At 37.6% G+C, this 72089-nt stretch overlaps 2 protein-coding genes, 2 long non-coding RNA genes and 1 pseudogene across 4 annotated transcripts; 3 read left to right on the forward strand and 2 right to left on the reverse strand.

Annotated features, from left to right (window-relative positions):
- Positions 1-624: 624 nt before the first annotated feature.
- Positions 625-22342, forward strand: LOC145771913 (uncharacterized). The gene is made up of 20 exons (XM_082583675.1): positions 625-820; positions 2866-2989; positions 4900-4966; positions 6033-6203; positions 6439-6538; positions 9553-9681; positions 10173-10264; positions 10787-11013; positions 11297-11449; positions 12590-12742; positions 13035-13214; positions 13581-13688; positions 14151-14335; positions 14728-14990; positions 15341-15444; positions 15855-16038; positions 17260-17358; positions 17855-18437; positions 19042-19610; positions 20630-22342. The coding sequence occupies exons 1-20, from the start codon at positions 682-684 to the stop codon at positions 20840-20842; spliced, it is 3843 nt and encodes a 1280-aa protein (XP_082439801.1). The 5' UTR covers positions 625-681; the 3' UTR covers positions 20843-22342.
- An 8073-nt stretch (positions 22343-30415) lies between these two features.
- On the reverse strand, positions 30416-33176 carry LOC145772817 (uncharacterized). Its single transcript, XR_014289335.1, has 3 exons — positions 32962-33176; positions 31774-31966; positions 30416-31044 (listed from the first exon to the last, which is right to left on the reverse strand). It is a non-coding gene; the product is annotated as an uncharacterized LOC145772817 (long non-coding RNA).
- Positions 33177-37548: 4372 nt separating this feature from the next.
- LOC145772776 (mitochondrial import inner membrane translocase subunit TIM14 pseudogene) lies at positions 37549-38113 on the reverse strand (annotated as a pseudogene).
- Positions 38114-38217: 104 nt separating this feature from the next.
- LOC145772480 (uncharacterized) lies at positions 38218-48038 on the forward strand. Its single transcript, XM_082584357.1, has 5 exons — positions 38218-38849; positions 38935-39651; positions 40012-40228; positions 44125-44279; positions 47870-48038. The coding sequence occupies exons 1-5, from the start codon at positions 38218-38220 to the stop codon at positions 48036-48038; spliced, it is 1890 nt and encodes a 629-aa protein (XP_082440483.1).
- Positions 48039-58276: 10238 nt separating this feature from the next.
- Positions 58277-59943, forward strand: LOC145771678 (uncharacterized). Its single transcript, XR_014289252.1, has 3 exons — positions 58277-58366; positions 58844-58994; positions 59673-59943. It is a non-coding gene; the product is annotated as an uncharacterized LOC145771678 (long non-coding RNA).
- The last annotated feature ends 12146 nt before the right edge of the window (positions 59944-72089 follow it).

Raw genomic sequence — 72089 nt, forward strand, 5'->3', positions numbered from 1 at the left:
CAAAACGTAGGGGTTGCCATGAAAAGATCGGATGCAAACGCTTTATAGCATAAGGTCAAGGGGTGTTTTTGCAAGTTCTCGGCCATGTCTCGAGCTCTCGAATTTAACCCTTGCCCAGATTAAAAAGAGCCCGCTAGATCCCGATGTCAACGTTAGTGGATATAAAATTATTAAATAGCTTTTGATTTTTACGCTGTGAAGTGGAAAAGTTGACAAAGGGATTCTTCCACGTTAACTTTAAATAAGAGATTATCCATTCGGTTACTGTTGACTTTTAGGAATAATTTTATTTTTATACCAAATTTTGATATCTGAAACGATATTTATTTTGACAGAATTTAAACAACTAAAAGATTTTTATCTATCTTATCGTTTGTGCTGACTATAAAAAGAGTTAGTTGAATTGTATGCTTTGGAGATAAGGCCTGCTTGTAACCTCATTTATTTGAATCGCCTTGTCTGACAGTGTTACAAAACCCTTTGGCTTCATCATTGATCAGTTCGTGTGTAAATGTTCTTTACTTTGTGCACACACCTTGGTTTACCCACACCTTGGAAGAATAAATGATTTTGTGAAAAAGAAACTTCCTTTGAACTCGATAACTAGTTGATGGAAAAGTAAGTTGTTGACTTTGCAAAGATACTTCACTGCCAACAGATTAGATCGCTTTCGTACTGAAGATGATCTTTTCCAATCAACTTAAGCATGGATTTACGATTTTTCCATGTTCCTTGATGGTTATGGGATTTTTATTTCATTCTACTGTTTTGGCACACTTCCCCGATGACTTACAACCGATTAGCGTTTATGAAGCGAAAGGTAAGTTATTGACAGATATCTAGTACTTTTAATGTTACAATATTTTGAACTTTTACCAGTTATCCACTGATTTCGTGGTTAAAATAAACATACAGTAGCTTATTGATTTGGTGTGTGTGTGATTTAAGCGTTACAAATTGCTTTGGAGTGCAGTCCCGTCTAAAATCGTGATTTCGACTGATTTTTCCACTTTGATTTGACGGCAATTTAGCCTTTGAACGACGGATCTTGAAATTGATTGCATTTTTATGTGAAAAATGTTAGATTTGGTGATAAAGTTTGGTTAAAATTCGCCCAAACGAACTACTGACCAGCGATGCGAAAGTAGCCTAATGTAGCCTATTGAGAAAAGCACTGGCTCAAAAGACTTTTTTACCATGACTCTCATGGTAAAAAACGTTTACTGGTCTTAACGAATGAAATAACTGGCTATTCCAAATTAATGTGGTTTAGAACTCAAATTGTTCTTACTCGTCTAATTGCAGTTTATTACAAGGATATGGAAAATGATGTTTAATTAGTACAACTAATTGTTCAATAGACTTTAAGTACAACATACGGTACGTCTAATGTATACAAATTAAACTAATTCTGAAAAGTTCTGCTATACAGATAGCCTACTGTAGGCTACTTTGAATTAAAAATTTTAATTATTAAACATCTGATTATTCAATTGTAGTCTTTTATAAGATACTAAACCGAACAAAAGAGTGTGGTGTTCCATAAATGCAACTCTTTTTCAAACATATTCTTCCACTTCTACTACCTGAGTATGATTTTAAATACAATTTATTTTAAGCACCCAAAGTTATATATATTTTTTTTGAAGTCAGTTTTGGAAGACAGGGCACGGCTTACAGTGATATGGGATTTCTTGTAAGAAAGCATTTTTGCGTTTTTTGTAGCTCTTCAGGACTGTAGGTTAGGCTAAATTCTTACTCAATATTTCGTTGATGGTTTCACATTAAATTTTACTATGTATCTAAGATCATTGCGCATCAAAGTAAGTAGGCTATAGCTTGCAATCTCATTAACAACGGTAAGTTACTGTTTTTAATTTATTCCTTAGCTCGCTGATTTTTCTATGCTTAAAAAAAGTAATTGTAAAATTAATAATAATGAAAAGATTTCATGAGTATATTCGCTTTGACACAAACAATTTCATAAATTTGTTACGAACTTCAACAATTAAAACTTGTTTAAATTAACCTAAAATTTGTAAACTGCAATTTTATTTAACTCTTGTATTTTCTTAAAATATCTCACGACCTGAGTGGTGCAATTTGGCACTTTAATGTGTTTTAACATTGCAACAACATTCGGCCACTTTCCCTTGCTGTTTTGTCAACATGTAATCCGCTCGTAATTGCATGTCTTCATCTTGATAAGACATTAGCTGATTTTGAATTGGCTTAATATCTTATTTCTTTTTACCAACACCTTTAGCAACTAAATTAATTGATTTAATTGCAACTTTCTCCACTATCCGTAACAAACAATTCCATCTGTTGTCGCTTCAACAAATAATTTGGGAAAGAGTAATTAAAGTACCCAATAATTATCTAAATTCTAAAGAACTTACACCGAATAGAGCGCACACATACCATACAACTCTTCACATTATAATGGTATGATAAAATGCTTAATGTTGGTTTACTCATGAAAAACTTGTGATTTATATGAAGGTACTGTTGTTCATTTGTATTCATCGTATGGATACTAGGATAATGGGAACTAAATTTATATGGAAACTAAATATTTTCTAGCGCTGCCTACGCCTACCTTATGCTGTGAATTATCCTGGCAACAACATACTGTAGTTAAATAACAACTCTTATCTGTAACACTAAAGGCTTGGTAGGTTGCTACACACAACTACTGTATAGAACTTTGCCTGGAGTTGTGATTTACATTTTGCACTTTAATCCAATGCAAATCCTCACAAATGTGATCAATAAGAAAACAATCATATAAAAACTGGACACGTGTGCACTGTGCAGTGGTGATATAGTTTTAATTAGCAATCGTTTGTTTTGAAATTATAGATGTTGGCTCCAACCCAGTATTTCGAGGGACACTTCTTGAAGGTTCTTCGTCCACGCTTGCTCCAATGCTTCGCGACTTCCAAAGCATGGAAAAGATTGGAAGAAATTACTACGTTTACGCAAGGTGAATAATTCAGCGAAACCCAACAACTTTCTGTAAATTTATAAAGTGAATTGTCGTATTTGCATTACTGTTTTCACAATAGAAGCAAAGGCTTTCTTCCAAGTTCATGTTTTGCTAGCATAGGCACACAGTTGACTAGTCTGCTTTTAGCTTGAGTGCAATCGCAAGCCTTTTGGTGGTCGACGGGCAATTTTGACATCTAGTTTTCAGTAGGGTTAGTTGGTTTCTCTTTGCAAAAGTAGTCTACAACACTTTGGAAAAGTCTAATAGGCCACAGATTATTTGCAAAAGTCTAAACTTCACTTGTCAAGTTGACATTTAATTTTACATAAGAGCAGATGAACGAACCGCGCTTTGTTATCGCGTTTGCAATTCTCTCCCTAAGGAACTAGTTAATCACATTTCGTCCCGCGCTTTAATCTAATTAATTGTGTCACACTTTGAAAAGACATTACGTCATTGAAAAAATATTCCACGACAAGTGTTGGTTTGTATTTTAAATGCCGCGAAAGTTACCACGAGTATTGCCTATCACTGAGGTTAAGTTTTCTTTTTATAAAAACAATGACTATGGAAAGTGGAAACTGCAGAGGCGGGTCTTGTGTAAAGCTCTCGAGCTTGAGTGTGCTGTGTAATTTTTGTTGATGCAACGTCTTTTGGTGGCAAATAGGTGCTATATGAGCAATTTTGTCGTACTTTAGTTGTACAGAAGTGTCGTAATCTTTGAGAAATGGTAATCCGTTGTCTGATACCCTACCATGATTGTGGACTGGTCTGCAGTCTTAGATTTTAACGCCATGGTAATGGCTTTTGCTTGTAGTGTAAAATGTGTTCAAAGTAGCTATAAAATTTGTAATTTAGGAAATACAGTAGTCTTAAATGCATAAATTGGATAAAACAATTCTATTGTTGGCTAAGGTCTTACAGTTAAGGGACTGATACAATGTGAGACAATCTTTATTTCGAATAATCCTCCAAAGTGTTACACTGGTATTGATAGAAACACTCCAATATATGATAAAAACTTTTAAAGTTCGACAAGTTTGTATTAAAGAAACTAAAAAATGTTCAACTTTTAGAAAATGCGTAAAATACTTGTTTGTATGGCCGTAAACCTTGAATAAAAGCTAGGTATTCTGCAAGAGCGACACTTTTAAAATGCAGCAACTGGCTAAATAATACCGTTTCGACACAGAACTTCAATTTAATTTCTTGGCACGATTTTAGAGGTCTAATTCACTGAATAGCAAGTACGGCAAGTATAGCAAGTACTAGGCAAGTAGCCTATGAGTGAAATTGATTCACTACTCCACTTTCATTTCGATTTGATATTTAAAATTGTATCAGTCAACTACATGTATTCTTGAGAGAAATCTTTTGGCGAATGTCTGCACTGTGCACTAAAAGGCATTCTTCATTACCAGTTCATTAGCTCAGTTGCTGCTGTTAAATTAAATTGTCTATCAGTTCTCTACGGGTTGGGCTGCTGTCGTTCCTTTGTGGATTCCATTCAATATAAACTATGAATGCACTAGGTCAGACATATTTTTACGTCGATTTAACGTAGACATTTGTTGAAGCAAGGAGATAGAACAACATTTGCAAATTTGTGCTTCTACCACTACGATGTATTAGTACTCCATCAGTTTATTGGGTGCTTGAACCTGAAATACACCTCGTGTGTCTCTTCATATTCATTTTGCCACTTTATAAATTCACACTTATACGTAGAATGAAACTGAAAGGTCGGCAACACCGTACCCATTTTTAAGCATGTCTAACAATGTTTTGCTGAAGCAAAACTACTTGTTGCCAATGAGATTTCAACCGACGTTTATTTTTATCCCAATCAACACAAGACCACGCGGCTGAAATTAATCGATGTATCCACAAGTGTTTGTACTTTTTAGGAACTACATTTTCGTGCTTGACATGACAAAGACACCAAAAGACTCTGATGTCATTCCTCACAAACAAGTGAGTTCTTTGGATGCAATCATCTCAAAAGATAATTGCAAGTATATTTACCATGCGTTTGGTAGCGATGGTTGGTTGGCAATACAAACTTTGCACTACCGTATGTGTTTGACTGGTTGATTGCAGTAAGATTTATCTGATGGCGGAAACAGTAGCATACATTACATTATTGCCGTGGCAAGAAGCATTCTACAAGTTCTCTTAATTGAAATTTTAATGACAAAAATAAACCTGTATCAGCAAAGGGCAAACATCGCACAAGTTGTTTAGCTTGAAATGCTAATCAATAAAAGGGAATGCCATGAATTGCTGTCTTTGTGCGAGAGTCATAATAACAAAAAAACTGCAGGTGGTGACTAAAAACTTGTTTCCGTATTTAAATAAAATTGGTTGAGAGAAATAAAGTTTTTCCCTCAAAACTACAACATCATGAAGACAGAACTTCAGCGACTGGTCTGCCTCAGGCATTTGAACATTTATTTTAATTGTGGGTTGAGGTTGAAGGACAAACTGTAAATTACATTGTTTTAATTATGTGTTTTTACAGCGACGTCCAGAAAAAGTGGTATTTAAAAAACAAGCTTATTTTTTTTTTTTCAGCAAAACACCAGCAAGACTGGTTGCCCATTTAATGTTCACATTTAAGTTGCCAAAAGTGTGGTTTGTTCCTTTCATACACATCCTATGATTTGGACCATATCATCTACTCATTTTATTTAAAGAGCAATTTCTTAAAGATATAGTTTTGCTGTTTTTACTAACGTACACTACTAAATATTGTAAATAACACCACTGAGCATTACAAAATGACAATTTTAAGATGTTTTTTTTTTTATCACAAGTTGATGATATTTGGTTTAACCGGATCATAGGGATGATAGGGGCATATTGTTTGATTGACTAAAAATATCTTGCCCAAGAATGACAAAATCCCTGTGTCTGTAGTTCAAAAGACCCAAGTTTTCCATTTGTCTGAGAAGCTACACGAAATCAGAAGAGGATATCTAAGAATTAGCATGTTTTGTCGTTGGGTACATTTTTATAACTAGCTAAAAAATATTTTTAGGCGGTGGAATGGATTTCAACCGATGCAGACAAAAAATTGTGTATCCAGAAAGGCCAGAGTGAGGACAAGTGCCAAAGTTACATTAAAATATTCGAAAAAAATTTCAAGAAAGAGGACCATGTCATTGCGTGTTCCACTAATGCATTTAACCCCACTTGTCGGCTATACCAGGTGAGGATATACATATCGATTAATGGATTTCTCGCAACAGATAATGCCTCACCTTGCACTGTAAGCAAAGAAACAGCTACGGTACCTCAAACGCTTGTGGTTCAAATCTCATCCTGTGCTGCAGAGTCACTCTCTCGTCACTCTCGGGAATTTTGAACTGTTAACCTTTGCAGCAACGCAACGGGGCATGATTTGATTTTCTTAATAAGCAATTACGCTAAAATTACAATTTTAGATTTTGGATGATGGAAAACTCACGCTCACAGATCATGTTTTGTCTGGTTCGTTGCTGTGCCCGTACGACCCCGAGATGAGGGTGACTAGTGCGATTACAGGTACGAAGTTGTCTTCTGTAAACGTGTTGTATGATCCAGTCCCATACGATTTCGACCAGTGATGCACCTCTCTCTACTATTGCGTTGCCTTTTCCATGTTCATTGTCGTTTTTTGACGTTGAATATTTTAAACGTTTCTACTCTAAGTGCGTCATGATTTCTTGTTTGTGGGGTTACTGGAATATTGTAGTTGGTGGTTTTATTTGCTGATCTTCTTCTTTTATTGTCGCACTTGATTCCAAGCATTGACTGCCTCTTGCATGAAAAGTTTCCAAGATTCTCTGTTGTTTGCTTTGTGTATTAGATGTATGTTGGTGTTAGTTTTGTCGGTTTGTTGGTTTAAGTAGGTTAATTTTTGTCTGCCTTGGGCACGCTTCTCTTCAATTTTGCCTGTGAGAGAGAGAAATGTTCTAACTTTCCTTTTCGCAGCACGTGTCCTAAAAATTGAAGTTGGTTTTCTTTGATATTTTTTGGTAAATTGTTTGTTTGTATGCCCTAACATAATATTGGATATCTATGCTTAATTTGAGGATAGACATCCTTTTTTAATTTTTTTTGCATAGGTGTTGTTTATATGACATATGAAGTGTAAACAAACAAATTCTACATAAATATTTTTTGGGGAAAAATTAATGGTCCTCAAAGGGTTGTGATTTGGTAATTGTCCAGGTTTCTGAATTATATTTAAAAATTGGATAAATGTGACACTTCAATACTCTGAATCTGGTTGCGAAAGATATGTTCTTGTTGCATAATATTGTTTTCATTTGCTGGAAAGAGGCTTTTGCTTGAGCAATACGTATATTGAACTCCTTATCATCTTTGGCGTCCCAGTTTATTGTTGTTCCAAGATATCGAAAACTTTTTACTTGTTTTATAGTTGTTCCATGCATTTTAATTTGTCGGATTGGAATTTAACTTTCTTTTTTCTTTGTGATTACCATCGTTTCCGTTTTCTTTTCATTCATTTCCACTCCAAATTCTTTACTTCTTTCATTTACTTAGTTCAACAAATTTTGTAGTTTTGCTTCCGAATCAGCCACTGGTAGCCACTATTTGCTGATAGGTTACCAAAAAAAACAACAACATAAGTTTCACTAATATTACGAAATAATAGAGTTTGGCAAAAAGTAAACATGTTTTCAATAAAATGTTTACCGTTGCTTTACCAAAATGTTATGGTGATAAATCATTTGAGTCAATTAATTCAGTTGTTTAATATGGAGTTTTTTAACGCGGTGTGTTCTCATAATAAATACGATCGGACTCCGCGTTTATCCATGGCAAAAGGTATAATTTCTGCAGGCTTCAACACGCGCAATGATGTCTCCTTTAAGTTATTTATAGCTTATTAGTATCTTTCAGCTACATTATCGGGTTTGATCTGATTCCTTGTGGACACGTATTTGGTTACCATGCTAGATTGTTATTATTTTATAAATACGATTGTTGGTGTAAGCTACTTTGCTTAAACCTCAAGTTGAAATTTGTCAAATGTTTCTGTCACAAAGCGAAATGAGCTAGAGGTATTTTCAAACTTATAGAAACGTTGGTCCTATTAGTGACGTGAAACCCACGACAACATCGGCTGTAGACATCGGTTGTCGAACGACACTTTATCGAAGTCCCATACGCTTTGTGGTTGGCAATAACCTAGTGATAAACATGGCTTCGAATTTGAAACGACTAATATCAAGCTTAAAGTAAAACATCCCAAAACTGTGATATAGCCTATGCAACATGGCGCTTTTCACCTTCTCACAACATGACTCCAATGCACAAAGATTTGCAGTTTCTGATATTGAATCCACGTAGCTCACGTAGAAAGAAATGATTTTGTTCGTTGGGTTCAGCCAACGCTGAATCATTCAAGTTTGCATATAGTAGGCAACGTTGCTCATTCAAGACATGCAATTAAGCAAGTGGACTTGGTAGAAAATTGGATAGGTCCTCATGATCTTAGCCTTTTGATTGAGAAGGTGGTGATTAATTTCATTTCTCGAGTCTATGAATGAAGATAATTGAAGAAAATGATATCTTTGTCTTTCTGTGTGTCAGGCCCGGGGACAAAAGTTTTCCTTCATAACACGTTATGACTGTTGTCCCACCAGTGTGTGGACTAAGTGACAACCGACGTCAATGATTAACTTTGCAAGTCATTGTATTTTCAAACATACGTTTCAATACGTTTAAACAAGCGTAACGGAAAAGCGCAACTTTAACAGGAGGTAGACGATGATAGATTATATTTGCACACTGTAGTTTTTGTATGGTATCGTGCCCGTCTTGCTGAGAAAAGATAAAAGTAAGTAGCCTAACCACCGTCAATTGCATTTTTCCAGTTTTCAACAAAAACAAAAAAAACGACGTTACCTTAAAAGTAGCGACAACGATTGGATTGGGCTATGACGTTTCCAAGAAAACAATTAATTTATAAATATTGTCTCATCAACTCGCAATAATTTTATATGTATTTTTTTTATGCAAAAAGTTTCATTTCAGGAAAACTTGAAGTGTTTGGAAAGGTTTTGCATGGGGATTTTGCAAAGAAGCATTTCTATTTTGAACACTGTTTCTTACTACGTTTTAGCGAAACGATTGAAACGCATTACTTGCAATGTTGTGTTACCTCACTTAATATCTACAGAACTGTGTTAGAAAATAATATATAAAATTGTTAACTTTAGTTGATTTAGATATTTATTTAAAAAATGAATCAATTGACAACTTTACTGGTAGGTTACTGATGTGGCAGGCTACAGGATATGCTCTCTTCTACAAATGTGCTGCCAGAGCATTACGATTAAAGCGTTGGATTGTGTTGTAAATTAAACCTATTTCAACTCTAGGCTGATATAAACATGAACCTTTAAGTTTAAAATACAAAAAGTTACCTAAAAAAAAAAAAAAACTTCTTATTGAAGGCGACCAAAAGAAAAAACAAAAAACTTCTTAGAAATAAATTTTGAGGCTGGTTTAAAAAAAAATCTATTTGATTTTAATGATATTCCCAGATGGAAACCTGTACACAGCAACAAAAGCTGGGTTCAATGGAAGAGATAGCCTCATCCATAGATATTCCCAGCAGAAGAATCAATACAAAAACCTAAGAACCCCCCGTGGAGAAAGAACTATACTGAATGGTGAGTAAACCTTGCGGATGTGCCAATGTTAACTCGCTTCACTTGTGTGTTAGCTTAATCGAACATCGTAAAAAATGTGACTTGACAGATTATTTGATCATACGCTTGAAAATGGATTGGCATTAACTTAAAAACACTATTGGTTGAACTGAAAACTGTCTTGACAACCTTCTTTTCGATAAATTTGTTGTTTAACTCCCTGTTATGCCTCTTTTTTTTATAGGTATCTGCAGTGTTAAAACAATGCCACCAATTACTGTTTTTTCTTTACATAAATCTGCGCGAGAAAGTTGTTTTTTTTTTCTCTTGAAGCGGAGATAGATGATATATCACAATCAAATCATGAACATGAAGCAAAATAGCTATTCATAGCATGTCCTCTGAAACGGGAGCAAAAATTAAATAGAGAGAAAATGGGCTGATACAACAACTGACGCTTTTCATTTTCAGCTAAGATACCTTATAACCAGTCAACTGTCTTCTTTTTCTAGATCCAACATTTTTTCGATTTACAGACGGAGGAAAATCTTTGAACAAAGTTTATGTTTTCTTTACGGAGACATCAGTTGAAGATGATACCAACGTAAGGTTATTCATGGACTACATTATTGTTTGTATATGAGTATGACCACATTGGTATCATGTACTACACATTGTATAGTATGTACGAGGTAATATACTGTATATACGGGACCACAATGTTGGTTTTATATGTCGCAAATTTGAAAAATGCGTCAGTGATTCAAAATCTCTGCCAGTATGCGAAGCTGCCAGGATTAAGCTCTCAAAGAAGTCCGAGGGCAATGATTCAATCAGTCAATTACTCAATGGTTGCAATAAAGATATGTCGTCGAAACTGTCTGGCTTCCGGAGGTTTAATTTCATTGAGGAAAAAGTGACGTATTCTCTTTTTATTTTTGGAAGAACGAAGACTAATTATAGTCAAATACTAGAATGTACCCGTCATACACGTCAATATTAAGCATACCACGCAAACTCTCTCATGCAAAGTGTTTTTGACATCACGCTCGTGCCAAATAGTCCTCATGTTTCAAATGAAATAAATCAAAATCTCTAAGGTTTCGACCGTATTTGTCACTTATAGAAAATTTACACAAGAGTCGGACAGTCATGCAAGAATGACGAAGGAGGAACGAATTTGTTGAGGAATCAATTTACTTCGTTTTTCAAAGTTCGTTTGAATTGCTCTTTGCCCGGGCAACCTCCTTTTTACTTCAACGAAATGCGAGAGGTCAGTGACCTTTTGACTCTCAACTCTTGGTACAAGGTTGGAAGCACGAAGATGGTTTTCACCATCATGAACACACCAAAGTAAGAGTTTGCTTTTTTCTTGCATTTTCTTTAACAATAATAATTGAGCTTGCTATGCTCAATTAACAATACTTTAATCAAATAAAAAAATGTAGTCCAAAAGTTTGTTACCTAGCATCAAGACAACTGATTGGCTCTGGCTGGGGTGCCGGAGTTAACACTTTGCGCACTGCCACCAGTGTGCTAACTTCAACCATTTGCCTAGTTTTAAAACTACAACGTTGGTTAAAAAATACTCATAAATGCAATCAATATTTCATCAATTTTTCTGTCATCCTTGTAGAAATAGCATTCCCGCGTCTGCAATTTGTGCTTTCACATTGGATGATATTGAAAGATCACTGAATGGTCCCTTTATGGAGAGATTTACACGAGAGAATTCTAGGAAAACTTACTGGGATGCACAGAACACCTCACCTCAACCAGATTTGACAAGGTAAATTTCATATCAAAAAGTATTGTTTTTTTATACACAAAGTAAACAGCAGGTTATGATATATTTTGTGGTTTAAAAAGCATTTTCTGATATACAGTAGTATTTGATTAGGTGACTCGCTTGTAAATACAATAACCCACCTACGGATGGGCCGACTGTTCTAAAAAGAGGGCCGCGAGCCCGAGAAGCAGTTTAAAATATTTAAAAAACAACAAAAATACATTAAAAACGGCCAGCACCGTTAAGAGGATAATTTGAGCCTGGTACGTACCGATGAGACTCTTAGGTCCCAAATTCAGACACTTTCAAGGAAAACGCATCATATCCAGCAAATACGAGGTGGTTTCTTTAAGTTTCCAGGCCTTTCGGAATGGTTATGAGCCCCTAAAATAATCTCAGGCTCGAGTCCAAAAATGCCCTAAGGACTGCCTGTCAACGCTAGGCTACTAAAAACAGCAGTCTAAGCTTCGGTATCAAGAAACAAATCTTCTTCGTCGTAAATGTATACCAGCAATGAATATCTTCATTGTTAAACCGCACCATTACATTTCTCTTGCCTTTCGCTGCCACATACCTGTGCTAGTCCGCCTTTTTTAATGCTAAAGAAGTCGAAGACCCGAAACAGTCTTACAACCAAACTCTGAATGCTATGATGCGTGTGAGCTTGTCGGTTATCAAACCTCGACTTAATTTGATTGTATTTAATAAGCAAATTCAAGTGTCCCATCATCAATAAATTGTGTTTTGCTTCGTTTATCTTGAATTTAGTGCAAAAATACAGTAGGCTACAACATACAATCAGAATTAAATAATTTGTTTTTTTCCTATTTTTTTTCCCTATTTTTTTCCTAAAGTAGGAATTATTATTTCCTACTTTAGGCTATCTTATAGTGGTCATTTAACAACTTGTGGTAAAAGTAGACTATGAACTAAAACATGGCTGCAAAGCACTGCTCTTGAACACGACGTGTGCAAAACCGTAACAAGTCTAGTCTACTCAAGTTTCCCTCTGGTGCGACTTACCAGCGAAAAATTTTGGCTGCAGTTTTTGAACCTCTGGCTCCACCAGTGTGCAATATTGTCGAAGTCGATGGAAAACTTTCAAATTTGAAATTGTCACCATAATTTCTCTGCCAACAGTTGTCAAACTGATCCCCGGAAGTTAAGTGATTCTGAACTGAACTTTGTCCGAAAGCATCCCATCATGTACAAAAGTGTTCCAGCCTGGAACTTGGTAGACAACATCACAATAAAGCATGACGCAAAGCCTCTGCTTACAAGAACTGGTTCAAGGTTAGTAGCTACAAGCTGTGATGTAAAAAATGACTTGGTTTCTGAGCAATTCGTTACGTTGCTTCAGCCATGCTTCAGCTTGATCTTTTCGAAACAGCGTTCGCTTGTTAAAAGTGTAGCCTATACTTTAGATTTACTGAAGCTCTGTTTAGGCTGCCGTACTGATATTTGTAACCGCTTATGTTTGCTTAAAACCGTTTGACAGTTTTTTACTGGGATTTCAGAAGAAATGTTTCCATTTTTGACTAAATTTCCCAAAGTTTCGACCAAGTATTGCCTTTGTACCTTTCAGGGAATTTTTAACCGCTTTAGCGGTAGATACTGAAGCGGGTTCAACTTCATTCTATACCGTACTCATTCTTGGAAGCGAAAGTGGAAAGATTATCAAAGTTCTCCTATTAACAAGCGGGAAGGTGGAAGTGATCGAAGAACGATTAATCTTCAGTCAAGAGAAATGTGGCAACACAAGCAGGTGATGAGGTTTTTACCTCATTAGCCTACCGGTATATAGCTACTACTGCTTCCCTTTGATGTCATGATATTAACAATCAATTCATTGAAGAAATTGTGTTCTTGTAAAGGAGGTTAAGTTTTGGTAATTTGTGAGAAATCACGTTAGAGACAATACATGTATTGTTTGAGGTAGTGTAACAAAATTAAATAGTAGGCTATCTTGAAACAAACTTTTACACAGAAACGTGCTTTGACCATTCCACTACAGAACAAAGTCAAAATTCAAGAAATGTTAGGCTACGTTAGTAGCTTTGAAAATAGATATGTGAGTAGATTACGATGTGACAACATCCAAAAATAAAAGCGAAAGTTTATTGCACTTTAGCTCTGTGAAAAAAATTGGGTTAGACAAGGAAAGTGGAACGATGATTGTCGCATTCCAGAACTGCGTTATTCGGGCTCGTCTTTGTCCTCTAGCGACAGTGTGTGGCAGGTAAGGCATAGCTACTGCTCCATTGATATTACAAACTGCATTAGGCTACTACTTTGCATTCATCACAGGCTGGCATTTGCACAACACAAACGACAATTTTTAATTTAACTGCATCAGACATGTTGTTTCAACAATCTAATACTAAATACAAAAGCAAAGATACACGAAACATGTTGTAAAGACTTCTGCGAAACAGCTCTGCTTGTTCAACGTATTCTCGTACAGTCTATAATAATTTAAAGTTAGGCTTTTTAGACAAAAAATATTTTCTCGGTTAATTTACTAGCCTAGTAGGTCGATTCTTGTGCAACCTGTAGTCTAATATATAGCAGCTTTTATCAAAATATCGTAGTGATTTAACCAAATGCATAAAACTTCAAATTTGATTGAATATGTAGACCTATCATTAAATTGTTTACTATATTATGCAATATAATGAATGGTATAAAACTCACGTTTCAGAAAATGCATCAAATCACGTGACCCCTATTGCGGCTGGGATGGGGACCGATGCGTCACGGTTGATCGATTATATGTTAACAAAAACGAAACAACCGGAGCTGTTCAACCAAGACAAGACGTCATAAATGGAAATGTAGACGGAATGCCGGATTGCGAGGAAGCTCTTCTACCAGTGGAAAGGGGTGGTGAGGCCTAAACGATGCAAAATCGATTGAAAAAAAAACAAAATAACGAATGAATGTGTCAGCTGATATAGTTGTTACGGAAAGTTCTAAAATTATTTTTCATTGAAATTAGTAGTCTAGACCTCGTGTGTGATTCACTTTCACCAATTCAGTAAGTTATTACGTCTTCGGTCTTTGTACCGACGACTAAAAACTTCAAAAACCAACAAAATTTAATGGAACCAGACAACTGCTCTCTTCATCAATTTCTCTCCAGGCCAGCGACTGAGTGTGTTTGCAATCGCCGGTAAAAAATCCTATTTATGAAATAATGCAGGTCATGCTATGGCATATTCTTTCCTTGAATACTTACTGTCTACTAATGAATGCTGATAGATTCTTGATGATTTTAGATTCACTTCCTGACGTCACAACTTCCCCACAGAAAGGTAGTATTGTTTCAAACACTACTGAAATTTTTGGCGGGGGCGTCGTTGGTGGGGCCAAACCTCTCCCGTCGGCCGCTGGATCACCAATTGGAACTATTCTCGGTATTGGTATCGGTTGCCTTTTACTGGGAATACTTATCGGTTGTTTGGTTTCTATGCTGTACAGAAAAGTCTCGAAACACAAGGAAACCACAGAAAAGGAAGAGATGGAAGCTATTTATGCCAAGGTGAGAAACACTTTGATTTGACCAACGATTTGCCAATAAATCAAGCACGATCAAGTTCAAATTAAACCTTATATAATATGAAAATGTAAGTAGAATTAAATTTAAGTAAAATTGAAGCTTCATTTTAAATTTAATCTTTAAGCACGTTCTTGAAGGTTAAGTTTATAACGCCTTTAAAATATGGTTTAGGTATAACCTAACTTTTTCCACGTTAGCAGAAAACGCTAACACGCTTTAGTAGGCTCATTGACGGTAGGCTAATTTGCTTAATTTTAACGTGGGCTACGATGCTGATTTTAACACTTTAAGCCAATCTGACGCGCCGGATATTTATTTCATGTTGTTCTTAGGAGGATATGGGAAACGGTGGTGTTAACATCAGACGAATATCAACTAACTCAAATTCCAGAAAGTCTCGACACATCAGTAATGGAAGCCATCATAACCAGAGCCGGTAAAAATCTACATTCTATTAAAATTTGTAACTTTTTGTTCCAAACATACAAGACGCTTAAGCAACAAAGAAAGAGAAACAGTTTTTATTACGGTTACCTTACTTCAAACTTTCATACCGTTGCATTTGGAAATTTTTATTACAATAACTTTCTGCTTCATACGATAGATCACTATTTTACAACTCTTGTAGGCCTACAAATTATACATCTAAGCCGAGTTTAGCCTACAGTAGGCTATTCGTAGTAGTTTGCCAACGCCGTTGTGAAACTACTCCTTCGCAAATGTCCAACCAAAAATTTAAGTCAAGTTTAATTATTCGTAATTTTATAACATCGTTAAACTGTCGGTTTCATACTACCGGTACCGTTGAAGGTGTATTTGGGTTAATTTCTTTTAATTTGTTCACAGACACAGCAATCCCCGATCTTCTACGCATGAAGATATGCGGCTGAAACATCACCGTACAGTTACCGAGTCAAGCCTTGGAAACAGAAGTGAAGATGGAACTGTATTTACCCAACACGGAGAAGTCATTACCTCTGAAACTCCTTACTGCACAGAAGTTCCCGATTATGTAACCCGTCTCAAACAGGTTGCTTACTTACACTGAATACTAGTGAATAGTGTGGCGTGTAGTTGTATAGGCTATATGCAAGACAAGGTTTCTTGCTGTAACCTGTACACTTGTAATTATAAATAGCTGATTAATTTAGTTAGTTGGCATACTCTCTATAGTGTAGAGCAGTGATTCTCAACCAGGCCCTCATCCATTTTTCCTTACGCCCTGATCGATGCAGCAAAAACATTATTTAAAATAAAAATAATTTGTTACTTGACGAGTCAAATGCATATCCAGTGACCCACGGTACATGACTAGCTTCTTGATATCTCCAGAGATTGTGCAGTAGGCTACTCTATTGCACTTGATGGTACAAAAGACTTCATTCTGATAGCCATTAACTGTGTTTATCAGGGGAGTTACGCCAGGTTAACATTAGCGAGGAATTTCTTACTTTTCGTTCCATGCATTCACAACACAACAACAACCAAAACAAAACATTGAGACCGATTGACGAACCATCATCTTATTCAGATTTTGCTTACATACTGCATCTTCTAAAATCTAAATTACCTCTCGTTTTTGGGAAACTTATTAAAATTCAAAGGCAAAATCAAGTTTCACATTAAATTGCTTTGTTTATGTTTTATAATGATATATTCCTTTATGACTTGTTCTCTTTTACTGCAACCCTTTGCAAAATTTAGGTTTTGAATTTGGCCCCCACGACATAAACGGTTGAGAACCGCTGATCTACACAATCATTGTGTATTTATTAGAAGTATTTACTATTGGTAAATTTTAAAAAATACTACAGCAATTTTTTTTAGTGTAGAGTGTAATATCTTGATATAGCTCCAGTGGAGATCCAACATCCAACAAGTAACGTTAGGAGGGGGGATTTCAACAAAACACAACTAGTATGATAAAACAATGGACGGAAGAATGCCTGACGAAAAGACTTTGCCTTCTACTTTGTAAATAGGCTACACTGCAAATAAAGCTACTTTTCTATGTTTCGTGGTCGAAGCGATCGCCCCTCCTGAAGCCGCCACTGCCGCTACAGTTTTTTAAACGTCAACAACTGATCCGATTTATAACAAGCAACCGTTTTACAGCATAATGCATGGCTAGAAGTTGAATGACACCAATCCGAATTTTAGTCTTTTCTCTTGTCGATGAGTAGACTGTATTATTTCTTATATTTCTGTGTTCCATTGTTTCGACTCATAGCTACTGATTTTCTTGGTTTAGATTCAATCAACAAGCAGCAGCGTTGGAGGAAGGCGTCGGGCTCGTAACTCAAAACCTTCTACAAGTTCCATTCCAGACAATCCAGATGCAATACGCCCGGTAAATCATGAGACTTGTTATGTAACACCAAAGGCGTTGGACTCGCAAAATTTTAGTTTTGAGGCATATTCAAATTGTTAGCCTGCAGTCCCACTACCCCGTTATACAATATTCAAGATTTTGCCCATGTATCTTCGTTTGTATCCGTCGTTTAAACGTTTTAGACTAATTATAGGCAATCCTTTGCCAACCCCGGCTCCTTTTTTTCTCAGACCACACAGAGCGCTTTGTAGAGAACAGCCAAGCTTATGCCGCATCTTCAAACACGCATATAGACTGCACACTTGTATTCCATTTGGTGAATGAAAGGCTAATTGGCGGTTGAAACCCATTTATCTCTGTAGGAAAAGGTCGATGAGGCGATGTATCGGAAGAACAAAAAATGAAGCCTGGTTGCATTGAACCTTCAATCTATCTCAATTTAAGCATTAATCCATTACTCACAGAACTTCACATCATGCTTGTGGATTAATTATAAAAATATATTCTTTTCTAGAAAAATGGTGGATACCCGCTTAACATTGCGTCAGCGGAACCTTCATATGATGATAACGCTTTTGCCGAGGATGATGAAGTTGGAAAACAAGGGTCTAATGACAGTGGAAATGGCTCCGAAGGTCTCACCACTCCTCCTGACGTGGATACTTTTAACGTAAACCCACCACCTTCCAAAATAAAACCTCGATCGGTCCCGGGACGATCTATGTCGCTCCAAGGACATCATCTTCTTCCTATGCAACGGACATACAGCGTTGATAACAATGGAACTGGCACCGTGGGCCACAAGCGCCCACACGTCAGAGCCGTGCTACGACAGCATTCTCTTCAACCGAACGATTTAGCCCACAAGCAACTGTTGCAGCTGCAGCAGAGGCAATCCCAGCAGCCTGTGCATCGGCCACAAGCCTTACCTGCCAATATGGCGCCACCTGGATGGACTAACCAGCCCTCGGGCCAGGTTAATGTGATTCCGCATAAGAATTACATGACCCACAGTTTAGACAGACGAAGGAAACCAAAAGGACAAGCGAATTTTCCGGATGTGTTTTCTGAATCATTTGACGAAAACAAACCAATCGGTGAGAGAAACTTGGCTTATACTTTAATGTTTTTTAATAAATTTGTTAAATCATTAAATAGCCATACAGTAACCTATTACAACTTGTTTGCAAAACAAATTGAAAATTGATACATTAGTGTTAAAACAAAATTTTCCGCTTGATGATATGTACATTGAAAACAAACAATGATAAGTTGGCCTAAATACGAAAAAGTAGAAAAGACAAAAAGTGTAAGTACTAAGTAGGTTTGCATATACAGCACTAAGTTTTACTGCTACTGCTGATCATACTTTTTACTGAAAGGTTAATGAATGTGCAACAAACAAAAGCTTTCCTGATGACCATGACCTCATGTGAAGCATAATAATCTAAGTATTTGGGGGAAAATCTTGCCACAGATTAGCTGAGAATGAATAACGATGAACGATTCAAAAATAAACAAATCATTTCAGAAACCCAGACATTAATTCTCATTGCAGCTTTCGCCACCGCATAGACAGCTCTGTCCGTGATTTTTTCTGTTATAGGCTACTTATAAAATCATTAGAGTTAGATGAGTGCTGATATCTTGCTACTCTCTCACTGTAAGTAGGTTAGCGTAACATTCTACAATCTTATCCAGGAGTTCCAGTTGCCGTTTCACCTCGAAAGCGCTACCTGAGCGAATCGGAGACAACAACAAAGTTACCCATGTCTCGGCCCACTACATGTCAAGCCATTCATGAAGAACATGAGCCGCTGTTGCACTATGCTCCCATTCAATCACTGCAAGATCCGCAATCTCTTCGGAATAACATGTCTCTAAATGTAGCTCCGAATTATCCAGGATCACCGTCTAGCCAAGGGGATTTTAATCTTCCTTCTGGGAAAATTATGCCAAACTCAAAAAGATTTCCAGGAAGGATGGTTAGTCATTCCAGTCCAGACACTCCAATAAGAGATGGTCCACCCAATTTTCACGAAAAGAGTCATATGCTTGCTAATCCACAAGGGCACACAACGTTGCCTATACAAAAACATCATCACATTCCTCCTCATTTAAGATTACCATCAGAGGTCCAGCATCGGTTACTTCCAAATGAAAGTCCTTCCAAATCTCATCCACCGTCGCCTATGCACGATTTAAGACCTCCAAGTTTTCCTAGCTACGAAAGAATTCGACGAGGTAGTGGATCGGTGTATGGCATGCAGGTAAGCAAAGCTACTCAAGCATGCAGGCTACCAACTTGTGCTACCTGAAGTGAAGGCTTTACTGGTTATTAGGCCTTATTAAGAGATTATAAATTTGTGCCAGGAGAGGGAATAGGCGGCACTTAACATCTACCCCCTGCATTTACCGGCTAACCTCATTCTAAATGCAATTGCTATATTGCGACAGAAGTAACTTAAATAATGGCTAAGAAAGGCCAGGTTTTTATTGTAAGCTCGCACTGAGAGTGGAACCGACAGCATATGAGTGTTGGCCAGATATTTTCATAACTTGGCTTTAAATCATTTCTTTTGCAAATTTATTAGCTTTCTTTTGAAACTAAAAGTATGAGGCTAGTTCTAAATTCCAGTTTAAAGGTAGGTTAATAGGGTAACGTTAGCCTATGTTTCATTCTGTAAAGACTTAAAGGGGTATTAAAGGAAAAACCTGACTTGGCGATTTTCCACGTTCTTTGTGTTTAACATGCTACCATAAAACGATTTTCAATAAAATTTTGCCCCATTGCGGTCTGACCACCATTGTGCGCGTGCTTTTGTCAGAGCTTTCAAAATGAGATTGGCCTGAGCAACGAAGCGTGCGACTGTAAAGAACGTCATAAAGTCTACGTCATAAAGTCTAGCAATCAACCGATCACGCAATAATTGTTACTGCGGGCGATTTGACTGTAGGCTATGTATGTATTTACATCAAAACAGCACATTTTAACATCAAAACAGCAGACAGTTTGCTCAAAACATCAGATTGGTAACGTGGTTTTTGTTATTGCTGGACTTTATGACGTATTCTTGAGCTGTGTTTGCACGTTTTGGTCATTTTGAAAAAAATGAAAATAAATGAAACACTGGACTTTGGGCCTTGCCAGCGCCATTGAAAACAAATTTTTTTGGGTAATTGTTTTTGAAATGTATTCTTGAATGTTCAGTTTACTCATTTTAATGCTTAATTCCGGTTTGAAATTTTCCTTTAGTATGCCTTTAAGAAATCTTTATTGTATTTTCAGCTCTTGCATTCCCCAGGAAAAATAAACGCTCCAGTTGTGTTTGAGTTTCCAAGCTGTGATCCAAATCTTTTGAATATGCAAAGAAGCCATTATCCCTCTGATAGAGCCAGCACAAGCCAGAACGAAGCATTTATAACAGGATTACAATATGAGAATCACCCCCAAGCTTTTAGTCCTGAAACACCACTTGCAAGACAAACAACGATTGCTTGAGGCAAGAATGTATAGGCTAGGACAGGAATTTGAACTTCGTAAAAATGGAAGCTGGTAGTGGTTATAGTCACAAGTTATTGGGTTATTTTTGGATGAAAACAGAGCATTAATCCAACCCTCATGCAAGAAAATTGATCGTGGAGAAATAAGCTGTGCCACTTACAAGCAAGAAGGGTACCGTACAAATCTCAAGGCGATCTGGTAGAGTAGACTATGATCTGACTGAAGAATGGCGAAGTTTCAGCTTTGAACACATTACAAAAACACCTGTGTATGAACAACGCAGGTAGATTACTGTTCGAGACTTCAGCAGTCAACTTAACTACTTAGCCTGCATTAACGGTATTGACATCGTCTGCAGCGTTGCAAACTGTAGCCTATGAGCTAAGCTTAGCGTCTTCGATAAAGAAGTTGCTCTTGTCTTGTAACCTACGGCACAGATAAAAGTATGTTTGTGTTACGTAAGCCAGCATTTCTGATTTTAGTGCAATGTAAGTCAGCTTTTCAAATTTTGCATATGCCTACCGGTAGCATATAATTGCATTTGTTATTACTTTTGTAGGAGTGTTGTCCTGTTACATTGTTTCGTGTGTATATAGACTAGAAATTTGTTTGCACATGTCCGTTTTATTCCACATCAGCACCATAGGCTAATACCCCTTGAGAATTTGGGCTTACTTTTTTGTTACATTTATTATAAAATCGATGACTTCACTCATACGTAGGCTACGCCCAAAGGTCATGATTTCATTGATTTGTATCTCAGCCAATAACGATTAGTTGTAATATTAATTAACCTGCGATGCACATCGGTCAGGTTGTTTTGTATTAACTTTGATTCAGAAAAGGTTTGCGTCACTGCCTGCATAAACAAAGGTTTTATTTGATGAAATCGCCAGCCTTTTTAGCTACCAAATCACTTTTAGTCTGATGACCCTTGCAACTTTTGAGATCCACTCAACTGCCAAGAGTCCCTATTTTGGTTGGTGGAAAAGCCTCAAAAAAACAAGCAAAATTTTTTTGTTGTGAGCAAAGGAAATTTGCTTTGAACGGCACTATACAACATGGAATATCATTAATTTATATGCAAAAATCTGCTTGTTGCTAAATCTATGTTTGCACAATGTAGCCTACAGTGGTAGCCTACACTTGTTCGCTGCTGTGGAGTGTTACATAGTAAGATGCCCGTTGTGTGTTCAACTTGCAAATCAATCTCTTAAGCCATAGTTGGTGTCAAATAATTGGGTAGCCTACTGACAGAATGTAGCCTATTTTCTGTAATGTTTTCTTTTTATTGACTTTTATATTCATAGAGAATGCATAGACAGAAAATAATCATTTTTGCGTTTTCGGTAGGGCCTATCTTATCCGAAGAACACGTTTTGCCAAGTTTTGTTTCCGACATATTAATTATGCTTTTCTCGATGTCGTTTTTCATGTATCACAAAAACAAATTTTCACTCCAAATCGCAGGCTTTTAGATACGAATCTGCAAGAATTACCAGCATCATGGTTACACAGTTGATCGTGTCAATACAGCGTGCTTATAGTTTAGTTCAGGGGTTTTCAACTTGGAGATCGCGAGCCGTTTTTGGTGGGTTGCGAGACGCCTGAAAATCCAGTGCAACCTTAAGGCTACAATTCTTTTTTGCCAGCAAAGATTAAGATCTATGTTTTTATCGATCATTCTTCGACCTGAGGTTATTCTAATGTAGCCTTTAGACGTTGCAAAAGGCTTTAAAAAAAAAGCATTCGATGTTTTTCACCTACTTCTTGTACGTTGGTTTTGAATCTTTATCCTCGGACTGACAAAGCCGTGATAGGTTACGTTTGATTATTCCTGGTAGTTTCGCATAATTGCAGAGGCTTTTGACGCAGGGCCGATTACCAAGATTGGCAAAGTAAAGTTTTCCGATTGTTGAAGTGTTCTTGCTGGAAAATTATTCCATCCATTAGATGCCGCTGAATGGAGAGCAATTCTCACAATGCGTTGCTTGCGCCAGTGCACACCCCAAGAGTCAAACCAGCGTCACTCGTGACGCGACAATTTATCGAAAGACAGTTTATCTAACGACAATTCACCGAAACGACAGTTCATCGAACCGACTGTTTATCGAAACGACAGTCATCGACCGACTGTTTATCGAAACGACAGTTTATCGAACGACGAAGCACATATGCAATGGAATACTCAGGGGATAGGTTTTCGATTAACTGTCATTCGGTAAACAGTCGTTTCGATAAACAGTCGTTCGATAAACTGTCATTTCGATAAACTGTCGTTCGATCAATAGTCGTTCGATAAACTGTCGTAGTAGCAGCGTCACTATATTTTGACGCTTCTTCGTTTATGAGGTTACGCGCTAACCACCTGAGCTATCAGGGCTTTGTGGAAACTAAAGTTAACCAATAACCACTTTATGGCAAAAAAACAAGGTTATATAGGCAGTGCTGTGTCAAGTGGGGGGGGGGGCAAGGGGGGCCCGGCCCCCGGGCCCACCATCTCAAGGGGCCCACAAGTAATAGACTTTTGCGCGTCAGTGTCATGTTTTTTAGCTGCTAAAGTTTACTGCGTGTACTTCCATTGAGAAGATAATTTAGGTCCGATACCAATGAGATGCCGGGCCTGGGCCCTTGTACCAAAATATCTCAAAAATCACCATATTATCTTGAATCAAAGTTAAAATAGGCTGCGACAACATTAGTAAAATCATTTGTATTTGAAACAAAACAGGTTGGTTGCAATTGAATACTTGAAATCAAGAAGGGCCCAATTCCCACAAAGGTGTGTTTAAAATAAATGTGTTGTAGTTATTTTGTGATAGAATTTCAGGGGGCCCACAGGTAATAGACTTTTGCGTTTCAGTAACAATGTGTTTTTTAGTTGTTAAAGTTTACTGCGTGTAGCCTACTTGTCCATTAAGAAGATAATTTAGGCCCGGTACCAATGAGATTGGCGGTGGCGGTGGGATGGCGCAGCGGGTAAGGCGCTCGCTTTCCAATCACGCAATCCTGGTTCGATTCCCGGCTTATGCTGGTTGTTGACAAACACCGCTCACCTCTACCCAGGGTGTAATAAATTGGGTGGGCGTAATTGCTGAAGTAAAGGCGGCCGAGAGAAAGGAACTGGCCACCCTACTCTCGTTAGTGCCGATGGCTTAGTATAATGAGAACCTTATCTTCTCATCCCCCAATGCTTGGATTCAAGTATGGGACTCACCTTTACCTTTACCAATGAGATGCTGGGCCCTTATACCAAAACATCTCTAAAAACACCACATTATCTTAAAGAAAAGTTAAAATATGACAACATTAGTAAAATTACCTGTATTTGAAATAAAACAGGTTGGTTGCAATTGAATACTTGAAGTCAAGACGGGCCCAATTCCCACAAAGGTGTGTTTAAGATAAATGTGTTTTAATTATTTTGGTTGTTTATTTTTTCGTATTTTGTGGTAGAACTTTGGAATTGGCAACTGTTGAACTGAAACCACTTTATACACTGGTAGGATCACCATACTTTGTAAGCTACTGTTAAACCACGAAGTAGACAGCTCATTTTAAATTGATTGTCATAAATGGGAAAATTATGTAAGACATTTGCATAACTTTATTGCAATGCCAGCCATGCCAGCCATTGCAATGCCAGCCATTGCAATCCCCATCCATGTCTAAATTTTGCAAAAGCATAGATTGAAACCTTTCTTTAGCATACCGGGTAAGGTGAAAGCGTTCATGTTTTGTAAGTTAGCTTCTCTTTAGCATTAACTTTAAGAGTGAGGTACGATTGATTTTGAAGTCTGCCAATAACTAAACAAGACACATAAAATACTTTTTGTAATAGGGAACGTTCAAATATTACGTAACGCCTTCTAGGGGGAGGGGGGGTTTATGCAAAGCGTTACGTTAGCGTCACATCGGGGGGGAGGGGGTTCAAGCAAAACGTTACATAACGCTTTCGAGTACGGAATGATAGTTTTTTGTGCTGAATTCGTAGTGAAAAAGCGTTACATGGGGGAGGGGGGGATTGAAAAAAGTGTTACGTTGGCGTTACATGGGGGAGGGGGGTCAAAAATTCGGAAAAAAAGCGTTACGTAATATTTGAACGTTCCCATACCGGACTAGCTGAAAGTTTGGTTGGTCTATTGATATCCCTTTTAACAATAAAGTATTTTTCTACATCTACTGGTATAACTTGCAAGGTAAAAGTCTTTTTTGAAGTGTCATAAGCTGCATTAAGGCTGTTGCACTTTTAGCTTAACGTTTTGGTTTTACAGGGTGTTTTGTTTTCTTAAGCTTAACTTCAAAGTGAATGTTACTGGTTTACAACTGGTAGTCTAGTTCTAGAATGGTGTAACATTGCTATGTACCAGGATTTCATTCAGCATTTCATAAAGAAGATGTCTTGTTTGAACTAGCGACATTCTTGCTTTGAACATTTCAGATTTACAAACAAAACTCTCAAAGAGCAATTCTTTGAAATGGCTGAACATGGAGGTTTGTCAGAACCAAGCAAACTTTGCTTTGCCATTATTGCCATTGAAGTACATTCGTTTACTATGATTACCAATGGTGCAGACGTGCTGCAAAAGTTTTGCAGATGTTCCAAACAAGGGAATGTTTTTCTCAAAGCTCTTTGCATAGTTTTGTTTTTCAAAAGTTATGTTGAGCCAAATGTTAAACCTTGAATGTACCAGAAACCATGAAGCATTTAATGCGATCTTTACCCATGTCTTTAATTGCTGTGGTAAGAACCAGATAAAGTGACCAGCAGGCCACAAGCTGAAGAACAACCACCAAAAGTAAGGCAAACAATTCAAAAACTGACCTCAAAGGTCAGCAAGTAATAAGCGGACAGCGGAAATTGAGTAGTGTAATAATCAATTCACCTGCCTTTAGATGTAGGCTAGGCCATAAAAATGTTTGTCTTATTTGTAGCCTATTCCATTTCTGCAGTCATATTTTGTTTACTGCTAAAAAATTGTAAACAGTAAACAAAATAGCATTTCCCATAGATTAATTAGCATTTCATTTTTAGCATTTACAATCCTGTAATTATAAATATCCCTGACTTTACTGAGGTAGCTATCGGCAAGTGTAACCAGCATACATTTAGATACCAGTATAATAAGTATTTTATGACAGTTGCCAGGATTTTGTTTGTGATTTCAAATCGTTACCGTACTGCTTTATATTTCATTTCTTTCATTCTAAGCAAAGATGAAGGTATAACTTGATAGACCTGTGTTTACTATAAATTATATTTCTGCTGTGTTCTGTACACTGCTGGGTTGATGGTTGTTTATGAAGTTATAAAAGTTTAACTAGGTAGTAGTTATTGTGCAGTAAGCATTACAACATTTCATTAAGCACCAGTAACCTATGAAGGCTTTCTGAGTACTGCAAAGTTGTCAGTGAATAATGAAGCTGTTGGACCTTACCTAGAAACCTCTTAACTAGTGTTGCACTGTAAATATTGCTCCGTTTTGTTAAAGTTCATAGTAATTTTCTTATGTATGCTGTGATTCCTGTGAAGTAGTTGCAAAATGTGATAAAGTTATTAAACTTCATCTACATAAGTCAGCATTCATGCCCATGCACCATTCCAATAACAGCTGTTTTTAGCATGACCAATGGTGTTTGCATATGAAAAAAATAATTATATACACGTAGTAAAGTTAATTCAACAGTTAGATTACAGCAACTGCTGCTCATAATAATTGTGCTTCTTAATTCAACAACCACAATGTTCCAAAAATAAAGCAATTAATAAAAAAAATGTTTTAGTGAAATATAGCATGATTAACAAGTTAACAACAGGTTTCTAATAATACCGTAGTGCAGGGGTCCGCAAATAGTGGGTCGCGACCCAAATTTGGGTCGCGAGACCATCCACAGTGGGTCGCAAAACGGTTTAAACTTATTATAAATATAACTTGTACGGCAAAAATAAATATAATCATATAGTCATTGATGTGCTGAGTTTCGTACAATTTGGTACAAGAAAATATATACTTTCGATTGTAGTACAGTCGTTAAGTCCACGGTTATAAAGCCTGGAAGATACCTTGAGCCAGGGCATGAAAACTCTCTCAGCTTATCTCCAAAACTGGCGACTGAAAGTCAGCTAAACAAAAACTTTGGCAGCAGCTTTCCACCTCTACAATCGGGAATCTGATCGTGAGCTACATGTTCAGAACAATGAAAAACCTTTGTCCTTCTGTTCAAACTAAAATATCTTGGGGTGACAGTGGACAGATCGCTCACATACCACCACCATTTGGTGTCAGTGCGCAAAAACTGACATCCCGTTTAAGGCTTCAGCTATAGGGGGGGAGAGGGCTGACGCTATAGCAGCCTTAGCCCTTGTCTACTCTTCAGTAGAGTACTGTGCACCTGTTTGGTGCTGCAGTGCTCACTGCCACAACACCGACACTGTCATAAAAAGCGCCCTTCGCACAGTGACCGGATGCCTGCGTCCCATACCATTGGACAATATCCCCATTCTCGCTGGCATCCAATCTTTTGAGCTTCGTCGCAAAGAATCCACTCTGTCTCTCGGCCGACGGGCACTAGAGCCTAACTATCTTCACCAGAAGATCTCTGCTCTCCCAAACGAGCACCCCCGTCGACTGAAATCATCAAGACACCCATTTGTGCCAGCCGCTCAACTTCTGATCAACGAAGCTGATGAAAAAGTACCACCAGACTCCATGTGTTCATCCCCGACGCGACACATGCCCCATTGGCCTGACAGGCATGGGTTCGCCTCAACCGTCTTCATATGGGCGTCGGGCTTTTCCGCTCAACCATGCACCAATGGGGAATGGCCTCTTCCTGTGAATGTGATGCCGAGGAACAGACCGCAGACCACATCATGAATGACTGTACCATCTTCAAGCCACCTAATGAAGTGGAAGGTCTACGCGCCATGGATCATGAAATCAAAGACTGGCTGCCCTCTAGCAGCCTTCCAGTGTAGTCCGGGAACATTGTGAGTCTGGGGTAGTAAAAGGATAGAGCAGACCCTCGGCCCCAGAGGCCTGTACGTCGACGACGACGCCCACGGTTAATATGTCCACCCGCTTATTAAGACCAATTTGGTCCGTTTCGGAATTACTGAAGGTGTAGGAGTGGTAGAAAATTGTCCCCCGCTTAATAAGCCAAAATCTTCCGATCCCGATGTGGGCTTAATAAGCGCGGACGACCGTATTGAAATTGATATTAATCTGCAAAATTTTTTGCGCTAAATTACATACTTCCGAAACATTTGGGTCGGGAAGATTTCGAACGATTGTTTTTTGGGTCGCGCCAAAAAGTATTTGCGGACCCCTGCTGGCGTAGTGTATCTTGTGTGAGTAGACCTAGTTAATAAACCATGTACGCCATTCTGTGCTGTTATAAATTACCACTGTTCTGTTGTGAATTGAAAGTATATCACTAGATTGGTAACAACTGTTTTTATCATACTAAAGTTCCTGATTATGCACATTTGAGTACACTTGACTTTTCATGTTAGCATTTGGAATGGGTACTTGGGTAGCTTTTTGAAAGTATTGTAATGGTGAGTGGTTTAATCAATCAATCACTGGTTTATGTTTTTTCACAAAATATTACACCAAATGCACTGGTACATTACATAAAAGTGAGAGAGGAAGGAAGCGAAAGACCTTATGAGGTCACCAAGTCAGCCTCCACCCCAGTGATCCTATAAGGCAAAATATAATTACCACTTGGTGAAAGTGTTAAAATGTTGTTTGTTAAAGCATTTGTGAATTCACTTTATTTTTTGCACTTCTAAACTGTTTTGCTATGTTATGGCTATATCATACATTTAAAAATAATAGGTTAGTGAAATTTCAGATGCCAATTGTAATTTTTGGAAAAAATTGCTTTCAAATGTAACTAACCAATTTAAAATTCTCATAATTTTGTCAATTCTTGTCCGATATAAAAAATTGTATGAACTCAATGTGATAAGCATGTCAACTTTTTATGTTAACTTCTACTGTGTGATATATACTGATATAAGATCTGGGTTGAATGACCCCTACGCTTCATGACCGTTGCCAGTATGTTTAGAAATCGTTAACACTTTTGGCTTTCATTGCAAGCAAAGGTGTAGCTATGACTTGATAGACCTGTGTTTGCTCTTATTTACATTTGTATTGTTTTCTCAACTGGTGAGAAAGTCTAGTGAAGTGAACCACCTTTCCATATCAGTGCAGTTAACATACACACTATATTATCATAAGTCTGCTTGCCGATAAGGGGCCCAAAATTATTTTGGCCCCGGGGCCCACCAAGGGCTTAACACAGCACTGTATATAGGCTACCGTATTTGGAATCTTATGTCAAATACGGATTTGTCAGTAGTAGGCCTACCATATTTTTATCGCCTAAAAAGAGGACACGTTTCGCCAGCGAGTAAAATACAAGTAGAATGTTACGTATAAAGAATTTTTTACATCCTTTTTGATAATTATAGACGTAGGCTATGCAGCAAAAGTTACAACAAAAAAACAGACAACTTTGTTTGTTTCTCGAAAGCCGATTTGTTAGATTTGTGTGACAAAATGAAAATGTGATGTGACAAATCAGGCAGTGTCTTCAGGTAGCCATCATAGCCATGCCTTAATTTTTTTCAGAAAAAACGGATCAGCTCGAAATCATAAAATTACTTGCACGAAATATAATTGAAGTTGTATACAGCTATTAATGAGATGCTAAGGACAGATTCAACTAAAAGGCTGTTTCTTTCCTTGTAGACCTACCATTGTGGCTACATCATAGATTAAAGTCATTCTACATTAATTTTGCACTCACATAAGTTGTAGGCCTACTTATAAGTAGCTAGCCTACCCATGCCACGATTTATTTTAAAGTAGGCTGTATGTATGTCATGCATAGTGCACTTTGGATTATTTTTTCGATTCGATTTGAATTTTTTCGATTCGATTTCGATTCGATTTATATTTTTTCGATTCGATTTGACAAATTAGCCAAACTATTAAGTTGGTAATCAGCAACGTTTACAAGCGCTGAATCAATACAAAATAGATCTGGGTAAAATAATAGTTTATTGTAAAAGTGTGAGAACCTTTAAAATGTAAATATGTCAAACTCTTTTGCAAGTTTTTGCGTTTTTTAATGTTTCATTTCTTTGTGATTTATTCCATTTTTTATTTTCTTATTTTTTAATTTGTCCAATTTTTCATTTTCATAAATTGGTTGATCAGATCTCCTCAAACAGTGGCGGCTCGTGGCCTTTGGTGATGGGGGTGCTGCAAATTGAGATGGCAAGTATGACATCATAATGTAACAGGAACAGACGAGCGCCGTAGACGCGAACCTCCTAGGTGGGTCTGGGGGCATGCCCCCCCAGAAAAATTTGCACTTTTATATGCTCTAAAATGCCATTCCTGGTGTTTTCAGGACAAAAAATAAAAATTTTGAGCAGTTGAAAATGTGGACTTTTAGAACTTTGAAATAAAAAAATTGCTTTTTCTTAAAGGTTGGTGCAAAATAGGAAATCTGGAGTAATAGATAAGAACATTTTGCTCATACCATGAATATCAGTAAATCATTTTATTTTTTGTCATTAACGCATCCGAGACCAAAAAGATACTACTAACTACAATATCTCGATAGCCTATAGGCCTACCAGCACGTTTATGAATGGGAAAAGGTGGCAAAACCTTGAAAGGTTTAAAACGTGCCTGAATAGAAAATCATGTAGTAGGCTATGTCTAGTTAGCACGGCCACAAAACCCAAAAAACAAACAGTAAACAATAAAACATAAACAAGCACAAATGTAGTAATGAATGACATCCTAATGAAAAGTGTTGTGGATTGAATTTGTCAGTTCCAATATTGATGTGGATGAGCACTCAGCCGTAATCATAATAATAATAAGATGGAGAAAGAAAACCGGACATAAAAGAAACCCATCCTCAGGCAAAAGCTCGTTTCGATATGGCCCAGGAGAGCAGATATTGAGCTCTTTCTATGGTCAAACTGCACACCACACAGTAGCCTACGACGATTGAGGTTTGAGATCCAGTTTAATTTATTACTTCTTGTCCTGGTGGGTGATGGAATGGGTGAGCTGGTAGATGATGATGTCCTGATGGTGTTGATGAAGCTCTCGTCTCCTTTGGTGTCGTGTTTAGTTATGGAGTGTTACGTTTGCTGTTAATATCTACAAACAAAGTACAGCACAAGCAGTCAACATTATTGTTAGGTAGGCCTAATATTTTGTAAAGTATTTCGGATTTCAACTGGAATCTTCATAAGAATGCAAAAACAGCCTTTCTACGTTGTCTTTCTATTGTGTATCCGATCCGTTTTGTTTGCTTAAATGAACATTGCTTTAGTTTGTGGACAAAAAGTGACTTTGTATCACTCTTTCTAATTGAAGAAGGAAATTCGTTCCATGTTTTTGCACCTGTGAATTCTATTGAATGCTGAGTTACAAGCGTTTTTGAGAAGTATGGAATGTTTAGAGAATCATTATCATGGTTTCTTGTACACAGGCTGTGAACCTCTTTGACATATTTAAAACGGTTGGAGAAGCAATCTGGTAGTAAACTGTTGTGAAATTTAAACACGAAAACACCATTTTCCAGTTTGAACACAAATGCTCAATTGATATCGGGATCTTGCTACAACTATCATTGTTGGGGCAAAAAATACGATGAATTCAAAGCAGACTTTTTCTCCTAATTTACAAGTAACAAGGAAGTGTCCAACATGAGAGTGACAATCTAGCCTATATTATACAATATACACTGGTTAAAATTATTTGCAGTATCATATATATAATGTACATAAAGCACTGTTTTGTAAATAGTTACCAGTTTTAACAAATTAGATAGGCTATTAATAGACCTAACGTGAAACATTAAAAGATTAATTAATCAGTACATACTTAACTTTAGGATGTCTTCTGAAGATTTGATTATGTGTGTCTGTGAATAAATAAATACAAAACTGTTGCCATTGATTGTCCAGACATTTCTTTTCCCAAATTGGTGTTTTGCATCATTGACGAGCTGAACTCTCCGCTAAGTAGTGAGTTACTCAGTCAAGGCCATGGATGATCCAGCAAAGTTTTTCTTTTGCTGAAATACAAGATTTCTTGTGGATTGTCTGACAAATTTTATTATGATGGGTTATTTCATCACTATGAATAACAAATAAACAAAAGACACAAAGTTCCTACAGTGGATGCTGCACATGTACTATAACTAGGGTGGATACAACTTAGGTAAACAGTGAGATAAACTACAAAACATTAGTTTCTTACAAATAAACTGCTCCATATCAACTGGAACCAAGCTTATTTATAGACAAAATCCATTCTTCTTGTTTTCTTTTGAGCAAAAAGGTAAATGATTTTGTCGTTAATGTCTGGGAGATGAAAAAAAATTTCTCCGTTGAAATGACGGCAAGAGCATTTAGTGATTAGAGCCTTTCTTGATTGATGGTACTCCTCAGAAAAGTTTTGATTCTTTTTAATGTTGAAAAGCAGCGTTCAGGCTCTGCTGTGGTCATAGGAAAGGTCAGGGGGAATTTTAACAGTTTGGAAATTTCACTGAGAGCATCATTTAAATTACTTTTCTGAATAAATGTCAACAATTCAAATAACGCGGAATATTCATGCATGTCCGACCTGCTGCAGAATACTGCAAGTTCAGTTTCAAACTTTTCTTTTTCTATGATGATGATGGAATATGCTTCAACAGTTACTGCCACCTCATGTATGGGCAGTTTATTCTTAAAGCTATTGAAGCTTCTCTTGTTGAACAATTTTGCAGCTACTAATTGTTTGGTGAAGGAATATCTAGCCATTATGTCAACGCATATGCAGTCACACACCTCCTTCGCTTCAGCCATAAGTGTTTTTGAAGAATTCTCACAGTAGCCTACAGTACTTTTGAGTTTCTTATCACAGAAATTGCACTTTTGAAATTGCTTATATATTCATGTACTTTCAACACATCAATATCTCAAGATTGCATTTGGTTGAAAATCACTTCAACATGAGGCATTATTTGATGAAACAGCTGCAACCAACAGAGCAATTATTTTTCGTTGGTAAGTTAATGCAAAATACCTGTTGCTTCTGAAATGGTATGATCAGTGGTTGATATAGACTGTATTTCATCAAGGCAGAATTTTAAGGGTTCCAATTGTTCATGAACTTTATTAACTGTTCGTATATGAAAGTTCACATTGACAGCACCACGTTGCAGCCTCCCATGTCATAACCTATCCTTCTACCAGTCTACAACTTGCTGCACAAGTAGACTAGCACTTATAAACTATCAACACACAGCCTGAAAATAACAATGCGATGTGGAATTAATGTAAATATGGCAGACCCTGCTCAGCAAAATGCTGATAAAAAATCTAGCCAATTAAGAAGTTGCGTTGTTCTTACAGTTACACCCCTACATTTTTGACCTTAACTTATTATCACAAATAAACAATGAACCTAGCTTAAATTTAATTAAGTAAGAACGATAATGATAACCTAGTCTAAGCTTTATCTTTTAGTGCAGAAAGCAAAGCACATTAGTCTAACAATGTAACAGCATCAGTCGCAGCCACCTAACATTATGCTTGAAAACGATGAAGTGTACTTGCAACAATAACTAGCCTGACAGACAACTGCAAAATTTGCAGTTCGGAATTGTGCAGTTTTAAAGCAACCTCAGCCAAATATGACGTCACCATTCCTGTTTGTTCTTTTTTTATAAGATCGCAACTGCAGAGCTTGCAGTTCAGAGCTTCCAAATATAAAACTTGAAAAATCATAATAATTTTTAAAATTTAGAAATTATGAAACTTCTAGTTGGTAGGATCTAAAGAGAAAATAAAAAAAACGTAAAATTAATAAAAAAAATAAATTCGGAAATGTGCAGGGGGTGCTGCAGTTCTGCAGTTTCTATAGACGAGCCGCCACTGTCCTCAAATGAGGAAATTTCCTCAAAAGTGGATTTGCAGTTCCACTCGTATTCATCGCTGACCATTATTTGGCTTTTAAGACAATCGCAAAGCAATGTAGTAGCCTATGTTTCAATGAACGTCTAAGATGGTTTAGAACAGCAGATCAAATATTACGTCAATGTTTTTTTGAAAATCTATAAATCAGAATATTGTAGGCTATTGGTACAGAAATGGTTGAAAATCGCAAAAAAATCACATAACAATGAAATCCTGTTGAAAATATGAGCAAGAAAACTGAAAATGTAAAAAAGAGGACATTTGAGCATTTTTGGGTGTCCTCGGAGGACAATTTATTTTTCTTCAAAAAAGAGGACAAATCCTCTTAAAAGAGGACACATGGTAGCCCTAGTCAGTAGGCTATCGTTTCCAATGACATTGAAAGTGTAGGCTATTTTGTTTAAAAGTTCTTTCAGCAACAATTCCATGCATTGACAAGCTAGTTAAAAAAAATGTAGCACCAACCATTTCACTGAAGCTGATTTCAATAAACCCATAAAAATTGTAATAAATTCAACCAGTAAAAATGTAGCTTATGTTTTCTTCCATAGAACTTGCATTTTTTGAAAAATTAATGAAGATCGTATTTTCACAAATCCAGGCGGAAAAGTTAGGATCATTATTGCGTCATAATAGCGACATCGACTATTATTTTTGCCTGAGAGAGTAGTCATAAGTGATATAGTCGTGCGTTCATTCATTTTCTTACTAGCTAATTCAACGATCGCTGCGGATTGAGTTCTTCGTGACGCGACAGCTGAGAGCAACATCTTTTTCTCTTGCTTTTTTATCAGCAGCTGGATAACAACAAGTTTCTAGAAATACGAAAGTTTGTAAAAAGAAAATGTTGAGCTTGTTCGGTTCAACATATTTATGTGAGCATAAAACAGGGTTCTCAACCTTTTTATCCTGTGGACCCTTTTAGTCGATATTCAAATCTAAATCCTCCCCTTTACAAATTTAGTTTGTTAAAAACTCGTTTGCATTAATATTTTAATCTAACTCATAGAGGGAAATTAAACTGTCACTAGTAAGCTAAAGCATTTTTAGCCTCTAATATTCTTCTTTATCCTAAAATAATTTAATTAATGATGAACGTTGCTGAAAAATATTTTATTCAAAAAATACATATATATAAAATATAAGAGTCAGTGCATTAAACAGTCAGTGTGAAGCTTGTGTTTTTTTTGTCTCGATAACTCATGAATGCATAGAAGAGTAGGCTGTGAAGTGGGCTACAAAGGGTGCAGAAACACTTGCTGGGGCAATGAGATGTAACAAATAAAATAAAGCTGCTTTTGTATTGCTCAAAATAAAACGTATGCGAATCATCTATTTTTCTTTATCAGCCCAACTTAGATTACCGGTACCATAGTTTTACAAAGCATGATGCAAAAAAAATTTTCCACCCTATTTATATTAAAAATTTCTGCGTACGTCGCTGACTACAGTGATAGTTTGATTACCAAAATCACGGGCATGTAAATTTCAAAACATTATTCAATGTAAAAGAAAAAGTTATGCGATTGCACATAGTTTTCTATCTACAGCATACAAATAAATAATAAACCATTTAATATGTGACTTTACAAGCCTATTTATTGATTAGAACACATCCGCATGGAGTAGGCTACTTCACAAATGTAGATACTAACAACCTGTTTTAGCCTGATGCTGTAAGTTTGCTGTAATAGTAGCGGCAATGTGTTTGCAGAGGTGGGCACCCGCTACTTTTAAAGTAGCGCGCTACCCGCTACTTGGGCCAAAAGAGCGCGCGCTACCACTACCAATTTACAAAAGTAGCGCGCTACCCGCTACCGCTACTTGGGCCAAAGTAGCGCGCGCTACCGCTACTTTTGTCTAAAATGACACTAGGAAACACTCAAGTCCGTAGTGACGCAAAAATGACCTTGAAAACGAATGTTATCATTCGTTTACGCTGTCATTTTAACGTCGTTATAGAAAACACATTCTAAGGGAAATTTATTGTTACTCATCTTTCAAAAACACGAGCATTTCAAAATGAGAGTCTCGAAGTCCTGCCCGCTTTCGCTTAAGCACATCTTTTCCAACAGAGAAAAGTCTCTCCACCACAGCACTGGAAGGAATGGGGGTGTTGTATTTAATGAACAGATGTTTTAACTCGGTATTCGAAAAGCTCAAGGACTTGCTCTTGTCCGAAAAAAAGGCGTCCACAATTGCCGCTTCCTTCTGCACCGACGTTTCACGGGATGGCGCAAACACTCCAAAAAATACATCCTTGGAGTCATGACTGGTGTTGGTGTCACTCTTCTCGGTATCAACCTGGCTTGATGTCTCCCGCAACATCGAATTACATCTGTCTTGACTTTTTCTCGCAGTGCGTCAGCATCATCCATGGAAACTACGTAGTGCAGAAATTGTAGCCACGACGTCTTGAAGGAGGGATGAAGACATGATGCCATAACGCATTTCATGTTGTTGAATCGTTTCTTCACCCCTTCAAGGACTTTCACTTTCAACTCCTCACAGGTCACAAGATCACTAATCTCGGTCAACTTCTTCCCGCAAATTGTGATGGTTGGAAGCAAGACTCCGTAAAATGCCTTGGACTCGCCCTGGAGAATGTCTAAAGCCTGGTAGATAGGCTTCTTCATCACACGGAGATATTCGCCGAAGAAGTTGACGTCAGCTAGAAAAGACCGCAACTTTGCAACCAAGCCGATTATATAGCTGGTTGACCACGCCAGTATTGCAAAAAAAACAAGCAGTTTTTTTCAATTTAAATTAAAAAGTAGCGGGTAGCGGGAGTGCGACTGAAAAAAAGTAGCACCTCTCCCGCTAATTTGGAAAAAAATAGCGCCGCTACTCCAACTAAAAAGTAGCGCCGCTACCGCTACTTTTACCAAAAAAGTAGCGCTGCTACAAAAGTAGCGCGCTACTGCCCACCTCTGTGTGTTTGTGCTATGACTCGGGAGCAGTATTCCCAAAGCTTGTGAGAAACCGATGCTATCACAGCGAACTAGCAGCATCAGGCTAAAACAGATCGTTAGTATCAACACTTGTGAAATAAACAACGATTATGTTGCTCAAAGCGAAATTCAATTTATCAGTACAGTTTGTTTTTCAACAACATGACATGAATCAATTGAATCATGTTTGTCACATACATTGATAAATTCTGTCTGATAAACTTCCATAAGTCTGATAAATTTGCACTCTATAGACGTAGAATCTATACGTTATAAATTGGTAATGTACGGTTGGTTGCTGTGTGATTAAAACGATTTTGCAAACAATGGTTTAGTAAAAAGTGTTTGACTCAAATACTTACACAAAAAACTCAAATATCCATGTTTTATAAGTATCTCCTATCTGCTATCAATGCAAGTGATGCTTTATGTTTTCAACAAGAACATGATGGCCTGGCAAAGTTGGACAGACAAAATAACGAAATATCATATAAATACTTCAAACGGTTTTGTTAAATAAACACAGCACTTGCAAAGTAAGCATTCTTGTAGGATCCCTGCAGTTTCCAATATATAGCAAGTACGTAGCCACAGAGGGGATTGGGGAGGGGCAATCGCCCCTCCCCTCATTTATATCTTAACCCATACAAAGTATGTTTTGATACTGTTATAACGTTTTTATACTACTATTGTAATTCATGTTGAATCACCTTTCCCCCAACAGTTGCTTTTAACCCCTAATATTTTCTTTCTAGCAACGACACTGATATATAACAAAGGCTCAAATACATAAAACGTTTATTGAATTACCACAATTATTCCATTGTGTCCAAAGTGTTGACAAGTGCAACAACAGGATGACAATATTTTGAAGTTTATCTGTTATTGACTTGAACACCATAAAGTATTCTCATTCTTGAGGCAAAGGCATTTGTTTTGTAATTAGGATAATAATTACATGCAAAATTATTTTACATTTCCATCAAGAAGATCTTTGGCTTGATTAATTTTTGCAGCCAAATATGGGGAACCACCTTTATCTGGATGATTAATTAACATAATTCTGCGGTGTGCTGCACGATATTTCTTCTGGCTTGCACTTGGGCCAACTCCAAGTATTAACCCGGCTTCACGTTTTGTCATCTTGGAGTCAAATCCTCCTCTGTAATATTTGTAGTCTAATGACCAAACTTCTTTCATTGTTCTTTCTATTTGACGAGCCCATGGTGTTGATGCCCGAGCAAGAAGTCGAAATGCTGTAGCAGAACCAGCCAATCCCAAACCAAACAATATTATACTGGATGTCATCACAAAAATATAAAGAAACTCTTTAAATTTCCTGCAAACATATACCAACACAGTAATGAGTGATGTAAAAATGAAAAAGTAAAATGATGAGTGTCAAAAATAGAATGGCCCCCAGTCCCCGGCAGCCCTTAAATGGGCAGGGGGTGCGAAGAATCTCCGGGTTGTCTGACGTTTCTGTTAAAAATTCAGGGATACGACTGGGAAGTCTAAATGTTGGAAGTTTGCGTTGTAGAGGTACTGAGGTGAGTGAAGAGCTGAGAATGAGGAAGGTAGATGTTTGCTGTTTACAGGAAGTCCGATGGAGGAACAAAGGAGCCAGGTTTTTGGGTGTCAAAGGACGGAGATACAAGCTGTGGTGGTCGGGCAATGATATTGGGACCGGAGGAGTTGGGATTTTGGTAAAGGAAGAGCTATATGAAAATGTTGTTGAGGTTCGTAGACAGAGTGACAGAATAATGGCGATAGTGATGGTGGTCGAGAATGTAGTGATGAGAATAATTTGTGCTTATGCACCACAAAGTGGAAGATCCGATGCAGAAAAAGAAAGGTTTTATGATGAAATGGCCTATGAATGGAGCACAAGAAGTGATCAGGAAATTGTATTGGGTCTTGGGGACTTTAATGGCCACGTTGGCCAACAAATTGATGGGTTTGAAGGTGTTCATGGAGGGTTTGGCGTGGGAGAAAGAAATCGCGATGGAAGGCGACTACTTGAGTTTTGTGATGAAAAGGACCTGTGTGTTGCAAATACCTGGTTTAAGAAAAATGACTTTCAGTGCAGGTGGAAATGAAACCGAAATTGACTTTGGGTTGGTATGCAGGAAAAACAAAAAACTGATCAAAGATGTGAAAGCGATACCATGCGAACTTCAGCATAGGTTGGTGGTTATCGATTTGGACAAGAAAGGTCTGAAGAAAACTGTAAATAAAAAAAAGGTGATCAAAAGAAAAGTTTGGAAGTTAGAAGATGCCGACACAAGAGAAAGGTTTAAAAAGAGAGTTGAAAGTCTTGTTCACAACGATGTGAATGATGTATGGGGATCCTTCAAGAATGGAGTTTTGCAAGCTTGCGATGAAGTTTGTGGGAAAACAAAAGGCAGGATGAATCGAGGAGATACGTGGTGGTGGAATGAAGATGTGAGGGAAGTGATTGGGGAGAAAAAAGTCGCATACAAGGCTTGGTGCAGAAATAGATCAGAAGAAACTAAGCTCAAGTACAAGCAATTGAAAAATCGGGCAAAGAGAATAGTTGCAAAAGCTATGAAGAAAGAAGCTGAGCAGGAATTGACCAAATTAAAAAACAGTCCTAACGAAGTATATAAGTTTATGAAGGTTATGAAGCGGGATGGGAAAGATGTAGATGGTGGACGATGTATTAAAGGAAGGGATGGAAAACTTGGTTTCAGTGAGAAAGATCGTGGAAGAATTTGGAAAGAACATATGGAGATGATAATGAACGAGGAAAACGATTGGGATCAAAATGTGGAAGCCGACGTGGTAGCAGGTCCATTAAAGAGAGTTACTCGAGAGGAGGTAACGCAAGCAATGAAGAAAATGAAATCGGGAAAGGCTCCTGGACTATCTGAAGTCACTGTGGAAATGATACGCGCAAGTGGAGAGACAGGACTGAAAGCAATGCAGGAAATCAGTCAACGTGTGTTAGATGGAAAAGGAATGCCAAATGAATGGAAGATGAGTGTGGTGATACCCATCTTCAAGGGAAAGGGTGATGTAATGGATTGTGGGTCATATAGGGGAATAAAACTGTTGGAGCATGCAATGAAGGTAGTGGAAAGGGTGTTGGAGAATAGAATAAGATCTGTGGTGAAGCTGGACGAGATGCAGTGTGGATTTATGCCTGGGAAGGGAACGACAGATGCTATTTTTATTTTGAGAAGGTTGCAAGAGGAATATCGAGACAAGGGTAAAAACTTGTACATGTGTTTCGTGGACATGGAAAAGGCGTTTGATAGAGTTCCAAGAAGAGTGATGGAATGGGCAATGAGAAAAAAAGTAATGCCAGAAGCTCTCGTGCAAGCCGTAATGGGTCTTTACGACGGTGCAAGGACGAGAGTTCGCGTTGGATCTGCCCTCTCAGACGAGTTTTCGGTGAAGGTTGGTGTACACCAGGGTTCTGTCCTCTCTCCTCTAATCTTTGCCATTGTGATTGATGTGATTACCGAATGTGTAAGAGAAGATTCATTAATGGAGATACTGTACGCCGATGATTTGGTTTTGTTGAGTGACACAATGGAAGATCTGAGAGGGAAATTTGAGAAGTGGAAGGAGTCGTTTGAATGTAAAGGTATGCGTGTGAACATCAAAAAGACAAAGGTCGTAATAAGCGGAACGGAAGGGGAAATCACAATGAGCAAAATTGACCCATGTGGCGTCTGCGGAAGAAGAGTGATGGCAAATTCTGTTACATGTACGAAATGCAAGAAATGGGTGCATGGAAGATGTGCAAAGATGAAGAGAGTGACATGCAGATCTGGAGATGGTTTTGAATGTGAAAGATGCAAGAAGATTGAGGAAGGAATGATTGGTCCTGTTGAAAAGCTGAATGACGAAGTTGAATCAGTAAATGCCTTTTGCTATCTAGGAGATAGATTGAATGCCAGTGGTGGTTGTGAAGCGGCAGTGACTGCAAGAGGAAGGTTTGGTTGGGTGAAATTCAGAGAGTGTCGAGAGTTGTTATGTGGTAGAAGATTTCTGTTGAAAATGAGAGGAAGAATTTATATTAGTTGTGTGAGATCTGCAATGCTGTACGGAAGTGAGACATGGTGCTTACGGGAAAACGAATTGGCGATTTTAAGAAGAACTGAGAGAGCGATGGTGAGAGCAATGTGTGGTGTAAAGCTGATGGACAAAAGGAATACCGAAGAACTTATGAGCTTGCTTGGGTTGAATGAGAGTGTTGATAAGTTGGCAAAAGCGAATGGAGTGAGGTGGTATGGGCATGTTTTGAGAAGGGATGAAGATGATGTTTTGAGAAGAGCGCTGGAGTTGCGAGTGGAGGGTCGTAGAAAACAAGGAAGACCAAAGAAAACATGGAAAAAGCAAGTTGAGGAAGAAAGCAGCAAGGTGGGCTTGACAAGAGAGGACGCGCTAGACAGATCGATGTGGAGGCAGGGTGTGAAGACGATTGCGGCACTTGGAGGTGAATCCGGCCACCCTCGGTAACGGGGACATCACCGGATTAAAACTGGACTACTACTACTAATGGATTACTACTTTTTCTAATCTAAGAAAGATCAAAACTGACCAAAGTAGACATTTAAATGAAATATAATAGGCTTTTCATTTTGCTTTTGTTAGACATTGGGAAAAGCATTCTCTTTGCAGCTTCCTGTGGTGATTTTCTAACAAGGAAACTTATATAATTGGGTGGAGTTGAAAAAAAATCATAACGACCATTATTATAAAGGAGAGAAGTAACTTTATTTGCCAATACATTTCAATTTAACATAATAATGAACAAAAGTTTTCAATGTAAGTGTATGACTATTGTAACTACACATGGTTATTGGTTATTTTCATACTGAAATCTGCACATGGGAAAGAAGCTGCACTAGGGTGACCCAAAAAAAACTAAATTTTGATTTTTAAACTTTTTCTTGTTTAGACCTCTGCATTATAGTCCTAAATGACACCTTGCCAAGTTTTGTTGAGATTGGTCCACATTTGACGCCCTAGCAGTGGGCCAGTACCCCCCGCCGGGTCAAAATCGGCCAATTTGGCTGTATCTCAGCAACCGCTAGGCCTAGAATGCTCAAACTTGGCTTTGAAGAAGCAGAATGCATGGTTTCCTATCTAACTTCCAGAGGGTTTTGGGGTCTACACCAACTAGTTTATGAAAAAAATGCAAAAAACACATTTTAACCAAATGTGGACCCCATAAACGTGTAATGTTAAACTTTTAGTTTAGTATACAACACTAATTGACTAATGACACAAAATTTAAAATACAAGCAACTTTTGTTTAATCATAGACAAGCTTTATCGCTTTTGCACTTCGGTTTACCACTTAACTTTCAACCACTGACCACTGCAACTACCCATTAAATAATTCAAGACAGTTTTTTTTTCATTTTTTGATTAGTTTACCACTTAACATTTCTTAAAAATGATTTTGTGGTTGTGTCCAGCTTTTTGGTAGACAATGACTTCTTGGCCATATCTCGAAGTTTGGATTGGTAAGCATGAGTGACTTTGATTGCTTTGTCCAACTCTTTCTCACTACTTGGGGCAGAAGCCCTTTCCTCAACATCAGTGACCATGCCCAAAACTCTCTCAACAACATGATTTGTAGCAGGCATGTTCTGTAGCAGAGTTTTGAATGATGAAAACTCCTCCATATGGTGCCAAGATCTGGGACTTTCATGAGTCAGACATTCAAACTTGGGAAAAATTCTGATGAGTTCAAAATAGTCTGGTCCGATCAAGTCCAGCAAGCGAGTGGAGTTTAGAAATGCATTTGAACTAAGTCCTTACCAATAACGGCTCTCTCAGAACTTGATCGAAATGTTTGCATCTTTTGCCACATTTAGACCTGGGTGGATACTGGATATGCTCGCACGATCACTTGTAAAAGCAAACACAACGTGGCACTCATTGAGGTACCACAGGTGCAGGTTGAGTTTCGTGCGTACAGTAACAGCCATTTCAAGGAAAAGGTCCAGGTAGCCTATGTTGATTCTTTTAGAGGTGAGCTGAATGGCATTTTTGAGAGTGTTCCACATTTCCAAGTCATACGCTGCAGCATTTGTCAAACTTGGGGATGTAAACCAATATTTAACATAAAAAAGTGTTAAAAAAGCAGCCACTGAATATATATTCCCAAGGCCACAATCTTTTGTAAAAGCTGGATTTTCTGATAACTGCTGCTTGAACAAGGCAATTTGAATGGTATAAATGATCTTCGCCATCATACGTGCTAAACACACTTGGAGCCTTGAACGTATAATATTGTATCCACGCCGGAATGTACCACCAAGAAAAAGAATGGACAATTTAGCCAACTTTTTGTAATCTTCTCGTATGTTTATTCCATTTTGAAGCCAACTGAACAAGAAATCTAGAACTGATTCTTTAATTCTATTCAATTTTCTGTTGTTCGTTTGGAAAGTTTCATAAACTTAAACATAATATATTGTTCACCCAAACTTCTGCAAAGCTTTTAAATACAGCTTCATGTGGTGATTCTGTGTCACCGTAGACCACTGAAGCTGCTCCACCACAAACAAGCTCCATGATATGATGCCTGCAGGCTAGTTGAAGGATACTGTGTCCTATATGGCTTTGAAATTGAACGGTGATGCCACTTTTCTAACCACTGTTTACTGCAGTTGTGTCAAAAACCAGACCCAAGACTATTTTTATGTTGAAATTGACAGCATTCAGTGCTTCAATCACGTTTCTTGTTTCATTGTTTGATCCATTTGGCTGTCGTGTTTATCACATCAACCAACACTTCTGCCTCATTATTTAAACATTTCAGTACCACTGCAAGAACTGGCTTCTTCCAGTATGTTCACGCTTTTTTATGTTAAATATTAGTTTACATCCCCAAGTTTGACAAATGCTGAAGTGAATGACTAAGAAATGTGGAACGGTCTTACAAATGCCATTCCTAAAAGAAGCAACATAGGCTACCTGGACCTTTTCCTTGAAATGGCTGTTGGTGCTCGCACGAAACTCAACCTGCACCTGTGGTACCTCATTGAGCGCCACGTTGCGTTTGCTTTTGCAAGTGATTGTGTGAGCATATCCTCCAAAGTCCGAATGTGGCAAAAGATGCAAACATTTCGATCAAGTTCTGAGAGAGCCGTTACTGGAAAGGGCTTGGTTCAAATGCATACTATTCAAAACTCCACTCGCTTGCTGGACTTGATCGGACCAGACTCTTTTGAACTCATTAGAGTTTTTCCCAAGTTTGAATGTCTGGCTCATAAAATCCCAGATCTTGGCACCATATGGAGGAGTTTTCATCATTCAAAACTCTGCTACAGAACATGCCTGCTACAAATCATGTTGTTGAGAGAGTTTTGGGCATGGTCACTGATGTTGAGGAAAGGGCTTCTGCCCCAAGTAGTGAGAAAGAGTTGGACAAAGCAATCAAAGTCACTCATGCTTACCAATCCAAACTTCGAGATATGGCCAAGAAGTCATTGTCTATCAAAAAGCTGGACACAACCACAAAATCATTTTTAAGAAATGTTAAGTGGTAAACTAATACAAAAAATGAAAAAAAAACTGTCTTGAATTATTTAATGGGTAGTTGCAGTGGTCAGTGGTTGAAAGTTAAGTGGTAAACCGAAGTGCAAAAGCAATAAAGCTTGTCTATGATTAAACAAAAGTTGCTTGTATTTTAAATTTTGTGTCATTAGTCAATTAGTGTTGTATACTAAACTAAAAGTTTAACATTACACGTTTATGGGGTGCACATTTGGTCAAAAATGTGTTTTTTGCATTTTTTTCATAAACTAAATGGTTTAGACCCCAAAACCCTCTGGAAGTTAGATAGGAAACCATGCATTCTGCTTCTTCAAATCCAAGTTTGAGCATTCTAGGCCTACCGGTTGCTGAGATACAGCCAGATTGGCCGATTTTGACCTGGCGGGGGGTACCGGCCCACTGCTAGGGCATCAAATGTGGACCAATCTCAACAAAACTTGGCAAGGTGTCATTTAGGACTACAATGCAGAGGTCTAAACAAGAAAAAGCTTAAAAATTAGAGATGTACCGATACCAATATTTTGGCCGATACCGATCCCGATACCGATATCACTTTTTTAGGCCGATACCGATACTGATACCGATATTTTGGCCGATACTTTGGTGTTACAAAAAGAAGCAATTTTGGTATTTGCAAAGAATTATATCAAGGTTTTAGTAATGAAAGTCCACCGTAATTGAGGACTGGGGTATAAGGGTAGAAACATTACATCATAATTTGGGTTTCTGAAAAATTAATAAAGTGTTTGGGCAAACTCTCCAAATAAGCTATCATAATTGATAATAAGATGTAAAATGTAAACCAAGTGATTTGCGTACACTTACAAAAACTATTCGACAAGTAATGTGCAACCTAAGGGGCAAGGGCGCTTGTTGTTTGGTTGAAAAGCTTTAGCAAAAATGTATAACTTTGCTTCGTTTTTACGTTGCTAAACGTTTAAAAAACCCGTGTAACTTGGCTGATTTTAGTAAGCTGGTTTTATCAGTTTGTGATTTAATTTCCACTATTTGTTGTAATAAACTCATCAAGCTTAAACAATGGGACTACGAATCCTCACTAAACTAATCAATAAATGGTCTTGTTGCGCCTAAGATGAGAACCTCATTGTGAAGAAAGGAGCGTTCTTCCTGGGTGTGCTACTATTCGGTGAGTCCGATTCGGTGAGTTCCTAACCTCTAACCCCTAATCCTAACCCCGAACCCTAAAACGGCAATGATAGTTAGGCTACGGTACCCGATAATTAAAAAAAAAAATTGAAAAAATCCCCCGTTAAGGGATCGGACTCACCGAATCGGACTCACCAAAACGGGCCATTCTCCGGTTCTTCCCGCCATCAGCACAAGGTTGAGCACTCACTAGTACAGCGAGTAGTTGCGATTCGCTAGTTAACCACAATGGTGTAGCTTCCACACTAGCCATTTCAATTCTTGTGGATGTCAATTCTTGCTACAAAACGGCAGCCGAGAAACATATACAGTAGTTGATTGGATGGTCTAAATGGCTAGCGTGGAAGCTACACCGTTATGGTTAGCGAATCGCAACTGCTCGGTGTACTAGTGAGTGCTCAGCCTTGTGCTGATGGCGGGAAGAACGCTCCTTTCTTCACAATGAGGTTCACAACTTCTCATCTTAGGCGCAACAAGACCATTTATTGATTAGTTTAGTGAGGATTCGTAGTCCCATTGCTTTCATTTTGAGCCTACTTGCTCTGCCATGACATTGTTTAAGCTTGGTGAGTTTATTACAACGAAAGGTGGAAATTGAATCATAAACTGATAGAACCAGCTTACTAAAAACAACCAAGTTACATGGGTTTTTTAAACGTTTAGCAACGTAAAAACGATGCAAAATTATACATTTTTGCTACCTGGGTACTGGGTAGTCTTGGCCTGGGTTTATCCTCTGCTGAGAGTAAAAAATAAAGGCAGTAGCTATTTGACCGGCGCCGGTCTTTGAATCTGAAACACTATTTGACCGGTCATGACGTCACTGTTTACATAGGCATTTTTCTTTTTCTCTTTCAAAGCAAAAGACGAGAAGAGTGCCTATATTAGTTCTAAATTCGGCAGTTATGTTCAACTGATTCGGTGGCGCGTAGGATAAGTCTCCGGCTGGTGCTCCAGAGGGAATAAGTTCGATACTACGCTGAAGCGTTCTTTTATTTTTAATTTTTAACTAAATTTTGACCGGAGTTGACTCAATTGTTAGGCTGCTGCATTTTTGTGGTTAATTTTTAATTTGAGTAGCCTACAGCCCAATTTTTTATGTCTTTTCAACTTTGAGTACCGGTAATAAAGTTAGAGTTTTTAATTTTCTGGAATTTGAGAATTTCTCTGGGTAATTTTCCGTTCGTCATAAGAGGATGTGACCGTGCTTGCTGAACGACGCATTACATTTTTGCGTCGTTCGGCAAACACGGTCACATCCTCTTATGACAAACGGAAAATTATCCAGAGAAATTCTTAAATTCAAGAAAATTAAAAAAACTCTAACTTTATTACTCATATTTGAAAAGACATAAAAAATTGGGTTGTAAGCTACTCAAATTAAAAATTGACCACAAAAATGCAGAAGCCTAATGATTGAGTCACTTTGGGTAAAAATTTAGTTAAAAATTAAAAAAAAAAACGCTTCAGCGTAGTATCGAACTCATTCCCTCTGGAGCACCAGCCCGATACGGATCCTACGCGCCACAGAATCAGTTGAACATAGGTGTTGAATTTAGAACTTATATAGGCACTCTTCTCGTCTTTTGCTTTGAAAGAGAAAAAAAAAAGCCTATATAGTGACGTCATGACCGGTCAAATAGTGTTTCAGATTCAAAGACCGGCGCCGGTCAAATAGCCACTGCCAAAAATAAACACTAATGATAAATATTGGAGAAATTGAGTCTCCTTCACAACTTAAAAATCGAACAACGCAACACTGCTGAAACAAAACGTTTTGTTTGAGTGAAAGAATCACTGTAAGCAAACAATGCCAATACGTGCGCGCATGAGAAGTCATGGGAGTGTGAGATATCAAAAATTTGAACAGGTTGTTATTTTTCTACATCAATGTGACGTTTGATACTTTAAAAAATCTATATCTTTGCTTCTGCAGAAAATCCGCAGCAAACGCCCTTTTTTGCATGTTTAGTATCGGCCACAGTATCGGCCAAAATTTGCCGATACCGATGCCGATACCGATACTCAAAAAATGGCCGATATCACCGATACCGATGCCGATACCGATATATCGGTACATCTCTATTAAAAATCAAAATTTAGTTTTTTTTGGGTCACCCTAAGCTGCAGTCATGTGCAGCCTAGTAAAAAGAAGTCAAGCTGATCAGAAAAGTATTAAAGTAGTATTCTACTGCTAGGTGTGTTTTTATTTTATTTCAGTGCCCTAATCTCTGACATCTTTGCCTTACTATTTAATCCATCTCTTACCTTTCTTAGTACTAAAATTAACTCATTCACCAAGGTTTGTGCTTAAGATCTGTTACTTGAGCCTCTAAAACTGATTTGTGTTAGATTCTTATCTATTCTATATATTGATTCTTCTTCAGCTCAAGTTGTCAATGCTCGAAATGGCCTGTTTCAGAGAATCCAATTTGTAGAAGCCGCTTCGAAGAAATCCCAATTTAGAGACACCCAATTCAGTGGTTTCTTGAAATCCAGTGAAGGCTTCAGTTTATTTTGAAAATTTATATTAGGATAATTTAGCTAGACTTTTTTGTGTTTACCTTCCCATATCCATGCAATTGAAACGGTTATTGTTTTAGTAATTAGATGTAAATGAGCTGATATCTTGCGGATATAGGTTACAGTAGTGGGTCATGCTAGTAATGTTGAGGGGAGAAATCATGCAAATGCTGTTTGACAAGTGTTTCATTTTTTCGCTGATACTTATTTGACTAGCCTAACCTCTGTTGTTAATCATGAAATGCTGTTTGGCAACTTTTTTTTTTGCTGCAAGACTTTATTTGATTAACCTTTATTATACGTCAATTCCTTTGAACAAACAGATACCGGTGTGGGATTTTAAAAATCTCCAAAAAAGGCTGTCTTCGAATTGGCATATCTCCAAATAGGCTTCTGTAAATAGTAGCACACCAGTCAATGCTTGATTGAACCAGCCTACAACAATAAGGTATTGTTGAGAGCATCATGCTAAGCTTAGGTTATGTCCGCTCAATAGCTTAGTTGGTTAAGTGCCTGACTTTGTGCAAAAAAAAATTGCAAGATGAAGCAGCGCTGGTCTTGCAATTTCGATTTCGGAATGTGCACTTGAGCAATGCATTTCAAGGACTGATCTCCAAGTTCAACAGCATCTGATAGAATAATTCGAAGACAACAACACTTCAATAATCACAAATTTCACTTGGTCAAACTCAGTTACCGGCCTGTGTCAGTAGTTCAAAGCTCTGCCAGGAATAACCTTTTTCAGTTGGAAGGTAAAGATTCAAAACCAACCACTTTCATTAAACGATGTGCAGTGTTACATTTACACATGGTGTACTGTACCTGGTATAAAGGACATGCACATGGCATACACTACATACACCTGGTATAAAGGACAACCGCATCTGACTGCAACTTCCAACCTGCGTTCTGAATATGGATCTTGATGTGAATTACTTAGGCAGTTAGGCTTATTTTAACAATGACAAAATAAACGATGAGTATTATTATTTCTTTACTTCACCTTTAATAACTTCTACTCTCATAAATAACATACTTTTTGTACCTTTGTTTTAATCACGAAACCTACCGGAGACTCCCTAGCATAAGTTGGACTTGGACCAAACAGTTTATGGTCTGGTCTGGAGTCTGGACGGACTCTGGACCAGCGTTGCCAGATGCTGGAAGCTGCTTGGCACCAAAAAGAAACAAAAATTTCATCAGATTGCATACAATTTCACCAGATTTTTAAAATACCCCAAATAAAGCAATTTCGTCTAAAAATACAAATAGTTTTTAAGACATAACACTAAAGTAAAACGAATATGCAAACCACATGTTTTTTGAAACATTGCATACACGGATGGGATGGGATTATAATTGTAGCAGTCATAATTAGCAACATGAAAAGTTCCTACCAGAAAAGTTGCTGCTTTTACTTAAAAAGCGCTAACTTTTATTGCCAGGGTTAAAATGCACTCAAAGATACAATAATATCACGATGAAAAAAATTGAAAGACTTTTGCATATCCTGCTCAGGATATCTATGAATATGAAATAAGTGGCCACTGTAGGGGTGTAGGCATGACTTGCATGTAGCCTATGTAAGGCCACTGATGTTGATAAACTTCTAGTTTTTGGGCAAAAAACGACCTCATTCACTAATTTTAGATATAAAAATCACCATTTTGGCCAGTTTTTTAGTAAAAAGAACTCTCCAAAAAGAGGTGTCTCACCACTGCCTGCAACCAATCCAGTGGCAAAACTACACGATTGCTGTTACAGTGCTGCTGTCAGATTTAGAAGATTGATTGAAGAGCGCAAATTGGTCACTCTGAAGTCTGAACTTGCAACACACTGTCATCACAGACCGCCATCACGCATGAGCAAACTTGTTGCAAAACGTTTTCTATACGAGCGGGGATTTTCGATAAAAAGTTTAAAACAATTGAAAAAACTTTCTTGAAAAAAATTGAGTGGGGAAAATTTCACCAGATTTCACCAAAAAGTTGTCTGGTTCCAAGTCCAAAACGCTTGGCACCAAAGACCTCTAAATTTCACCAGAATATTTTAATTTGGTATCTTATCTCCCCATCTGGCAACGCTGCTCTGGACATGATGCAATAGCTTGACAACGCGCGACGCCAGTGTTGCCACACACGAATTCTCATTGTCTTACAAAAGCCGAAGTTTAGGTTTTTGTCCGGAGTCGGATTCTGACATTCTTGGCAAAACCAGGAGCCGGATTGGAGTTTGATTTTTATCCATTTGATACTTTTAGCGCCGCCTTGGGCTATATATCTTGTCAAAGATGATTTTAGACTACTCAGTTAGTCGTTACCGGAGCTACAAAACAATTTTTGAGTGCACCATCGAAACAGGATTTCTTTAAAAGCATAGCAATACAGATGCTTATAAAGTTGTAAAACGGCAAAAAATATACTGGTAGTCTCACTCAAAATGAATTGCTCAAAGAGTATTTGCGCTATAGTTTTTATTTTGTTTCGGTATATTCGCTTTCGGCAGATATGGAGTGTTGCAACCGTGCCATATTTTAAACTGAATTGTCCTGCTTTGGTATCATGCACGTTATAACGTCCGCATTTTGTCGCTTCTACCATTTTCTAGATCTCTGCTATGTTATATTGTTATGTTATGTTATAATATAATATATTGTTTTTCGTTGTGATAGTTAGAAATATAAAAAAATGAACTGAACTGATTTTTAACATTACGACCAATATAGGCCTACGCCATATGTCACAGACTTTGCCTATAAGCGAGTCTACCAAAATAGAAAATATTTAAAAAAGGTAGAAGCGATAAAACACGAATGTTAAAACATGCGTAGAACCGAACTAAAAGTTATCAAGTTAAAAATTTAACTTGGTTGCAACTTGCAACACTTTTCAGAAAGTTCAAGAGCAAGTTTTTGGCTTGATTAAGATAGGATTTATTGCGTTTAAGTTGCTCTGTTTTCCCTGTGTTAGGCCTTAGCGTAGGCTACATATCCATCATCTGAATTCTTTAATTGACTTACGCGCCTTTTAGATTTCAACTGAGAGTTGGAGACTTTGACGTCGTGGCGATTGTCTGGAATAGATAAGACTATTAAGCATCATCGTCGACGATAATTCTCTATTGAACAGAGGTATCTGGATATGAATTGTTAATGAGTTAACAGTGTATTTTGCTGCAATTGTTCTGTAACAGCAGATTGTTTAAGATCGCAAAGCCTCTCGTGCTCTGATCTGTGATTAACCCGCCACCCCAGTCCAGGAGCGTATAGTCGTCCTGCTGGACGGCCTATAATATGAGTGGATAAAGCTAGGCAAGATCGTGGGCACACTAGTCCTTATAGTGTCCGTTACAATGTTAACATAGCTTACTGCAGTCGATTATGTCACTGATGCAGGGCCTGATTAAGGCTCACGGGGGCCCGAGGCACAGCTAATTTTAGCGGCCCCTATTGGCAATCGCTTTCGATGCAGAGTAGCAGTGTTCAACTTTTGCCTAGCATTGCCAGTAACTTCGCGAAAGCGTGACGATTCGGAATCGTTATTCCATTTAGCAATCCTTACAAAATTTGAAATCATTTCTCAAAAATAACAACTGGTTTGGTTTGGTTTTGAATCTTTATTCTCGGCCTGACAAAGCCTTGATAGGTTAGGCTACTCCTGGTAGTTTCGCATACGTGTAGACTCACTGTAGAGGCTTTTGACGCAGGGCCGGTTACCGAGATTGGCAGAGTGAAATTTTCCGATTGTTGAAGTGTTGTTGGCGAGGAATTATTCCATTCACTAGGTGCCGCTGAATGGAGAGCAGTCCTGAAATGCGTTGCTCAAACGCACACCCCGAGAGTCGAACCAGACACAACAACTTTGCTCACTGCAACAACAACTGTGCTCACACTGACACAACAACTTTCACTACCTACGCCTACGGTAAAATAAAAAAAATTGGTGGCCCCCAAAACCAGGGGCCTGAGGCCTGTGCCTCGTGTGCCTCATGGTTAATCGGGCCCTGCACTGATGGCATGCCTATAACGAGTAAACTTATTTCTTTGTTTTATGGTCTAGCCCAGCCGTAGGCTACCCAACTTTTTTTTCTCTTGCAGACCGGTTTTTAGATGAAAACAGCCTTGCGGACCGGTGATAAGAAAAACAGAGTTTGTTGTTTAGGCTGCTTATAGTCTATTGGTATAATTTTTATGTCGATTTAACCACACTACAGTAGATTCGTAAAATAAAATAGGCAAGTAGGCTATAAAGCGCATTTATAATCAATCAATCAATCAACGTTTTATTTGTCCGTAACAGGAACATAGGTAGCCTACATGTTTGAAATATGCAAGTAGGCTACGGTACGTAATATACACAATGCAAAAGTTACACAAGTTCCCATACCGACAGGAAGACAACGAAGCGACCAAACGTTCAGTGTTGTACGACGGTACGGTACGGCGGTACGGTTGTACGTACGTACGGTCAGTGTCAAATGACGGCGTCAACTTTTTGTTGATGCTGAGGCTAGCGCCGTCAGTTTATTTTTTAGTTGACGGAAGTGATAGCGCGTCAACTATTTTGCCGATTTTAAGCGTCAAGCGCTATGCGTCATATTTCGTTTGCATGGAAAATCTCGTTTCACAATGAGTTAAATTTTGTTTGACGTTTTAACTTTCAGGCTGATAACAATGAACAATATTTTTTTGTGGCAGCTGTTCGTCTATCCAATTATGCAGTTTCAAGTTTGTTTATTGTATCCTAGGTTAATCTGAGTCGACAAAAGACAAAATCGTCTTTCGCAGCTCGAAACAGTCTTAAAAACCAAACTCGTTAGAATTCGAATACTTCCGTTTTGTGAAACCCTGGCTAAAATGGCGCTGACGCTGACGCCGTCAATTTCTTTAAGAGCTTACGCAGTACTTTACGCCATAAAGTTTTTAGGCAATTTGCGCTGACGCTGACGCCGTCAATTTATTTCATTGACGCGTAGGCTACAACACTGCATACGGTCTACTAGTCAATTGCCACCCTACGGAAATGACGATTTTACCATAATAAGCTTACAAAAGAAAAAATAAATAAAACGTTAAAAGATTGTTGTTAAAACGTTAAAGTTATAAATGTAAGTATTCTCAATCCGCAAAAATTCTTTTTATGTTAACAATTTGATTTATTGACAAAATTTGAATTTCTAATGAGAGGCAATTATTGTCCAGGTTGGAAAATTTCGAACCTCCATCTGAAACTCCTCATCTTTTCTTATAATAGTGTTTCTCAAACCTTTTTCGTCATGGCTCATAATTAGCTACTTGTTTTTTTTTTATAAAATGGCTTTCGCGCCCACTTACAATCTGTTTAGCCTTTTTCTTACAATGTTTTCATAGCCTTTTTTTACAACGTTACAATGCTGATATTAAACTTTATGTTTTGACAAACTCAAGAAAATATCGCTGGCAGGGGTATAGTCAGGATGGGCATAGGGACCAATTGCTCTCCCCCTCGAAATGTTTTAAATAAAATTTTCACACTCTGTTGCAGCATCATCAGAATTATTCACAAACAACTACTGCACCTGCAATAAAAAAAGCTTAGCAGAAAGCAATCGATATATTGATGTGTTGTTTTGTAGTAAATCACCGTAAATAATTTTAAATTTCTTTCATTATGCTGATTTAAGCCTAATGACGTTCGACGAACATGCTTGATAGCAACTCAGTCCAACGGCAGCGGTATTTTGATGAAATAATGCCACTACAACGACCAAATTCACAAAAAATATAAAAGAGCATGACAATTATTAAATTTGACGTTCAGTTCAGTTTGGTTTTATTTTTGACTATCACAGCGAAAAGCAGCAAAGGTCAAGAAAAAGGTGGATGCGTAAAATAAATGATTTGACAAATTTAGGATAGCAATAGACTACTAAATATTAATTACTCTATTTGATAATGATTTCTGGTTGGTAGGCTATGCAAGCCCATGATTTTTTAATTACTGAACACGTTTTGTAATTGCCATTGCAAAATTGTGGTTAATGTTTAGTCTAACGCTGTGTGCCCTAGGCAGGATGTACTATTTTGGGATAACCACATTGCTTGTTTTTGCGTCATTAGACTGTATTAATCATCACCTGACAACACATCTGAATGTCACAAGAAATTAAAAACTCAAAATTAGAAAAATTATAGGCTATAAAGAGAAAAAAACGTAGCGCATTCAAACGTCACATGGTTTAGTTGCGTCTAAATTTGACTTTGCTCGTCTACATGGCTATGAACCATCGAGTTCACATTAGCAAACACGTTGTAAAGTAATGCAAAACATAGTTCAACTCTAACTTGTTGTAAACTTGCATTAAAAATTAATGAAACGCTGTGTTTAAAAATGTGTTTCTCTATTGTCAGTAGGGGGTGCTCGAAAAGGATTAATAACTAACGATTTCTACACCAAAAAAATTCATACAAATGGAAAGGAAGAGTAGGCTATGGAATTTTAAGCTGAAAAAACGATGAAGTCTTGTTTTAATTCGAATTGTTTTGATTATATGTAACTTATATGATACTGAGGAGTTTCAATCACCAAGTATTTTTCTATGTTTTGTTTTGAATCAATTCTTTGTGGAAAAGTTAATTCAATTTCAGTGTTATCAGCCTTTATTACAACAAAAATTCGTTTCATTTAGTGTCTGCCCAGTAGCAGATATAAAGGGAGCAGGTGAACACGTGACGTGACCTCTAAAAAAGTGGGAAAAAGCACCAATTTTTTTCATTTTGCAAAGAAGAATTAACTAACTTTACAGTATTATATTAAACTAATCGTTTGTATCATGTGTTTCCAACAGTAGATTTAAAAAGGTAGGCTATAGCCCTATAGTTTTCAATGTGCACATCAAATGCTAAAAAAATATTCCAGCATTTCAAAGTAGGCTAAACACTTGCTCGCTCAACTAGTTCACAATTAAATTAAAACCTATTCAAATAGCTCTAGTATAGCCAAAACACAACTAATTTAGCCAAAAATTATCTTTACTGTTAGTAGGCTAATACACTGTAGCCTAACCTTTAAGCAAAGTTGCCAGGTGGCCTGAAATTCAAACAAACATATTGAGTTAATTTTATATGTTGTGTCAGACTCCGATGGCTAGCAAATCATTCGGACATCAATTTGTGCCAATGCTTAAATTTTAGTGACGCCAGTGAAGTGCAGGACCGTAAGTAAAATATAGTTTTATTATGTGTCAGAATGTTCGAATTTTGTCGAATAAATGAATTTTGTCTTGATTTGCCAAAATTTTGCCACCCCCTGCCAAGCTAGTTGCTACGTATAGGACCTTAACTTTTACATTGTCAATTTACTTTTAGATATTTTTTTCGAAATTCTGGCGTCCCTCCTCCATGGCTTAGTCCAGGGGTCACCAACTGGCGGCCCGCCACGCTGTTATGTACGGCCCGTGGAAGATATCAGCTTACAAAATATAACCAAAAATATTTTTCTTGAGGAGTTATAAAGACCATGAAGGCAAAAAATACTTTCCGGGAAGCATTATTTCGCTTTGTATACGACTTCACCGACCGACCAATCAGATTGTAGTTTTAGGTGGGGACTGGGGGTCGCTGAAAGTTATTCCAATGCGATGTCCAGCCACACTGTAAGCATAGGGTTGCTTATTTTAAGTTTTTAAATGTCACGTAGGCTAAAAACTAGTGCGCGTTTCATCTTTATTGTGTTTCACGAGCAGTGCTCACTTTATGCAAGTTTTTGTTGGCAAAATAGGTCGCTGTGCCAACTCAATTTTTTTATAATAAATTGACAAAATATTATATATAAATTTGAAGACTTTTTCTTGTTGTATTATGAAAATATTTAGCTTAGTAAGACTGCAAAATGTTGTTATCAACAATTCTTGCCATGCTGATAAGCACCGCAAATGACAGTTGTCTATAATCAAAGAAAGACGGTTTTATAGACTTTCACAAAAAGGATGAAAAACCAACTCATTGCTTTTTTAGAAGGAACACTGTTCTTGAGCTACGATAGAAACGTTTTTTCGGTGATTTCCACAAGCTTTTGTTTCATGGTACCTGGTTTCTTTCTCCCTGTTATTGGAACCTATTTTTCGCTGATATGTTTGCAGATCACTATTGTTGCCTGTATTGCGATGTGTCAAACATTTCCTTGTTTACTGAAACTGTTAATTGCAAGATATCTTTTGTGAAGCGAAGTGACAACACCACTCTTGCTTGGCGATGAATATTCTAATGAAACTGCTCTCCTCGCTATATGTGCGCAAAACAAGTGGCCTCATTTATTAGGCATTGTTAAAGAAATTTTTTGTCGTATCCAGGCTTTCACCTGGTGGTTGAAGATTTAGATTAAGTTGTCGGGAAGGCAAGGAAGCCAATCTTCGTGTCCACCTTCAAGCATGTTTTTAAGTGTCCTGCCAAAGACACGGCCGCATGCTCTTGAGCGGTGTCGAACCAGCGGCCTTTCGATTGCCTTTAAAGTTAAGTTAAAGAAGTCAAACGTGTTGTTAAAGGAGCTGGGCCTGGCAGTAACGCTGTTCGACTGATTTTGTTGCTGCGGTATTCTAAGACAAATATTAACAATATGTAACGCTGGATAAGAAATGCGTTCTTTTCTGGCATAAGGGTCAATTTTATTAGGGCTTACCTAAAATTTTATTAGTGCGGCCCGCCACAGCTCTCCTTAGTGCCAAAGTGGCCAGCATGCAAAAAAGGTTGGTGACCGCTGGCTTAGTCTATGCCAGGGGTGTCCAACCTTTTTGGCCAAAGGGCCACATGTAGTTTACGAATGGTTGCGCGGGCCACTTGAGTATTTACTGCTAATTTGTAATCTTAAAAATGACTGTCTGATAATTTCTAATTAATACCCTCACACCCAAATTCTAATCTTAGAAATGTGTTTGTACATTTTATGGGTTATATAAGAAGAGGGAAGTTGGTTTTAAAGTGGTTTAAGGTTTTTAGTTGAAAGCAAGCCAGCAGCAAAGCGTAAAAATGTCAAATTGGCAATTGACCCTTCTGATGTTGCCGGAACAGCGGAGTTGCGCGTCTCGTAATGTATTGTCTGGCTGTCCCTAGGTTCATCCACAAAAAACTTGCTCGCACAAGTAAGTGCTGCCGAATAATGATGTCACGAAAACTGCCAATCTATGAATCCTCTGATCTTTTTCTTTAGAAACAATTTTTTTTGTAAAATTCTAGCAATAGAAAGTTTTGAACTTCTCGCTAAAAGCAAGAAATATTGCTGATTGACTGACTCTTGAAGCACCAGTACTATTGCGTGGAAAAGGGTGGACATAACAATGTAGAAAATGTGATGCGTAACAATGTGCATTGTGATACAATAAAATTAACTTGAACAGTTGCGCACCCCATGCACTAGGGATTATAGAGTAATAGAGAAAGAAAGCAAACAATAAATGCCAATTTATCGGCATGTAAGTTCGCCATAAAGTTGTCATTTCGAAAAATATCACGCGGGCCACTCAGAACCTTCTCGCGGGCCACGGGTTGGACGCCCCTGGTCTATGCATTTCGAAGTCTGCGGTGGTTCCTGTGTTATGATATCCAATGACCTACGTTTTGTTTTTAGTTGCCAGGGCATATCGAAAGTAAACTGTTTAACTTTTAAAACAAAGCAATACTGTACTAAGACAAATGCTCTTTGAGTAAAAACGCCAACAGATTTTATAGCCAATATGCAATAGTTGCAATCAAAAATTAAATTCAACACATCAAGATCGGGTAAAATGCAATCTTCCTTTCACCAGAACCAAATAAACCGCTTGGCATATGTTCGAGTTATGACTTGTGAGCCTACATGAAACATTTCTTTGCAACCAAGCATCTGATTTTATTCCTTCATTTCTGAATTCCAAATAAGAGGAGGCATGCATGCAGAAGTAGATAAAATTTGCTATGCTTTCTTTACAGGCTACGCTACACCATGTCACCAATTTACCATGACCGAGGTCACCAATCTACAATTCGATGATAACATCTTGAAACGATGTGCATTAGTAGTTTTGAAGCTAGCTGGACTAATTGTAGCTTCATAAATATTAATTGTCAAGATACCATGGTGTATGCCTTTACACGCATACTTGGTAAAAAGGGAATCAAGAACAACGTTTTTTCGCAGACTTATTTTTGGACACAAGCATCAACAAGGAATTTTATAAAAGGAGAAACGTACGTCTTCTTTATAAGTTTTGTGTGTAGGCCAAAGAGATCAGAGCACTTGCCAAAGGAAAAATCAGCAAAAAACTCTGAGAGAAGTTGTTCCCAAAATTATACGGTAGGCTACAATGAATAGAAAGGTAAGATTCGATTGATGATATTTTTTCTCATTAGAGTAGAAGCTTGATTTATCTTCAGAAATTCCACAAATTTTATATCTAAATAGCTTATGTTTAATTTGCATTTTGCAATGCAAGTAAATTATGAAAGTTGTCGGATTCAATCTTCTCTACACCCCATCAGCAACTTGCACATAAGTTACTCAGTGGGTTTTGGCAATGTGAGGATGTCTGATCGAGTATCGGTAAAACACATTGACATCTCAGTTGTGTGGCTTGATGTTGGTGAAGTTTATGTTGATATTGTTTATGTTTAAATGTTATGTTATACATACACTACAAACAGGACGCCACTGTTTCGACCTGAAGGTCTCATCAGTGCAGTAAATGTACACTAGACTTGAACGCCTTACTACTATAGACTGTAAGTAGGCCTAATGCAGAGTGGTGATTTTGTCATTTATTTTATGTTATATGTTTTATTTTGATGTTGCGCAGATAAGCACAGCAGCAGTTCTGTTTTCACTCTTATTTGTATCAATCGCGCATGAAATAGAAGAAAAAAGGTCAGGAGTATCAAAGTGGTTGGGTGAAAACTGCAGCAAGGTTTGCTTCATGTGCAACTCACAATTAATCAAAAAACGACAAGGTAACTGTTGTGTTCTTCTTACATAATAAATAAAGCTACAATAAGCTTTCTCAGTTCTGAAACTGTAATAAGAATAATCAACCTTTGCTGCACTAATTTGTGTTCTATCAGACGGTACGATAAACGGATAAAGCAATCACGAGGATGAAAGCTAATCTCTACTCGTGCAGACGAGCAGGGTTTCTAACTGGGTTTCGTAAATATCATAACAGTAACTATAACCGGTTTTATTTTTGAGTGTTTTTCATTGATTTTTTGTGAGCAATATTTTTCTTTACTTTTCTTTCTATTCTTATTTTTTTATTATGAATTGTGTCTCCTTGTAAATCTTGATCAAGCTAATATTTTCGGGATGTTTTTTGCTTCATCAAAAAGTAGGCTGTTTTACGCAGTTTGATTAGGCTTTGCTTGTGCTAATTTTACCAGTTGCAATCCTATTCAAAGGAAAAGGATTGGTTGTGAAATGCAATTATTATTGATTCATAAATAAGGCGCCACCATAGAAAAGTAGGTAAAGTACTGTAAGCTACAATAGGCTACAAAGAGGCCATAAAAGCCAGATCTGCTGAATTCCCGTTTCATAATAGTCCCAAACGACAAAGTAGGCTACAGTTGTTTCTACTAAAATGTAAATTACTGATTTATTGTTATTAATTTCCTATTATTTTAATTTTCCAGGTGATCGTTGGAGCAATAATAACGATGATATTTTTCTCAAACGAAGAAAACGAAGTCTAGTCTCCATGCGAATGCTTTGCGTGAACTGTCGAGATCACTGTTCGATTTAGCATAATATGAAGTCTGAAAGCTGCTACACAAACTACCAACTAAACAATAACTTTCTTGTCTTTTTTTTTTTTATCCGAAAGGCTTAATAATTATTGTTGTCAAAGTGTTGTAATTTTTCAAGTTGAAACAGTAGGCTAATATCCAAATGCAAGAAATGCAAAATTACCTGCTGAGAGTAGAGAGCGAGTTTTGTCAATAAATGGATAAAAAGACCCTTTGAATTAACTTTGTGCAGCTTTGTAAACTGTGGAATACGCTTTAATTAAAAAGCATTGGCTTTGAAGTTAGGCAAGTTTACAACGAAGCTTGTGTAATATGAAGTTTGGATGACAAAAACATCTGGCAACATTTTTGGATTCACTTTAGGCCAGTGCTTCCACTTTGAAGGATTTTATCCCAAAATCGGGATTTTTCAACGTTTCGAAGGATAAAAAAAGGAAATGAAGATAGGAAGAATTTTTTAAGGATTTTTAACAATTTTACAAGGAAATTTTGTCTTAAAAAGGGAATTGTTATTTTGAGCAATTTTAAAGAAAATTTTATTGATATTCCCTTTCAAAAGTTCTAAAAACGACTGGAATAACGATAATCAGCTGGTTTCCGTGGTCAGTCGCCATCCGGAACCACCCCTCACATCTATGCTCTCACTCACTTTCCCATTCTCGCCTTTCTGTCGCTTGATTTCTATTCTCGATATTGTGGGAATTGGACGTGAGTGCAGTAAGTTAGTTCTCAATTCTTTTAGTTACAATTAGGTACCGGTAATCCGTTGATTCACAGTTGAACTTGAGTAGCAATGACAAAGTTCGCTGAGCTTCAACGTACAGTTAGGTATGATAAGCTTAGGCTAGTGGTATCCTTCCGGTTTAGAAAAGTTAGTTATAGCCTATGCTATCTTATTATGGTGTCATAATAATAGAGCGAGCTAGGCTGTGTATGTGTGCATGTACAACATAGTATACACAGTCAGACTGAGTCAGTAGCCTATCATGAATAAGCCTAGTATCCTGAAGTTTTTCATCAGTCTCAGATGATTGTGAAGACGTTACTGACAAGGAGAAAAAAGAGATAGCCTAGCCTATAGTGTTAAGTTAGCGCATCAAGAAAAACTGCACTAAACACAAAAATAAATTTGTTAATGAATGGATAATTCGTTACGGTACTGGATATTTACCACCTGTACATTTTCGATGTTAGTAATTGGTTAGGAGCCCGGGTATAGGAAAGATGAGAGTGGTACGGTAATTGGTAAATGATGTCCAAGACTCCAGGTGGTAAATGTCCCAGAATCGACTAACTGACAAGCAGTTTTTTGTCTGGACAGTGAACGAAGGTAGTAAACCACGTCATTGTATTGCTTTGACATACCGATGCTACTGAAAAAAAATCAAGATTAAAATAGCTTTAGTAATAAAATGTATCTGAAGACCCTTAACCTGTGTTCTGGCTTCTCGGTGTTTAGAGAATAGGACATATATTATTTGTAGGATCCATCATGGCCACCTGGAGATGCGGCCTGATTTGTCACATTTTGCAGATTTTGATTACAGCTACTGCTAGTGCTTGACTGACATTTTTTGAGATGTTTTTACTTTTTGCGGTTTCCTAATGACATAAAACTTTTTTGTTGCCTTGGGGAAGCAATAGCAAACGAGAAAAAGTAAGTTGAAAAACGCAAAATCAGACTGTTATTGAAAATTAACAGTCTGACTAAAATCTTCGAAATCAAATTTTCTTTGTTTTTCAACATGTGAGGATGTTAAAACCTATTGTGGCATGTGGGGAAAAGAATAAAGAAAGCGTAAAAATCTAATTTTTAGAAAAATTTATTCAAACATTCGCCCAAAGTTAGAAAAACCTGGAAATTTCTGCAAAATGTGACAAATCAGGCCGTATCTTTAGGTGGCCATGGATCCATCTAAAGGATTTAACCAAATGTAGGCTATAAAATCAGTAAAAAAAAATAGCTTTACTTTTTACTTTATATACTTTTTACTAAAATAGCTTTAACTGAGATTATAATAACTTTAAAGTTGTATTAGCACCTTTTTTAACTTAAATAACGTCAAATATAACCTCGCCTGTGAAGGAAATTTTGAAGGATTTCCGACTGAGAAAAAAGGGATTTTTCAGGACAAAAAGGAAACGGAAGAGGATTTATCAATTGTCAGAAGTGGAAGCACTGCTTTAGGCATATACTCCCAGCAAGTAGGCTACTGGTTTTGCACCAATGTTATAGAAGGGAAATCTAGACTACAATTTGTGTAAACTTCAAATTGCTGGGAAGAAAAATTGTAATTGGGAAAAGTTTTGAGGTTTTATAAACAAAAATTGAGCGAGAACATGGACGACTGGAAACTTAACATTTGCTAGGACGAATGCATTGTTTTTCTTAGAAATCACACAAAAATTTGCGCATACCGCTGTCAAAAAGAGATGGCGTTCTTTTATAAAGTTGAAACATGTTCAAGGGGGTTTCAGAGGAAAAGGCACTGGTGCACTGTAATTGCAATTGGGGAACTTTTAAAACGGTTATGAGAAAATTCACTTTGTGGCGTGTGACAATTACGCTTATTCGCATCCTGAACTTCCATATATCTCTGTTCAAACTACATTTATCGCTGATGATTATGCTGAGCATGCTAATAGGCTATAGCCCATAGTTAAGTTAAGACCGTTACGTTGTTAAAGTCTTCACTTAACTGTCGTGCAGGTCTATTTTAAAATTAGAGTTATGTTGGATATTTTAGTTACTGTGTAGGTTTATTACACCTGTTACAACAAACCTATAGCCACTGCAGACGTAGCCCAATATCACTAGGGTTGAAAATTTGGAGATCTGAATTTTCCAGGACAGCATGGTCCAAGACAGCGAGCAAGAAGAGGTTTCACGAAAAATTTACCGCTGCATAAAATATTATTTTCAACTTGCAAAAATAACAAGCCAAAACAATTGTGTCAGTTTCTGTTTTTAATTTGGTGATTGACAGACGTAAACATAGACATTCTGCTCACTCATCAGCCATTCTCTTCAATGTGTCGCTTTTCAATCGCTTCAAAATTGCTTGTGCTACCGAACATGGAGCACGTCTTCAGTGCAAAGTCTTTTAAAGTAAATTCTTTCAGGTTTGGTGGCCGTGCTTGATTAGTGATTATTCTCCGATAGGCTAAAGTATAGCTTATCTTGAAATTTGATCTTTGTATGTACGTCTTAAACGTTACGGTTTTGCTACTGTTCTCTTTTGTTGGTTTTGTTGCTGTACTGTATTTTATTTCTACAATATCGTTTTTTTTTGCATTCCGACAAAAAATAAATGAATTGAATGCGAAGTTATTTCATGCAAGTGTAGGCTACACTATAGCCTACAGTGGATTAGTAACTTATAATAGACACTGTGGTTTACCATTTGTATAAAATTCCTTTTCTTTAGAATAGGCTAGAATCAGTGGCGCGGGAACTATTTTTCTCTAGGGGGGGCTGAAGCTGCCGTAGTGTTATCAGCGTCTGGGGGGCTTCGCCCCCCAGACCCCCACTTATGTGACAACATTTAAAACTGATAGTGGGCATCCGGCACTTCTTGTGTAAAAGGAAAAAAAAACAGCACACACATTGCAAAATTGTAACAAATGAAGAACGGCAAACAACAAAAAAGCTGTTCAGGAAATTAAAATGAAAACGAACAAACTAGAAAGTAATATGAAAACGAAAGTTTGTGGAAATGAGCTCTCACACGCTTCCGAAGATTGATTTTTGCTCAGGTGTTTTCTATATGAACTGTGCCATGAGTTCTTTGACAACGACAGTGTCCAAAATGTTTTGGTGGACATGCATCAACGCAACATGAGTACCGAGTCTTTTTTGTGTCATTAAGCTTTTCAACCACGTTTTCAGGCGTCCTAGAGCAGAAAAAACGTTGTGATGATGCAGCCGAAACCGAGAAGCAAAGGCAGAGCTCCACGAATTTTCGCGTTTCTTTGAAAAGATCAAGTGTTTGAGGGTTTAGTTGCGATAGTATCTCAGCAACCTTTTGAACGGAGTTTGCGGTTTTTCCGCTTTTCACATCGCTGAGCAAAGCAAGTTCCGTTTTTAGGCGATCTTTTCTGATGGCACTGGGTAAGCTGATCTCAGTATCAGATCTTTCCTCTCCGAAATACTTCTGGAGTTTTACTCACTCGGGGTTCCTTTGGCGTCTTTAGGTTATTGACAGACGCAAAGATGTTCGCTGCTCGCCTGCTCCCATAAGCTTGGAAACGGATTCATCTTTTCTGAGATTTTTTTTATCCGTTTGCGGAGAATGTGATTGATTTCAAAGCTGAAGAAGCAAAGATCTTCTTGTTTTGGAGCTGTCTTGCGACGGCTTCTGCAGGCTGAAAAACTTTACCGCTGCAGGTAATCGCAAAATAAAGCCGCATCGTGCGTGCTTGTTTTACCAAGCCGAATATGTTTGCTCGTGCATCTCCTCTCATTACACTATCTTCTGTCAGTCAGACATGACAAAGCAATATCCTGTATTATTGTAATGTTCAGAAGAACGCATGAAATGTAAATATTGCAGAATGATGTCCAATAAACGATGGAGCGCCGTGTTAGTAGGGAGGGTGGCTAGTACCGCTACTGCGAGGCATAGCTCCCTGTGATTGACGACTCTTTATTGCGAATGATGAGCGCGACCACACGTATTAGGAACTCGGCTCATCGTAGCAGTTATTGTTCGAAAACTGTCTGAAAATATGTTATGTAGGCCTACCTTAAATTGTCAGAATTTTGTAAGGGGAGCTGAAGCTATTATAGAAAATTCCAGGAGGGCTGAATTTGCTCTAGGAGGGGCTGCAGCCCCTTGAGCACCCCTACTTCCCGCGCCCTTGGCTAGAATTGATCTCTCTGTGCTCCCCTGACATTTTTCTTTGGACAATCAATAAGTTACAAACAATAGCACTTAAACAACAAATGGCTTGCTTGAGGGAATCGTTATTTTCGGATTGAGAAAGTTTTTTTGCGAGCTCAATCTTGGCATTCTCGCATAACTTACTTACTAGTAAGCTCGAGTAAAGGCTTTCAATTACTGACGCAGGCCCGATCACCAAGTTTTTGACAGAGTGAAGTTTCCGATTGTTTATGTGTTGTTGTCTGGAAATTATTTCATCCACTAACTGCCGCTAAATGGAGAGCAGTGCTTATAAACAAGTTGCTCAAACTCAAAGCCCGAGAGTGGAACCAGACGCTTAACCAACTGAACTATCGAAACAGACAGTGGCGCCGCCAGACCTTCAACAATGGGGGGGCAAAATATTGACAGTGCAAGACAGTAGCGTAGTCAGGAATTTTGAAAGGGGGGTGTTGACGGCCGGCGGGCGAAGCTCGATGGCGTGTTTGCCGAGGGCGACACTTAGTGGCGGGGGGTCTGGGGGCCCCCCCAGAAAATTTTGAAAAATTACTTTCAGTTTGGTGCATTCTGAGAGCATTTTCAACAAAATTGTGGGTATGAATATTCCTGTAAAATGGTACTGTCCGGTGGCATAGCAAAAGGATAAGATCATGTTTTCTTCGGCATTTTTCCGAAATAAAGCTAAGTCTTTATGTTTTCTTGTTGCTAATTCCAGGCTGAGATATTTGAATGTTTGGTATTGGCAAAACTTGCTCTTTTAACGCAGTTTCGTTTAAAATTATGCAAACTTTGTGTCACGATTTCTTTCTATCTCTTACCAGGAAAAAGACTTGGAAAGGTTCAATGACGTAGTTTAATGGGTTATAACCGAAAAGCAGTCAATTAAATTCACGGATAGTTCTACTGGTAAGATGATATATAAAAACGCTTGAAGGACTCCAACGAATGGTTCATCACTTCCAACAATTAATCAAAGTAACAGTAAACAGCAATAGATTCCAATGCTCGCGACTATTGATCGAGTCTAACGTGATCCACTCACAGCTTCTCATACGATTCTAATTTCAATCAGAAATTATATTAGCATCAACTTTGCTTTACTCGTATTTAATACTTCAACTCTCGATCAACAATATATAATCTTTGCGACTATTAACAGCTGCTACTACTACAACAATGATCTCTCATCACCAACTCATAATTATAATCAACTCATCATAATACGACTTCCATAACAATCATAATGCAAAATACACCACTATTTATAAAAGGTTCGTTCGGTCCAGCAACTTCGAGAAGGTGACGTAATGTCACATTGTTCTGTCAAGTTGCATTAATGTAAACAAGCAGAAGCTCAAAGAAGTTTAAAGAATGTCACGTAGGGTAGAAGAATCTTACATAATAAATATTACGCAATCGGACATCTACGGGTAAACATCCTTATGACGTCATGACAAACGACGCTCAGAAATTATGAAAAACAACAGAACATTCCAGATTTGCATGCTTACAGACGATTCTGGAAATACGTTACATAATACAGATTTCTCATTCAAAGGTTACTTCAGGTCAATACCCGATAATAACACATCGCTCAAAATTCCATAATGAAAACAGCACATTCTGTCAAGACGCAAAGTAGCCCGACGCGAGACTTTGCACATTGATTGTGACACTTTGTTTTAGAGACATAGGTTGATTGCTTCTTTTTTTTTTGCGAGATTAATACAGTTTTATTATTTACCAGCACTAAATAAGAAATCAGCACGAATCAGCACTATAAGAAATCAGCAGAAATCAGCACTATTCGCTATGCTGATTCGCTATGCTGATGACACTGTGCTCATAGCGACATCCCTGGACGGTTTACAAACACTAATTAACAAAACTTGAGACATCAGTGCAAAATATGGAATTGAAATTAATGACAAAAAAACAAAATGCATGACTATCTCCAAACAAAGTCCTGAACCCCACTTTGTACTTCACCAGGGAGGCAACACAATTGAACAAGTGTCTTCTTTCAACTATCTTGGTTCTCTCTTGACAGCGGACGCACGATGTAAGAGAAAGATACGAAGAAGAATAGGCCTAGCTAAATACGCTTTTAATAGACTACGACCTATTCTATTGGATCGTAAGCTTTCTGTTCTTCTGAAGGTGCGACTTCTCAAAGTGTTAGTGTGGTCTGTTCTCCAGTATGGTTGTGAAACATGGACCTTCAACACAGAAACTAGGCGTAACATTGAAGCAGCTGAAATGTGGTTTTACAGGAGAATGCTCAGGACTTCATATACTGATCACATCACAAATGCAGAAGTTTTAAACCAGGTACATCAAGACAAGGAACTATTGAACAACATAACTCAAAGGCAACTCAAATTTCTCGGTCACATTATCAGAAAAGAAGATTTCGAAAATCTCTGTCTAAGCGGCCGCCTTCTCGGGAAACGTGCTCGTGGCAGACAACGAACAACATTTATATCCAATTTCAATACATCAATCAGCCAACCAAGAACACTTTGGGACACTGCGCGACAAAGGGAACACTGGAAAAATTTACGAACTGAGCATCTAGTTCATCAAAGGCCGCATCGGCTATGATACTGTTGATGATGATTATTTACCAATTTTCTCCTTGGTTGATCTAAAAAGCGATCTTATTCCGGTAAGTCACTAACTTTTATGCTTTAAAGTCAACCCAAAGTTTAGAAAATGTAACGTCATAGACCTCATACATCTTGATGAGTGTCAAACAAAAAGCTTTGAGAGAATGAATTTACTTTATTTCTGATATATTCAAGTTTTGTATAACGAATATCTGTTATTAGACGTTAATCTAGATCGAACATGGCCATGCAATCTCACCAGTTACAGATGGCTTGCATCCTTGCACAGTTTGACGTGAAATTACATCATAGGCTAAAGCTTTTCTTGCAAACAGTGTATTAACATCCGTAAATTCAATCTGAAAGGTTGAAACCCCCAAACTCCCTTGACTACGTCACTGGTGCAAGACATGCATTTAATTTCTCTTGTTTTCTACTGCTATTGTCTACTGCAATATAGCCTACCAAAAGTACCACATTTTTGACTTGTCTGATCTGTTGAAAAAAATAAAATTCAAAATAAATCACAGTTTGATTCCGTATGGGACTTGCAACTGCCATAGCTAGCGAAATTCTGCGTAGCTTTCTTCCAGATTGAAAAAAAACATCTTTTACAAATGCACTTTCTGATTATCCAACAGTCTGTTAGTTAAATATGCCTCATGATTTTGACGAGTCTGTTAGTTGACAAAGAAATTATCAAATACTGTACTGAAACGCTTTGAAAACGTTTTTCCATGCTTGGAAAATACAGATGTCAAAACATAGGCCTAGTAGATATATATCAAACGCAGAGGCGGTCACATGCGTATTGCGTATAGCCTATGACATTGTGAGAATTGAGGCTAATAAAAGTTAATGGAATAAATATACTGTGACGGCCACCGGGCGTAGTTCAACTGCAATAAATACTCGGCCGGTGTTAAATGATTTTTTTATTCTTAATATTTCTTCTTCCTATCCACAAAGATTTCATCAGGAAAATGCACAATATCAAATGATAAGTTAAAACACAACATTAGAGAACAATTTTTATATTTCTTATTAAGATGCCAAAAATGAAGTAGGCCTATGACGGAACAATACAGTTAAAGTCAACATGTTTCTACGTTTATTAGACGTAAACACAAGCTTCATTGAAAGTAAAAATAATCAATTGAAACGCCAACCCCAGCCAGCTAAATCTGCTGATTTTACATCGATTCAACGTTGTAGGGCGTTGAATCGATGTAAAAAATGCACAATCTTGCTCTCGGGGACGCAAGTGTTCCAATTTAAAGGTAATAAGCAACGCAATATTCTCAGAAATAAAAGAATGAGAAAAGAATTTTACTACAAGTGAAACATATTTTAACGTCTAATAAACGTAGGAACATGTTGACTTTAGTTGCATTATTTCGTCATACTGCATTTTTTGCATCTTAATACGTAGGCTATGTAATTGTTCGCTCATTTTGTGGCTTTATCGTCATTATATTGCGCATGAAATCTTCGTGGATAGGATAAAGAAACATTAAGAATAAAAAATCATTTAACACCGGTGGAGCATAATTGAAGTTTAATAAAATAAACTTTAACTAATATTAACAGGACTATAACATACCAAGCTGTTGAAAACTCGACAGGGAAAGCAAAATGTGGCATCCTTAGCTTCTGAATACTCCAGCCAGAGATAGTCATCAAACCACTGGTTACTTACTGTATTACTTTAGTAGACTTCGTTGAGTTACATCTACATTATATCCTTGAAACATTGAATGACCCACTGCTATATGCACTGTCACCACTCAAGAACCAAGCAAGAGCCAATTTGCTGAACAGCCGGTAACGATTGTTACGTGACAGGCAGCAGGCGAAGTACGTGAATAGAATCACAAAATCACAACAATAACAGCAGCAAGAAGAGCAAGTTTAAAATTGTAATAATATAAAAAAATTAAAAAGACGATGCCCAAAACATTGGGGGGGGGGGGGCAGCTGCCTCGCCTGCCCCCCCTTTGCCGGCGCCACTGGAAACAGACACTGTGTCAATCCAAGCGAGTCGGCCAGAGATAAGTGATTTAAAGCTTTTGGAAGTAGGCTATGCTAAACTGTCCAGATTAAACTTTCAATGAAAATTTTCCCAATTTAAGTATTATTCAGTAGCAAAATAGCCTACTGTGTTACTGTGTGCAAGAGACGTGCACCAACTGCAATAGAGGTGTGCACCTACTACTAGCCTACTGCAATAGTCAATGCGCACAATACCAAAGCTCTAAAGTTGATCCACAATAGGCCCTACACAATGGTAATTATCGACAATGAAAGCAATTGCTCGCCGACATGTGAGTTGAAGAGAAACCACAACCAACTTAAAGTGAAGACTTTGGGAACTTTGCAATAAATGGAGTGACACATCATGGCAACACAGAATCCATCAATAACGAATAACTGTCCGTAAACAGCACTACCCTGTTCTAAATCAGTAGGCATATTGTTCACCAACGCAAAATAAGTATAAAAACAATAATCGTAATATTTGTGTTTTTTATTATTTGCGCCCATTGCTAAAACCTACAGTAGGCTACACTGCGATTACAGATGCGATACAACAGACGACAGGAAGCAGCGAAGTGACATATAGTCTTCGAGTCAGCTGTTCCCCTTAGTTTGGCTTCCCATTAGGTGTCTTTGCCGAGATGCAGCCGCGTGCTCTGGAGCGGTGTCGAACCTACGTCTTTTCGAACGTCGCGCAGATGTGCTCACCACTCGGCTACGCAGCTGACGCAAAACAGGCTAACTGGTTACTCAACTGGTTATTCAACTGTTATTTAACTATTTAATTTAACAGCAAAACTGGTTACTTAACTGTTAAAAGTCATGAGTTTAAAGTACGGTATGAAAGTGTAATAACTAGGCTACTTTTCAGAAAATAAGATTTTCATAATCAATTAAACATATGAAATGGCTGAAAGGAAGATTACAGTTTTTCCAGAGGTTTTACAAACAAGACAAGTTGTTGATTTTGTTTCAATAGCACCACATGTAAACAATCAAACGGAATAAATAAAAAAGTAAAACAATTTTACGCAAGTTACAGCTGTTGGTTATGCATTTTAAAGTCAAATGAAGTCAAATTTTGAAGTCAGAAGACTTCAATCGTATTTGATATAAGTCTACCATGTATATAGAAAAAATAAAAAGTTTATAGAACACCTTGTGCTTTTTCAGTGGAATCACAAACCAAATTTTTTAGTCCAAAGAATTTAAGTTTCACCTTGTTTCGACCTTCACGCTTTTTGCAGAAATGTTTTCCAGGATACCACAAAAAGTATCCGTGGCAATAACAAAACTTTAAAAATATTTGTGCTACACATCAGTGCAGTGGTGCCACTCCTAGTGTTTTTCCACTAGGTCTAGTGTTTTTGGATTGCATCTAGTGTTCTAGTGTTTTTTGCTATCTAGTGGTGTTTTTAGCGATTTAGCGCTATGTTGGTGTGCATAAGTTTGGACAGTGTTCAAAGTCGCCCCACATATTTTTTGTTTGGCTGCATGAATGTGTATGGAGTGCTTTTCCAAGTGGACAGCGAGTTTTTTATCTGGTCCCACTCAATGATGACAAAATTTGAGATATTTGGCATAAATACTTTGAAGAATACACACAAATGAATGTGAAAAGTGTTCAAAGTAGACTTAAGTAGGTAGCATAGCCTACCTTATGGTAGGCTTACATTTGATGAGTGTGGAGTTTTTAGACTACCGGTACACTACGGTACCTCAGAGATTGTGAGTAGGGTAATATTGCGTTTTTGACAATATATTTGCAGTATATTTGCAAATTTGGGCAAATTTAGTTCGCCCCCCCAAAATGTTTTAGTCTCCTACGGCTATGACTTTAGGGCTCTCACTTTCAAGGAAATTCAGTTCTATTTTGAAATTTTTTCAAAAACGCTATTAGCTGTCATTTTTGTACATTATGCATGTAAATGATTGTGTTTTATGATACTAGTGTTTTTTTAGTGAATCTAGTGTTTTTTTTTAGTCAAATCTAGTACTTTTCCATGACAAGAGAGTGGCAACATTGCTTCAGTGCTGTTGTCTCTGGTAGGGATGTCAACAAAATCAAGGTTTTGTCGAGCTTTTATGGTCGATTGTTAGGTTGGTTAGATTAATTGAGGAACTTTTATGCACAATCTCTTGGCTAAACATTTTTATTACCAATAGAATGTTGTGTCATTTGCTGCTGAGCAGGTAGTGTTTACCTGTTTCAGCCCCCTTGATAAAGTCAGTCATCCTGACGCTGATTGACGAAACTTGATAATATAAGCTGGGTATCATTCCTAACATCAAGTGGTAGCCTAGTATTTTTGACCCCATTTTTCGATTTTTGAGCCCCATGAGGAGGCTGAAGACAATTTGTTACAAATCTGAAATTTTGTCATGAGTTTTTTCTCACTCATTGGCACCATTTCCCCACTACCCCGAGAGAATTAAAAAAAAAGTTCAAAAACGAGCCACCCTATTGTACAACACTGTTTGTCATATGACACAAACATAAGAATAATAAGAGACATGCAATAAACTGTTTTGTACCATACGACAAATAGACAGCGAAAAGACCAGTTGGTTATCGAGTCAGCTTCCACCTCATGGTAAATGATGAAAATAACATATCATACACATTACTGCAGACAGTGCACACCGTTTCGACCTTCCGGTCTCGTCAGTGCAGTGTTTACACTGGAATGGCCATGAAGGTATATACCTCCATGTGACATTTTCTTATTTGTGGAACGTAAGCACCAAAAATAGTACTACTGCCAACCTTGTCA

This window comes from Aplidium turbinatum, chromosome 6 (assembly GCF_918807975.1).
Source record: "Aplidium turbinatum chromosome 6, kaAplTurb1.1, whole genome shotgun sequence".
Classification (NCBI taxonomy): Eukaryota; Metazoa; Chordata; class Ascidiacea; order Aplousobranchia; family Polyclinidae; genus Aplidium; species Aplidium turbinatum.

Coding starts and splice junctions, on each gene's coding strand:
- LOC145771913 (XM_082583675.1), top strand. CDS start 682: ATGATCTTTTCCAATCAACTTAAGCATGGATTTACGATTTTTCCATGT. Junction 9,682..10,172: donor AGAAAGAACTATACTGAATG/GTGAGTAAACCT, acceptor TTCTTTTTCTAG/ATCCAACATTTTTTCGATTT. Junction 11,014..11,296: donor ACCATCATGAACACACCAAA/GTAAGAGTTTGC, acceptor TCATCCTTGTAG/AAATAGCATTCCCGCGTCTG.
- LOC145772480 (XM_082584357.1), top strand. CDS start 38,218: ATGGCCCCCAGTCCCCGGCAGCCCTTAAATGGGCAGGGGGTGCGAAGA. Junction 38,850..38,934: donor TTTTGTGATGAAAAGGACCT/GTGTGTTGCAAA, acceptor GTTGGTATGCAG/GAAAAACAAAAAACTGATCA. Junction 44,280..47,869: donor CTTCGAGATATGGCCAAGAA/GTCATTGTCTAT, acceptor GATTTGTGTTAG/ATTCTTATCTATTCTATATA.